The 60948-nt window shown below is 39.3% G+C and overlaps 3 protein-coding genes across 3 annotated transcripts; all 3 read right to left on the bottom strand.

Annotated features, from left to right (window-relative positions):
* Positions 1–378: 378 nt before the first annotated feature.
* arsh (arylsulfatase H) lies at positions 379–10975 on the bottom strand. The gene is made up of 11 exons (XM_040147632.1): positions 10870–10975; positions 8894–9049; positions 8489–8610; positions 8214–8336; positions 6885–7087; positions 5008–5228; positions 4186–4322; positions 3715–3852; positions 3378–3537; positions 2487–2608; positions 379–1614 (listed from the first exon to the last, which is right to left on the bottom strand). Exons 1-11 carry the CDS (start codon positions 10872–10874, stop codon positions 1205–1207), a joined length of 1797 nt encoding a protein of 598 aa, XP_040003566.1. The 5' UTR covers positions 10875–10975; the 3' UTR covers positions 379–1204.
* A 1747-nt stretch (positions 10976–12722) lies between these two features.
* si:ch211-39i22.1 (predicted GPI-anchored protein 58) lies at positions 12723–33568 on the bottom strand. The gene is made up of 11 exons (XM_040149504.1): positions 33295–33568; positions 26885–27000; positions 25869–26184; positions 25120–25226; positions 24802–24946; positions 23933–23965; positions 20233–20259; positions 19593–19613; positions 17377–17493; positions 16073–16132; positions 12723–15965 (listed from the first exon to the last, which is right to left on the bottom strand). Exons 1-11 carry the CDS (start codon positions 33356–33358, stop codon positions 15937–15939), a joined length of 1035 nt encoding a protein of 344 aa, XP_040005438.1. The 5' UTR covers positions 33359–33568; the 3' UTR covers positions 12723–15936.
* A 1545-nt stretch (positions 33569–35113) lies between these two features.
* snx4 (sorting nexin 4) lies at positions 35114–43783 on the bottom strand. Its single transcript, XM_040149216.1, has 14 exons — positions 43624–43783; positions 42653–42777; positions 41894–42035; positions 41492–41641; positions 40768–40815; positions 40441–40496; positions 40285–40357; positions 39957–40018; positions 39560–39625; positions 39256–39345; positions 38555–38654; positions 38069–38214; positions 37697–37811; positions 35114–37543 (listed from the first exon to the last, which is right to left on the bottom strand). Exons 1-14 carry the CDS (start codon positions 43714–43716, stop codon positions 37496–37498), a joined length of 1314 nt encoding a protein of 437 aa, XP_040005150.1. The 5' UTR covers positions 43717–43783; the 3' UTR covers positions 35114–37495.
* Positions 43784–60948: the final 17165 nt, after the last annotated feature.

Here is a 60948-nt window from a genome sequence, read left to right as displayed (position 1 = left end):
ATAATTTTGCCACCAAAATGATACAGTTGAATAGGAAGGGAAAGAAACAACAGGTAAAAATTTAAGAAGGTGACGGGAAAGAAGCAAGGCATGAAGAAAATGGAGCAGGATTGACGGAGAATACAGTGCAAAAGGAACAACTGCCAAAAGGATGGTTACTGTGTGGTATTTTTCTGACCACTGGAACTACAAACAAACCAGAAAGCACAAAGGAAGGGATTATACTATGTTACAGTAATACCAAATGTTATTTACATAGGTAGCTACATAAGCAGTAAGGCTACGTATCTTTTGCATTGAAAATATGCATGTTACTGATATTTATGCAAAATTAATACCACACAGAACCCCCCAAAAAAAAAAAAAAAAAACCCAACACAGTACAGCTATTCATCTTCCCAAACACAGTCTGACTCTGCCCCCTAATGGCTCACACTCTAACTCAACTTCCTGAGGAATTTTACCTCTGCTTTCAGTCTCACTTAACTGAAATTTGGACTGAATTAGCTACTTTAAGGAAAGAGAGGGCCATCACAAATATTACACTTACCTCACTATAAGTTTGAATGCAGGTACAGTAACCGAAACACAAGCAAAGTAACCTTTTTATTGTATCAAGCACTGCTGACATTTTTCTTCAGAGAGTCAGCTGAACAGATCCTTCATTTCACAAATGACACATGTAACCGACAGACTTACCCTTCAGGTGTGTTTCGGTTTTTTTCTGACTACACTGCACTCAGTATGTACACTGTAATATTGCACTGGCCACAGGCATAATGCAGTCAGTACATTGTTTAATCTTCATTTAATTTTTGATCGGTTCCAATAGTATTTTAATTAATTTGTCTGACTTAATTTATTGTGTTATTGTTTATATTGATTTCACTAAATGATATGGCTGTTGCTTCGATTTCAGTATTAGTTACAATACAATTAATTGCATTGTACAATCATTTTGAATTTTGGATTAAACAAAGCTTCTCAGTGCAGGATGTGTGCTATTGGAAATCCAGAAAAGCATGGCAGGACAGTTTTAACACCAAGTCTGTAAGCCAAACCTTTTCATGTCACATCTTTGAAATGCTCTGAACACCTGGAATGGTAAAAGCACCCGAATGCACCGTGAGCTTACTCAAGCCCAAGCTCCTTTTATTTTAAAAGTCTCTTTAACTTTTTTAAAGTGTCAGGGGGCATTTTTCTTCTAAATATGCGCAGTGTCCTCTGTGCAGCCACAGAATGGAAAGGTCCCGCAGCAGGGCTGAAGCCAGGGTCTCCAAATAATCTTGTCCCACGTCATCTGGCTTTGAACGCCGAGCACATCAGCGTTGGTGTGTGAATGAGTATCATCAGACGTCTGTTGGTCTGTGAGGGTACTGCGATGCCTCTCCACAGCTTTGGCAATCTGCTCGAGGATTTCGGCATATCGCGGCTCAGTATCAGGGGTCAGTGGGTGCGACTCAGAAGGGTCGTGGAAAATGTCATACAACAGCGGTGGATTGTGGTGCGTCACATGTTCTCCGTGACATTGACAGATCTTAGTGTCATAGCATCCACCAGCTCCCGGGGGAGAGAAGTTGGGAGTGAAAAAGTGCACTTTGAAGACAGAGTCATCTGGATGAAAACACACACCAGGGAACACATGTATTCAGTATATATTTAGAACTGTTAAAGCCCAATATAATAAATTTGAAAATATTTTGAATTTTTTTTATTCTAATTTCTCATTTTCCGTATGACTGGGCCAAGAGATGATTCTGATTTGTATGTGGTTCTAAATTTAAAAGTGCCATGAGAGGAAGGTCATCTAACATGACAAACCTTTACTGTACCAGAAGAAGGCAGTTGAAGTCATGGCGCTCTAAAATACTGTAAATAAATATTCAGCTTTTGCATGGCAACATTTAGAACAGAACACAGAACATTCACATTTATTTTATCTTTTAGCCAAAAAGAATTACGAAGTTCTTTGTCACTTACACATTCAATATATGTTATGCTTGCCTAAATCTTCTGAAAATAATGTTGGTTTTTTTTGTTTGTTTTTTGCTTTCACCATGTTTAGGTAGCTCCTCTTGTCAAATAAAATCCCAGAACCAGGATTCAATAAAAACTGATAAAAACTTGACTCGGAATCAGAACAACTAAAATCTACACAACCACCATCTTCAAAAACAGTTTTTTCATTCACAATTCTAGCAAGAACTTCAAAGGTTTTGTATTTTGTCTCGTTCCATTTATTTTAGTTTGAGAGATTTTGTTGCAGAGAGCATCAGATAATGCATTTTTTTATTAGTTATATCCTAAATTCTATTTGTGCTAGTTGAAAGCTACAGTACAGTTTATTTTCTATCTTAAAGCTAAAGTCACATCAACCCAGGTGGCCTTATTATGCAGAATAAACAATCAGACCTTATGACAGTCAGAAGTATTTGTCTGCCAGATAATTCAGAACATCTCTGTGTCAACAGTGTGTGTGAACTTACTGCCAGGTGGGTGCCAGCGAACTGCGTTGAGGTAGATGCCGCAGTAGTGGAACATGAATTCGTGCTCTGATCGCTCTACTTTCCCCTCTAACAGTGGCATGAGGTTATAGCCATCTAAATGTCTGAGAGAAAGGTGCAATCAAGGGAGATAGAGGGCAGAGAGCATAGTATGATGAGATACAGTGTGCTTTAAAGTCAAGGGAGAGAGCATAAACACAGCACGACATGTAGATGCTAGACTTTGACCTTTTGCTCTATAATGAAATAGTTCACATTGTAAATGTCAGCCTTTCTTCACCTTCACACAGAAGGTCAGATAGGATATGTGGCAGGAGCTATTTTTTTTAATTTTGAAATATAAAGCATTTCCATTCTGAGAAATTTGGAAAAAAGGAATGTTGAGATTACTAAAGTTCCATGTAAAGATATGTAATTATGTTAGAAACACGAGAAGAAAGCTTGTTATGTGAAGTTAATAATTTATGAAATAAGTAACAAGTACGTAAGTTTTTTTGTCTTAATGACAAAACAAAATTCAAATCATATTTACTGTATCATCTCTGACCTCAAATGCTGGCTAAATTAGTGCTCACACAGCAGCCTTCTCCAAAACAAAAGACATGGTTGTTTACAGAAAATGAGCTACTTTTGGATCAAAAACTGCAATCATCTGCCTTCAAAACACTTGAATTATTATGCTCAAGTTTAGAGTAATTGTATGGTCTTTTCTCCACTGTTTTTGTAACACTGTATTATGGTTTGGCGGCCCATTGTCAAATACTGAACAGAAGCTTTTCAACCTTTCCCACAGAAATCTGTAGAAACAAATAAGACTTAGTGAACGAGAATACACACAATACAATGAAAGTACACATATCAGCCAGTCTCTACCTGTCTGGTTGCGTGTCCTTTGCTAAATACTTCAGCGTAGGGTACAGGTCCATAAGACTAGTGGGTTCGTCTACTACTCTCCCAGCTGCCAATCTGCCAGGCCAGCGGAAAATACCAGGTACTCTTATCCCACCCTCCCAGCCCCCCATAGCCTTCCCTCCTAGAAGTGAGAAATTCAGAGAAATTACACAACACAAATATCTTTTCTGCAACAAATGCATCGACAAATACATACAGTTTTGATTTCAAATACCAGGGAATCACCTGAATGCTTGCTATAAAATACAGCAAAAATTGCTGTGCCTTTGGATAAAAAAAAGTTGAAGACATCATCTACCTTTATAGATGCTGTTCCAGCCTCCTTTCTGGCCGGTTATTGAGTCAGCATCTTCTAGGTGTCCACCATGGTCGGATGTAAAGTACATCAGAGTATTGTTGGCTAGTCCGAGGGAGTCCACCGTCTCTGTCAATTTACCTAGAAAACACATTAATGTAGCATTAGAGATACTTGGTAAGGTAATACAAGAGACAAAAATCAGACTGGGTGTAAACAAGCAAACAATTTCAGCAGATTATCTAACCGCTGTATGTGGAGGCACAACTGAAAGAAGATTGGAAGGTTTATCAGCATTTGAAAAAGAAACATAGGGGGCGCCACTGAAGATGCCATGTCAACACCTGAGTGCTTCTCCATAGTTGGCTGCCAACTGCAACAGTTAACTGCCCTCAAACCAACACTATCGGCCACTATATGATATTTAACAATGTATGCTAGTATTAACCCATTCCCTTTACAGTCCTGGCTCACCGATGATCCAGTCCACTTCTTCTAGGTTGTCACCGTAGCGACCATGGTTACTTTTGCCAGCAAAGGCAGGGGTTTTGAAGAGTGGCGTGTGGATATGGGCCAATGAGAAGAACAGGAGGAATGGACTATCAACATTCCTGTGGAGGAAGATGTAAAGGATAAGGCAATGCTGTATTTTTCTTATTGTCAGTCAGTCCTACAGACAGCGTGTCGTCAACGAGCCACATACTGACATGTTGCACATGGGCACTTAATGAACAGAGGCACTGTAGATTATTTTGAGTCAATCCCACATACACTGTCCTGGTAGTGTAAACACTCGCTAGCTGACCACACGTTTATACATCTGCAGCCAAAAATAGTACAATGCCCAGGTGTTTTAGGAAATGATTTAGAAATGAAACAATATAGCGTTTTATTTTTCAAGATTTATGTCTTCAGTTGAAACAAACAGGCCACAAGTGCCACAAGCAGGCTAAAGAAATCTGAAAATATTGAAAGATAGACTAACACAGTGTTAGTATTGGTCTTTTCATGGAATTTGGAAACAGTAAGAAAAGTATAGACTAACTCCAAACTTATTCTTCTTTTCTCACCATAGAAACTGAAAATCATGAATACTGTTGGGGATTAATGATTTCTCTGTCATCTGGGCAATACTAGTCAAACAGTAATCACCACAGATATGTGTGAAATATTAAACTACTCTGATCCGAGCGCAAACACAAGGCTGCACAGAGTAGTTTACAGTTGTGATGCCATTTTCTTTTCAGAATATTTGTTCAAAGAAACAAATGTGTTATTTTGCTTGTGCATTCCTACTTCTTTATGAAATTTTGGGCTTCTCCCAGCAACCTCTGGGGCAGCGTCTCCACTGTCATCGGCTGTTCGATCACTTCTTGGTTCCTCATGATGATGCAGTTCCAGGTTGGCAGGAGTTTAAAGGGCACATACCACACAGCGGTTGCCAGGATAGTGAGAAAGAAAAGTGCTACCAGGAGCCACAGGCTGACTTCAAGGAGGCCACACACACGGACACACGCCTGAAATTACATAACACATCCACACACAAAATGAAACTGCTGCCATAAAATACACAACCTCATATTTATATGTAACTGCCTGTGATGTGGGTCTGCTAGACAGTAATTGTACAGATTTTCACAAAATTTGAATTCTGTGAATTTACTACATTTAAAATGCCGAAAAGATAATAAAAAAATATATAGTTTGTATAACAGTTGTAACATACAAAAGGTAAGAAATAATACTACAAAAATCAATGGTGTTATATGGTAATGTGGGTTGCTTCTCAATATACAATCCCAATCTTTCATTGCTGATAGTGAAATATCCAGGAATGTCGCATGTTAATAGTGAAAATCTTTTGCTTTCAAAAAAAAAAAAAATTTCAAACATGGACAGGTAACTCCCTAAATAAGCTCAATTTTCTCATTGACAGGGTTTTGAATTTTAGTGTTTTTTCTTTTAATACCAAGGACATTTTTCATAGGAATACCAATGTGATTTTTGAGCACACAGCATATGTGTTGTTATACTGGACTTCATTATGTAGTTACCTACATAATATATTGAACAAGAGAAAATTTAAAAAAAAAAAACTTGTATAACAGTGAAAAAATACAAACACAAAATTTACACCAGACACAATTATTGGCAGCCTTCACTAATATTTGGTTGCAGAACCTTTGGCAACAATGACAGCCTCTAAACATTTCTTGTAGCCATCTAGAAGCTTCTTGCACCTGCCGGTAGTTTCTGCCACTCATCCATTGCTTTGTGTTCGAGCTCTTTTAAGTTTGCACACACACACACACACACACACACACACACACACACACACACACACACACACACACACACACACACACACACACACACACACACACACACACAAACAAACAAACACAAAAAAACACAAACAAACACACACACACAGCTGTTTCAATGTATTCCACCTGACGCGTAATGTAACATGACACTTCACATTACTTAACATTACTTGGAGGTGGATTCTGTTGCAGTTCCATGATTTTGCCTCTAGATGAACCATTACCAAAGTAGTTACTTATTTTCACCACGTGAAACAAGAAGCACACTGTGTCCTTTGTTCATACATACAGTGCAGTATCTAAATTTAGATATGAAAATAGCTTTATAGACTTCTGTCTCCCTGCAGGCCACACTAAATTATTGCCGTTCATTATTTTGTACTCATTTACTTTTCCTCTTTAGAACAAACGCTTGTTTCAAGCTTTGTTGCTTGCTCTACCTGTGGCACAGCTGGTTCCCATTTGTCCTACTTACTATCGCCAGGACCTCACCAAACTTCAGTTTCGACATAACTTTGCTTTCCCCTAAAACAGGTTTCTGGCTGACGCCACTGAGCTTCACAATTGAAGCTTCTGTTCCCAATCTTTTTTCCAACCCTGTGGCACATGGCTAAGTGATTACACATTAGTTATTTTGCTTTTCAGAACAGCAACTTTTTTTTCCCCTCATTGCCTGGCAACCCAGATGTATCTCTCGGTTTTGTTCGTTTTTTTGTTTTGAATTTTGTTTTCGAGATCAGTCATCTTTTCCCCATATTGTCTACGTGTCTTTTTCAGATGCCCCTTTATGTGATCATGTATAAGGAGAGGAAAATAAAAGCTGGAGTGACACACAATCACCCTTACCAGTGTGAAAAGTCCAACTCCAAGAATAATGATCATATTTCGGAGTGTGTGCTGGAGGCCTGCCAGGATATCACTCCCCTCTCCAGGCACACAGTCATTGAATAGGGTAAACGGCAGGCCGTAGAAGTAGCTGAAGCCATGCTGGTTCGGGTGATGACAGTGATCCCCTCTGTGTTCACAGTTCACACCCAAGTGCCACTTACCTGCAGAGACACGGAGAGAGAAAGATGGAGTGTTAGACTCAAAAACCCAGACAAGAGACATGAATAGGACAACAGGAACAGGAAAAGAGCAGACACAGCACGAGAAAATAAACAAACAAACAAAAAACAAAAAAACAAGGAAACAAGACAGATATACAAGCCACTGAAAAGTGATCTAACTGATAAAATATTAAGAGATGACCTGATGAGTATCCAAGTATCTGTAAAACAGCTACTCTGTCCCTAAAGAGGTATGGCTGCTTGTTCCATTTAAATATTCTTTAAGATTACCAGGAAATCTTCACTTGAATGACTTTACACCTAAAACTATTTAATTAATAATGTGAACGCTGCAATATGTTTCCCCACTGGTCTGTGGTGACAGAAACTACTAGGTCTCTTTCCCACTGTGATTCTATATTCATGCAAGAGTTGTGAAAGTTTGGAAAGGGTTACTTTGCAGTTTTTTCTAATCAGCACTGTCTTTACGGCTATGTGCAATGCCCTTTGCCATGTAAAACCTTTAACTGTACGTACTGAAAGAAGTTGGCATCATTTAAATTGTACTCCATTTTCAGTTCATTAAATTCAATAATATTGCCATCAGAAAGCAACACACACAATTAAGACATATTTTTCTGCTGCAAAAGCCTATTTAAAATCAGTTTCCCTCCAGCTACAAAAAGTTGGTTCTTTTAAATTGGACAAGAACGCAAGGATAAGCCAGAAATAGAAAGACGTCTATGAAATTCTTTAGCTTTGTCACATGAATGGAGAATGATATGGTTATAGCTCTTACATACACCCAAGCATCTTTCTCTTATTTACTTGCACAAAAAAAATGTTTGCCAAGTGCAAAACCATACATTTTCTGCCAACACTTGTAAAGTGTGAAAACGACGATGTACCCAACTGCATTTCAAATTGCCTCCTTACGTAAAATAATGTTTTTTCATCCTTTCAAAAATACACACAGGCAGAAGATCAAGAAAAGTCAAGCATGGGCAGACAAGCATAGCTGTGTGTAAATATGCAAGTGCCACTGCGGCAGCGCAATTGACCCATCTTCAATCTCTTCATGATGGAGAACATCTGACCTGCTGAAATGTCCATTATGTTATCTCACCCACTAGGCCGGTGGTGTATCCTCGCTGCTGCAGCCTCTTAGCGAACGTGTTCTCACTTGGTGGAAGCCCCCCCGAACCTCCGAGGAACAACAGCACCTGCACATGGCCTGTGCTACCCATTCCTACTCAACAGACACACACATATGCAGAAATAAAATGAATACACAAACACGGATCATACTGTCTTTGACACACACACAAAAAATATGTCGCTTTACAAACGTGACAGGACGTCCCCTAGTTGCACTGTGATAGAGTATCTGTTACCTGTTACCTGAGCGGAGCGCATAACGCCCTGTCATGAAAGCCACCCGGCTCGGGGTGCAGAGAGGAGCAGCTGCAATGTGTTGAGTCAGCTTCACCCCGTCAGAAGCCAGTCTGTCTATGTTAGGTGTCCTACAGGGACAGAGCCAGTGTAATATATATGTAGACAGAAAAGACATCTACATAAAGAAATAAAGGCACAAAAAATATCTGATCAACACATCAGAGTGGAATCCATCTGACACAATAAACAAAAAGGGATGATGAAGAACCTTTTAATAATGAAGAATTAAAGACTGACAATAAACAGAGTAGGAGCAGACAATATATGAGCAACAGAGGAAGAGATGCGCGTGCGCACACACACACACACACACACACACACACACACACACACACATTTGTTACGACTTACCTGATGGTATCATTACCATAGCACCCTACGTCACCGATACCCAGGTCGTCCACCATCATCAGGACAAAGTTGGGCCTCCTGTCCACCTCTTCCCCTGTGGCATTACTTCCTGCTGCCAGGAGCAGGGAGAGAAGAAGAGGTGCCACCAGGGGGGACCTTGAGGTAGAAGATTAAAAGTGATTTTAATTTAATTTGACTGAAGGGGAAAAATAAATAAACCCTCTCGTGCTAAAATAATTAGTAAATAGATCGAATAACAGAACATTTATTGCTTTATTTACCAAACAAAAATAACATTTTCGGATTCCAGCCTCTCAAATGCAACAATTTGCTCTCTACTTTTGTTACTGTGAACTGATTGGTCGAACAAGGCAGCACTTCTCACTTTGGACTGGGGGAAATTGTGATGGGCAGTTTTCTCTGTCTTCTGACATAAAGCGGACAGAAAAAGTAAGTGAACCCTTTGGAGTGATCTGCGTTTATGTATAATTTTGTCTTAAAATGGGGTCAGATATTGATCTACATCACAGTTATGAAAAAACACAATCTATTTTAACTAATAACGCACAAATCATTGTATTGTTCTTGTCCATATTGAAGACATCATTCACACATTCACAGTGTAGGTTGGGAAAAGTATGTGATCTCCTCGGCTAATGACATCATCAAAAGCTAACTGGAGTCAGGAGTCCAAGCAGTGAAACCAGGTTGGAGGTGACTTATAACAAGCACTCAAACATTTGAGTTTGCTATTCACAAGAAGCATCTGCTGATGTGAACCATGTCTCACAAAAAAAGAGGTCTCAGAGGACCTACTGACACAAATCTGTTGGTTTGCATAAAGCTGGAAAGGATAAGAAAGTCAACTCAAAGTTTAGATATTATTACGTTTAGGGGAAACCGAATTCCAAGGTTTATCATCGAATCTTACAGGATAATGTCAGCGGGGCTGCCTGACAGCTGAAGCTCAGTAGAATGTGGGTGATGCAGCAGGACAATGATCCTAAACATCAAAGTAAATCTACTACAGAACGACTTCAAACAAAGCTAAGCCCAGACCCTAACCCAACAGAGATGCTGTGGAATGAGCTCTGAGATCCGTTCACACCAGACATCCGAAGAAAACGGCTGGGCTGAAGCAGCTCTGTAAAGAAGAATGTTCTATTATTCCTCCTGAACTAAATCCAAAGCTTCACTCACTTTTTCCAGCAGCGCTGGGACTGTTTAATTGGTGTGTTCAATAAAGACACTAAAGATTATTATTTTTTGTGTGTTATCAGCTGAAGTACATCCTGTTTGTCTATACTTGTAACTTCATTAATTCATGCAGAAGACAAATTCCAAAGTGTTCACATACTTTTTCTTGCCACTGTATATACCAAACAATTCATCCAAAGAATAACTGATTATGGTCAAATAATCACTACTGCTGCTTTAAAACGCAACTTACTGCACTTGGGTTTTAAAATTTGTCTCAGTTCTTACTCAGGTTTTGCTCACATGCGACCTCTACAAAGTGCATCTTCATACAGTCCCATTAAAGCTGACCCTCAGCAACAATATTCACTTATTTTTTTTCCAAGTGCTCTCTCTCGGTTGACAGTTAATCGCGTGAAATCACACGCCAACGAGGAAACAGGTCGTCACTTGGCCCATTTGTTTACCACTGTGGCACGAGTCCGTGATCTGTGCCAGGGTGTCAGCAACAATGTGTCTAATCGGCACTAGAGCTAACGAGGGAGACCAATGCACCTAATGCTGACTGAGTATAGACTGACAACAAGTCGTCTGACATCGCAGCATGGACCTTACAAGAGGAATGCAACACCGTCGTTAACAGATCGACGCATCATGTAGTTTTAGGTCCTATTTTTTTTTTTTTTTTTAAGTTTATTCAGGACAATTTACTGCATTTGATGTAGAAGACGATGCATGTACCGTCTTAAAAAAAGCAAAGGCAAACCACGGGAACTCACCTCATGTCTGCACAGTGAACTGATTCACAAGACTGCAAGGATGTCACGTCGCACTTCCGCCCCTCTTGCGAAGCCACGGGGCCCGCCTCCCTGAATCTATAGCGCAGACGGCCGCATCGCCTTCCTGCGCGGAGTAAGTGCGCACAAAGAAAGGCTCAAAAAAGGCTTAGAAAAGGGACGGGGGGGTCAGGTTCTGTAAAATGCTCAAAGAAAAATCTTAGGAGTCACCAGATGACTAAAGGGATAAGAAAGAATATATATGTGTGTGTGTTTGATTATGATGATGATGCTTAGGATGCAAAGGTTTATTCTAAACGTGCGCTCTTCAGCTGTCCCGCTATCAAATCATGCCCCATCCATGCTGTGAAAATTGTGTGTTATGAAATGACTCAGTCCAAAGAATATTTTACATCAGTGGAAAGTAACAAGGTAGACAGACTCGTGTGCTCGTCCTAAGCACAGTTTGGATGAATTTGTACCTTACTCGGGATTTCTATTTTGTGCAGTTTTACCTCTTCTCCAACACGTTTTGAAGGGGAAAATGACTCCACTAGATCTCTCAGGCCAAGATTTGACAAAAAGTATATCATAAAAAGGTGATGAAAATTGCTCGTTGCTGGAGTTCAAACCACCGATTCCCATCCTTTTTATCTTGTGACCCAATACAGCCTTGTATTACACAATCACAACCCTTCGTGACAAGTTGTTAGCGAGTAGTTTGATCACAAAGTGATTCTTCCTTGTCATTTTGGGCAATTTTAATAGTTTTTAGCGCTCTGATGAGTTAAAACTCTTGAAGAAAAATGCGTGGAGCCAGCAAAAACTGAACAAAAGTTTCCACTGTCTTGTTAACCATCTCGTGACCCCTCAGATTTATCTTGTGACCCCGTGGGAGTTCCTGATTCCCAGGCTGGGGAACCACTGGTTAAAAAGACATTAAACCTTTGCTGTCATATTACAGTAAATCAATAACTTGTCACTTTCAAATATTTCTTTATAGCTATACAACCTTTACTTGTAACGGAGTATTTCTACACAGAGGTATATGTACTTTTACTTCAGGAAATTCCCTAAATGTGTCTTCCATCTCTGGTATTTTTATGAGTCAGTTTACCCCGCAGACACCAATGCAGCAGAGTTTTATTGTTTCAACCATGAAAGATAATTACGTCTAATTTATTTGGAATCAAATCAGCTCCATTATTGAGTCAATAAGAGGTCTCCATAGCTGCTCGTAGTGCTGGGTTTAATTAGATGCTTTAGTGTTGGTGTGGGTGTAATGCCTGACGGTTACGAAATAAATATGTGCACATCTACAGTTATTAAAAAAACTGATGTGGGTTCCATCATTTGAATTCTGAGAGCGGCAGGTGTATCTTTATGGACCTGTCGCCATAAATCATTCACAAAGCTCCAAATTGTGTGTATATCAGTTCCCTTCTAAACTTACCTCACATATCAAGCATTTCAGGTCATTTCTTATGATGCCCTATTGCTTTTTGTTCACCACTCAAGAAACTGGCACTAAAGAAAAGTCATAAACAGAGAGAGATAACAGCAGGCAGGCACACAAACTTTACATAAAGGTGTTTTTCTATCAATGAAAAACACTATTATTATTAACAATACTATATATGTATATGTATATATATATATATATATATATATATATATATATGTGTGTGTGTGTATATATATATATACAAATACACACACATATACATATATATACATTTACATATATACACACAAACACACACATACACACACACAGGGTACATATTAACTTTAAAAATACCAGTATTTAAATATCATTCTTTAATATCAGTGAAGCACAATGTATACCCGATTATCTACTGTGACAAAGCTGAATGAGTTAAATAAGGTAATTTCACATGTGATATTAATATAAAAAATAAAAAACAAAGGCACACACACACACACACACTCACACAAGATATTTGGCAGGGGAATAAAACACCAACTCCCACGAAAACGTTTAATTGACTCCTCAAACATTATTTACACAATTCCAGAAGAACAACACAAGTGCCAGATGACAAAATTGAAGACAGTTCCTACACAAAATAAAAACACAGAATATTTAAATAAAAAGGAAGAGTCTTACACTAGTCTAAATCAAAAATGAATTGTCTAAATATGTTTAATGAATCAAGATGTATACAGGATAGGAAAGTGCTTCTCCCATAGAGATTGTTATTAAAATCACCTGCAAAACGTCTTTGTTTGTCTCACCGTTTCTCTCTGATTATACATTGTTCTCTGTTTTTCTCTCTGGGATATTCAAGAGTGGGTGTAAGGCAGGACTGGTCAGCGCCATGATTGATGCCCTAGCATTATCTGGGAGGTGTATTTCAGGGCCCCAATAAGTTGACGATTCCCTTGGTTTACATTCTGGTTTGGATGCTATGCTCCAATAGTTTTTGTGTTTACAAGGAATCGGACTGCTCGAGTCTACTGTAAGTGTAGAGTGGAGCAACCTCAAAACGCAGGCAGTCCTTGTTCGCTTTTAAGAGATTTATTGTTGTTTCAGTCTCCTTGACATCAAATAAGTGGCAGTAAGGTTTTTGATTGCGCACTGAAGGGCAGCAGACTGCTTTTGCTGATTCCTACTGCACTCGTTGGAGCGCACAAAGGAGGCGAGAACTGCATTAAGAGGAGGATCTTCTCTTCTGAAGGCATCAGTGGCTATTTCTGAAAAGTTGTACTATTATTTAGTGGGTATTTTGTGCATTATCACCACACGCCAATGTGGCAGATGTAGTAAGAGATTTCAAACACACTATCCGCTTTATCAGTGTGTCAAGAGAAACTCAGTCTATCACAGATTACATTATAAGAAGGCAATTCAAACAGACCTTTGACCCGGCGTCTATTCCACAGTTCATACAGTAGAATTAATTGATATGTGATATCACAGACTATTAATATTTCTCAGGTTGAGGCTAGGCTGTTAGCAACAGTCTCTGTCCTGTATTGCAGCTATATGGTGCTTTACAAGTAACACACTTTACATGAACTGCGGCACTATGCAACCTCTATAACCCTATGTTTAAAGGGAGCAGAACAAGTACAAAACTGCAAGGCAACAAAAAGACATTCAGAAGTTAATATTTTTTGTGCTACAGTGGCAAAAAAAACAAGAACAAAAAAACAAAAAAACAAAAAACAAAAAACTGTTGGGCTTTTTTTTTTTTTTTTTTTTTTAAAAATGCAGTTGCGCTGCTTCGGCATTTCCCAATAGTAATCACAAAATACCACAGCAAGCAAGTGGACTACAGATTATTTGTGTCAGCTCTGAGGCACCACTGCTAAATGTTAAATTCATATAAAAATCACAGGTGAGTGGTGTTTGTAATGTGGGGATATGAATGATACAAAAACACCGTGACAGCAACTGGCTTGCTCAAATAAAGAGACACACAGTGAGGTGAGTTCTACCGCTGAAATTAACGGAGGCTGTTCAAACAGTGTGGGATGCAATATTAGTACTGGAGATAAAACAACAAACTGGCCCACTGAACAGATATGTAGCAGCTGTTACAATAATGTTTAATTATGCAACAGTTCCCCTTGCACGAGCAGTTCAAAGTAAAGGCTTTCAACCACCGTGATGATCATTTATGAATTAATAAAAATAATACATTCCTCAGTTTTCTTTCTAAGATATTTTTTGATAGATTCATCTGCTGTTTTGACTGTTTTCACTTTTAATATTCCAGCTCTCTTCTGTGTGTCTATAAACTGGTCAAGCCAGGCTGTGTCAGTGAAAGGCACTATAGAAGAAGAAATTACTGCATCACGAATAGACTGAAACATACTACATCAGAACAATGTCTAATACATTACTACATGACCTCTTTTGAATTTGTTCATGTCAGGTGAACATTCATCCATTGACACAAACAGGGTTTTACTTCACTTCACCCCTCCTCAGTACATTTGAAAATTACAACCTTTTGGGGAAAATATTGATAAATAAATGTATATGTTTTGAATCAATTTGTATGTAGATTTTATTTCTTTTGGACTTTTGAGTGTTTAATTGGAAATTTCACTCATCTCCATTTAATTTACTGAACTAACTGAGGAGAAGTGGTAGTGACCCTACATGATTTAAAACTAAGCCCCTTCACCAATCAAAAAGCACACACACAGACACACACACGCATACAGTGACATCAGTGGCCCTCTAAACAGAGATCGGACCATTTAAGAACATCCCCAGAATCCCAGGATTTTAATCGTGTACTATTAATCCTCGCCAGAATCCAGGAAAATGCAGTGGTAGTTAATGAAGCCCCCTGTTATCCGTCTATCCTGCATTTGTACTGCAGATGATTGTACTGAAAATGTAAAATATATGTTTTACTTAAGTGACTGGTTGCTAGTGGATTTTCTAAATCATACGGATGGCTCATACAATGACAGAATTAGGATAATAAAAATTCCACTCGTAAAATGTCAGTACAAAGTTAAATGTCTACAACATCAAAATTTGTCACTGGTTAATAATCACACTGAATTACTAGAACTAGATGGTGGCCATACAAATAACAATAAAAAAGCTAGTTCTATATGTTAGCCATCTCATGGTCATACTTAATTTGAGATTTCATCTCTTTAATGGCCCCTCTGAAAAGAAAAGAAAAGTTTTTTGGATTTGGTTTAAAGTAGAAAATTTGACCAATCATTTCAATAAATTCCTATGTTGTAACAATCATAAAACTCCTAAAGATCACATACAGGATATTTACTTGCTTTTTCTTATCTAACTCCTCTCCCCCCACATATATGCATACACAGAAGGATGAACACAAATATTATGCACACACACACACACACACACACACACACACACACACACACACACACACACACACACACACACACACACACACACACAAAATCAATCAGACAGAAACACACACAGCCCAACTCTGGGGCCTCACAGTAATTTAGCTCTACAGAGGATAGAGCCTAACAGTGAGATTGCCACTTTTCTTGTCTGTAGTTGGTCCAGACAGTCATGTGATCATTGCTGGTCTAGGAGGAGTTCAGCAGGGTGCTAAGGACTGCAAAAAGGAAAAAAAATTATACACTGCAAAGGTCAAAGCATTTAAAAGTAATCGTTGTAATGTATTTTATGTGTGTTTTATATATGTTTTTGTCTGAGTCATACCCTGGGGATCTGACTGAGCCTCTGCTGCATCAGCTTTGCGTGCAGCTTCTGGATCCGCTTCTAATCACAGAGAATGAAAGTCAGTTAATTGCAAAAACCCAGACAGACAAAATGAAGCAGACAAGGCATCACATGTCAATTTGAAATTCTCAAGCATTTAGCTTATTAACTCCTTTTCCTATTCATTAGCATTGATTACTTTATGGTGTCCCCTCTGGTATTTTGGACGAAGAGGGATTTATCCCTCTTCTATAATTGTGAAACTGTAGAGCTCCACCGACCACAAATCAAAAATGACAGTGAGAGCACCCAGGGGGAGTTTCTGTGGATGTTAATATTTCAAGGCTCTAATTGCTTATTATCACCGACATGAAAATTTGTTTCATTTTTCCCGGTGTAGACGTGCAAATCAATTCATATCTGTGCAGTCAGGACTTCCCATTTATTGTCAGTGGAGCAGCTCCGGGCTGTAGATGCTGATGACATTACCAATAACAATCCTCACTCTTCAGCTTTAATCTGAGGGAGTATAATGTATTTTCATTATACAGACTGAGCTCTACCAGAAAACCATGGAGGAATAAGATAAATGAAATTCTAAAAGTGATGTTTATTCAAATTTAGAACACTGATAAATACTAGCTATTAATATAAATACTCAAATTATAATCCTTGCGCTGAATCTGACATTTGCCCTGTATCACTGAAAAGCTGAATGCCATGTTGTTCATGTTGACTGTAAATGAAAACTATGCTGAAGTGGCAGTATTGCCATGCCGGGTGTGTGTGAGTTGACTGTAACTTACAACAGTTTCTAAGGGATAGAGCTGAGTCTGCTATGTCTCAAAGAAGGATTGCTGACCTCCAAAACGTGTGCTATTTAGACTTAAAGACACACACACACACACACACACACACACACACACCACCCATCTCACACTTGAGCCTGGCTAAAGGAATGTGTTAGAGTGGCTGGTACCTGAATTAAAGGCTACGATTCTTCTTTGATCCAAGTTAACCATATACAGCAATCTCCTGCACGACTGCCTCTTAAAGGATCTGAAGTTGTGATGTGGGTTGACGTAACTTGAGTAAATGACGCTAGGCTCAAGTTGTGGGCACCAAATGGCAATGAAACAACAAAATCTTGGCTTGTAGTTCGCTGTTTAAGAAACTAGGTTCTAAGTCAATTTCAGTGTAAGTTCTGCGTAGTCTAGTCAAATATTAAGCCCTGTGTACAGCAGTTTGGTATTGTGTTGGTTTGATTTTTCTTTGGTTCGTTAGGTACTTAGCAGGATAATTACCCTGTCTGTTTTTGAAGCAGAGTTTCTTCTTCTGATAGGTGAAGTATCCAGTGACTGCTCCCACAGCAGCCACAGCAACTGCACACAGGATGCCTGCTAAAGAGCCCGAGCTGGCCTCTGCAGGAAAGATAGAAACAAAAAAAAGATAATTGAAACCAGTGCATCCGAGCTGCAAATGCGTAGTCACCTTTGGCAATATCATAGGAGAATACCATGTTTTATGATACAGATGTGACTGCACTGTGCTGAGTCTTTTTCAGCGTACGGAGATTGCAATGTTCAGTGTCACCACGGGGTGACATTTTGCAGTTGAAATAATGTGTGTGTGTGTGTGTGTGTGTGTGTGTGTGTGTGTGTGTGTGTGTGTTTGTGTGTGTGTGAGAGTGAGACAGAGAGAGATGCATCATCTTGTTCCAACATTTTCTGATCCCTTTTCAGTGGTTTATCCTATAATTTAGACCACTAAAAGAAAGCATTCACAGTGACAGCGTAAATCTGTCTGCACCTGTAACCCAGTTACTATGGCAACAGGGTTCTGACTAGTTTCAGGCTGTGTCATAGCATACAGCAAATACCTTTCATAGTCTATTAAAGACACAAAAAACAAATGCAGGCAACCAACAATGCCCAGATGATCCTCACATTATTGATAAGATTATTTAAAAAGCATTACAAATACTCCATTGCAAGCAAAAGTACTAGAACAAATACCATAAAACTACTCTACATTACTCCTACAATATTCAAGGTGTGATGTAGGTACATTGCCAGGTAACCTCACCACCCAGCCAACCTTTTTATTTAATCGCTATATTATGGTGCTAGAGCCTTATGAATTTACTCTGAATGAGGGAGGTAGAATATAAGAGTACAGACTAGATTATGAAGAAGAACAAACACCGTTTTTGTGCAACTCTAAAAACACTCTCATATAATTGATTAGATACTCTAAACTTTTTTTCCTCATTGTTTTCCTGCAGTGGCTTCAGTCAACACAAGTAATAATAGCAGGATATGCCGAAGTGACAATAGAGAGGGAGGTGGAGAGGATAACGGATGTCCTGGAGTGTAATGGGTGAGTCAGCAGCTGAAGATGAAAGAATGAAAAGTAAATCCAGTGGTAAACAAAGTAAAGGTGAGAAAAACAAGGGAGTGGCATCAGTCAGAGAACTCGCGTGACTCAAGATGAATTTAAAGGAAATTATGAATCGGTGAAATTAAGTGGAATTAAACAGAAGAATGTGGTGAGTCAGTAAACGGAAGTAAAGATGGGTGCAGACACAGACACGTATGAACATGCATGTGCACAAATGTAGAACACACAACACTGAAACACCGGTTTGTGTGGTGTGAAGAGGCTGCATGAAGACATACGCGCATGCGCACACACACACACACACACACACACACACACACACACACACACAAAGTGTACATACATAGAGAGATAAACTGAAAGACAGGATGCACTATGGAAACAGATATCTATAGGAAACTATGGGAATGATGTGGTCAGTAGCCACAACCCCTATCAAATCACTGGATGCTATGTGGCTAAAGTCAGAGTTCAAAGAAACACTTGGTAGCTACAATAGATCTTGTCAATATATCAAGATTTATCAGTTATTTATGTCACTATAACTGTATCATGAGATATGATTACTCACAAAATACAATTTTTTTGCAATGGTTTTTGAAAAAGTTACACTTTCAATTTGATTTCCTGTTATCACACAATATGATGAACTATACAAACGGTTCCATTAATAATTAAACAGATGCAGTGATGACAGTTAACACTGGAAAGAGGTGCGCTGACTATCATAGAACTAAAAATTTTCATATATCCAAGCCCTACTAACCTTTCCTATAATACACAATTTTAGGTTTTAAAAAACAATAACCATCACAAATTTCAGCACTGGTGACTTAAAACTTTTACCCGCTTAATTAATTTCTGTCACTTAAAGGTACAAACATCACCATTTGCCTCCCTTGCCTGAACTTGTCATTCATGACATTATGCAAAGTTACTAACTGAAGTTGAAAGAAAAAAGTCTGAAAAAAGGTCATGCAGAAACAACACACCTGCCTAGGGCTCTTTGCATAACATAAGACAATAGGGGAATGCTTATACAGCAGGTTTGTTTGGGGTGCGTGGGTTGGTGAGTGGTTAGATGTGTTCAAAACAAAAAAGAAAAAGAATGATAACTCACCTTGGGCCTGAGGTTTTTCTGCTGTTTAGGACAGAGAGCAAACACATACAATTAGCAACATGAAATTGCACCGTTTACAAACTGCTTTAAGTCATCATTATGGTAAATGCTTAATTATCTTTGGAATGATCATGGTAAACACAAGTGATTCACATATGGAAAACAAAGGAGTTACACACTAAAGGTGGAACAGGGAACCGTTTATTTAAACAGACAAAAACATGCACCTGTCATTCTATTGTATCTTATTTGCAGTTTGACAATCAGGAACAGAAGTTACTTCCAGTGTGGAAGAGCTGCAGATGTAACACATCCAACAGATGTAGCGTGAGTACACTAGAGAATTAACTGTAAAAAACACTTAAAGAAGGCCAGTTTTGAACATTGTTTGAACTAAAACAATAGTGGAGAGGCATTTATTCCTGAGTCTTGTATCCTGTTTTTATTGTCAAAGGCATGCCAGCAATATCCTGTAGGTTTCACCAGTTTTCAGAGCTACATAAGCTCTACTATCAGTGCTGTGGCTGCAAAGCTACTTCTGTATCTGCTTCGGATTTGTGCGATTTGGAACGAAGATGGCGTGATGCAATTATTTTGTTGTACGCACTTTTTTTTACCATTTACACAAAAAAGGCCTTACCATCTCCTGTGTCGACAGCGACATGTGCTAAAGAGAGAAAGAAAGAGGGAGAAGTGGTTAAAAAATACAAATGTGTTTCTGTATATAAAGCACTGTGACAAAGATTGCAGAGAAGAAGAAGCAAGGAAAAAGATTATCTTTTTGTGGTAGTTTATACCTCAGAGGCATTAAGAGGTCTAGAGTTTCTGTCCTAACTGGTCTGGAAACAAACACACATAATTCTGCCTGAAGTGTCCCTTCTGTGCTCTCATACAGGTGCTTTTATAGCATCAGAGAGATAAAATATCTGATAGAGAGGAACACCCTCTGTGTGTCTGTCTCTGATCTTTGATTCGATCCATATGCAAACAACCCTGTTATCTTCTTCTGCCTGTCTGTATAGGCTTGTGACATCATGGCTGCCCTCTACCCGCTTCAACTTGTCAAAGTGGCTAATGACAGAGCACTTAAGAAGAGCGCCTTTCACTAGATTATAATGATTATACCAACATAGATGAATCAGCTTTCAGATGGGGAATCAAGTGTGAACGCTGACAGAAGCTGCTTCGGGAAAATCTCTTGTTCCTGCATTACTGTTAAACTGCCATGTGGCTAGTGATTAAACTTTCTTAACCCAGGAGGTACAAAGTAAATTCAGTCTCTTGTCATGGGAACAAAGCTCATTAAATTAGAATGGCATTCTCACAGTATAGAGATCTAACAGAAGAATGTTTCAAAACACAGTTTACAAGGCACAGTCTTTCAGTTGTCAAGTGCAATAAAATATCTGACCTGCCTCAGGATTTGATGCCATTGTTCATAATGCAGTGTTAATGTTCTAAGTAATAAGACCTGATGCCAGTTTCAACAGAAACGGCTATGAATACTGCAGGAGAAACTTATAAATACCTTCTTTGTATGAAGGTGGAAAATGCTGAATGAGGAGATAAGCCTGCCTTAGCCCTGTGCACAAATATCTACAGGTTGATTTAGCTGTGTTGCTCGAATGAGACGAGGAAATACAACTTGTCAAACGTTTGGTGGACTAACTAAGTCACATGTTGTAATTTAAATATTCGTAAAGTCACCAATTTCAGCATTTACAAAGAAATTGCATCATATCAAATATCGCCTCAACTTCCTGTTTATACGTGTACGTAACCAAGCATAACTGTTAGGATTTTGAATGTATTTGTAAAAAAACATCTGGTGAAAAGAAAATGCTAGTTTAGGCTAACAAGCACAAAGTAGAAAACCCTAGACACTCGCTATACACTGTGATAAACAAGGCTAATCTCACCATACCACATAGTTTCAAACAGCATACAGAGCGATAAAAAAGGCATCCATGAGATTGTGGTGACTAGGAAACAGTACACTTCCACCAAAACTGAACTATCCCTTTCACCACTGCCTGTTTGTATTGCTAACTGTGTACCCAAAGGTTCTTTTGGTTATCTCTATATACTTAAGACATTTTTAGTTACCGGGTACAATAATAAAATCAACAGTGATTGTTATTAGTGGTTACTAGCCGCCGGTTTCTAAACTGTGGCTGTTTCCTGAATGTGCTTGGCTGTCCACTGCAGGCTCCCCTGTCAGAGCGACTTCCAAGTTACAGCTCACATTAATCCTTATTAAGGAAATTATATTTTCACTGTCCCACCCAAGAGGAATATCTTCCAGATGTTCGCCAAAAAAATGACGTCTCTCTAACACACTATACTACACCTTTCCATGTTTAATTTAATGATAACATCAACCATCCTAGATGCATTCCCCAGTTCACCCCCTCATGGTCCCTAGTCAATGCCCTGCAGATGTGTCCTCGTTAAGCACTATGAAAGGGTGTGATGGGGATCCTGTGAACTAGTGTTGACTTAGATTAAAGGATATTATCTGTCAGGAACAATACCTTACGCTGGCTCTATATTAACTGGGGGGAAAACCCAAGTGACTTATACAACATGTGTGACTCAGTGTAAAAAGCAGCTTCAGGGTGGGCAGGGCGAGGTAGGATCAGTGAATTCATTTAAGGCAGATAGAGCCTCATAGGCATAATTATTCAGTGACCTATACTGACGGTAAATCGTAATAAGTATTGTGCTCACATTATAAAGTTTTTCACAGATGAGTGCGTGATGAGTAAGTCATGAAACAATATTTTGAGCCAAGTTATGCACCGATACTCAGATTCTCCTGTGTTCATTTCTATATACTGTCCAGCCTTTCTTCTTGTATTCATCCCTGGCCTTTCCCTTAACCTCCATTAACACTTTCGTCTCTTTACCATTTCCCTTTGCTTTTGCTCTTATCTCTCTGCTTACACCTCTGCTTAGCTTGTATTCCCCCCTCTGTGTCATCTTCTCCTCTGAGTGGCTTTTCTCCACACCTCCTTTCCTTATCCTCATCTCCATTTCTCAACTCTTTTCCTCTTGTCACCACCGTGAGAGAATGTTCCCCTGCCAGTTATCACATGAAAGAAACCCTCCATAGCAACCATTTCCTGAACACTCAACAGCACCCCACTTTCTTAGTTGTGAGCACTATTAAGTGAGAAGCTAACTGCCAGCCAAACATAAAGTTACTATTCTCGAGAAGACAAACAACAGCATTACTTGAGACAAGAAATGCTGAAATGCTATCAGCATAAGGTCAGAAAGGAAAGATCAAGAATTCAAGTTTGAGAGAAGGGAGAGAATGGAGAAGAGAATGAAATTACAGATGAGATTAAACGAATAGAGGGGGACATTTCAATTGTGATAAAATCACAATGAGTTTTCCTTACTCAAACCATACTAGACACAGTTTAGGGAGGTAAAATTGTATGGACCAAAATCCAACCCCATTATCTTCCTTAATGATTTGTATGTTCAGACAGAGAAGCACATCTGTTTGCCATTAATTTGTTCAGAAAATAGGGAGTTGCATGAAAATAGTACATGATAACTCATGGAAGCAGGACATGTACATTTTTTCTTTAAATGCATGATAACAAAAATTATGACAACGATAATTTGATGGATAGTCCTGGGGTCAAATCAAGACACAGTGGAGATCCAATATCTTTTGAAATCCCATAATAAGTGATACATTTCAGTTGGCCTTGTTCGGGAGGAGGAAAAAACACAAACATTGTAAAAGGACATTCTTCAAATCTTTTTACTTTCAGATAGTTGCTCGGGGACAGGTAGTGTTGCAACAGATTCAGAGTTTGAGGGGAATGCACAACAGAAGGCAGAGGTCAGTTTACTTCAAACACAGTCCATGCAGAGTGGAGCTTGAAAAGTTCCCTTTCCACACACTTCAAGTAATGCTGTTCAGTGAATTTCAAGCTATTTCCCACTCAGAGCCTATTCTGTTAGCATTTCTGCAGTGTTTTAAAATTCTGCTGTGTAGGAATTTACTTTTCTAAGAATGAATTCAGCGGTTCAGCTTCTTTGTGGATTCATTGTTACTGTGGTTACTGAAATAAACTGGTTTTAATTATGGTGTCCTAAAGTGCTTTTGTATGATGAAAAGAACTTCTGAGTCAAACTTATAAGCAATTATTTGTGGTGTGCCTTAGTAGTTTGTTTAGCTGAAGCAAGACTTGGCTCCAGAAAGGTGGAGGTTTATACAGGGCTTATACAGTATATTTTGCTTTAGGAATTTGGAAATTGTTCAAATAACAGAGGAGAGAAGAATTAAATTTAAAAAAAAGAGTAAAAAAAAAAGGTACCTGCATTCACTTCAGCTGCAGTGTCCCCTTTAACTGTTTACAAAGACAAAGAACAGAAACATGGTTGAATGCAAACATATAAAATCCACTTTGTAAAATGGAGAAGGCTGGAGACCCCATTATCAACAGTACTACGGCTGTGGAACACTAATCTGTCATTTTTCATCTTTAATACAATAACAAAAGCAGAAATGTAGTTTTCGAACAAGTCTGTACAGTTTCCCCAGGACACACATGCTAAAGAGATGAGCTCATCTTTCTCTACAACTCTTCTAAAGATTTGTGTGCTTATAACCCTGGACATACGCTCAGTTGCTAGAACTGTATTGTATTACACATAAAGGTGTTTATGTTATTTAGCCTACCCTCACTGACATAAATGGGGTGGACAAAATAATAGAAGCCCCTGTCAGTATAATTCAATGCAATTCAACAGCACCACAAACTACATCCTCCACAGTTGAATCAACACTTCTCTAAGACAAGTGAACATTATAGCCTTCATGAAGATAGGATTTTTTGCAAGACTGCTGTATTAGACTGCATTAGCTTTAGCTAAGTGTACCTGATAAGCAGGCACTGGTATACGCACCCACAAGTAATATACTCTGTCAAAAATGTCTTAGCATTCATCGATTCTTACACACAGTGTCAGGGCCCTGATCTGTTGCAGGTTAGTTAAGAAAAAACCCCAGAATAACAAAACAAAACACTGAAACAGGCATGCAAGTGTGTGCAGTCATCAATGGCAGCTGAATCACTGGCATTGGGAACAAAGCCACATGAGTGAAACCAGCATTTGTTGCCTGAATTCACGAGGGCATGTACGAGAGTTTGCATATTATGCACACACACATGTACATTCTTACCTGTAGGGTCGCGGGCCTCTGGTACTACATTTTCCACAACAACTGAATCTGTCTGTTTTGCATCAGCAGCTGGATCAGTTGGTTCTTCCTGATTATCTTCTACAGCTGGATCTGTCTCTGGTGTGGCCTCGTCATCAGGTCCACTCTATTAAATATGTAATATATACTATATGAACATGAAGTAATGTAGCATAGAAGCTCCTGTATAATATCTGTGTTCTACATTTCATGTCAGTTATTATATGTATTTCTATTTGGAGTGTAGATGTTTGTTAGACTTCTTTTTTTGTACAAGACTTTCTCAAAACTGCTACTGACCTCCCCCTGAGCGGGTGTTGTATCAATGCTTGCAGTAGGTTCCTCCTCTACATTAGCTGTTGGTAGCTCATCCTCTGGATCATTAACCTCTGGATCAACTGCTGGCTCTGGTGCAGGAGAAACAAAATAGAGAGTATTAGATGATTGATTTGTTTTTTTTATCATCCATTTACCAAGAGTGTGATAGCATGAGCTGTTATGCTTTGTTTTACTGCACCTGATTAACGCAAGAAAACCAGAGATGTTCAAAAAGTATTTTGCCACACCTTCCCACATTAATAAGGTGAATGGAAGGAGTAGGTAACTCCTAGAAAGGGGATTTCAACGAACAAATGCAGAACTTACAAGGAGGCCTTACTTATAAAACTTGTGTTTTAGGATGAGACCTCTAATTTAAGCTCATGCTGAATCAAAAGATTAGACAGACATGCATTTGTTCTTAACGCTATTATCACTGTTGCTTCTCAGTGTAAATAAAATTGTCCCTGCTAGTACTAGAGTGTATGATTAAAGTGGAGAAAAAGCAGTGGTTATCATGGCAGAAAGTAGAATCTGCAAACTGGCCTTTGCTCCCAAATGATTTTGTTATACGCTGAGGCTTCACTAAAAGAGAAGATGTGATTCATCACAACGTTGCAGAGCAACAGTGAATAAAGAATCATTTTGGGAGCAAAGAACTGTGTAGAGGTAATGTAAAACAGGAAAAAGTGATCATTTTCAATATGCATATTTAAACTCCTATTGATAACCTTGTGTTGTTGCAGCTGCCTCAACCTCTGCATCTCCTGCTGTAGGAGATACTGGTCCTGCATCCTCGGCTGCAACAGTTGCTGTTTCTGCGTCATCGTCTGCAGGAATCGCTGCCTCTGAATCATTGTCTGCAGGACTTGCTGGTTCTACGCCATCGTCTGCAGGAGTCACTGGTTCTGCGTCGCTGTCTGCAGGAGTCGCTGGTTCTAAGCCATCATCTGCAGGAAAGGCTGGTTCTGCATCTCCACCTGCAGGAGTCACTGGTTCTTGGGCTTCAGCTTCAGGCTCAGGTGCACTCAGTGTTGGTGGTATTTCCTGTATTTGGCACAAGATTTACATCTCTTGAAATAATGTTCTTATAGTAATATTGTCCAGGAAAACACATCTCCAAACTTCTACAGCTGAGTCGGCTTTCAGGTGCTTTAGGGTTTTAAGAAAAACTGGTCAGGAATGGACAGAGACACAGAGCTGCCATTACATTTCAAGCCAGTAAACTTATGCTACATAAAACCTTCTATATCCAACCAAGAACTAACATCAGGCACATATTTTTCAGCCAACTGATACTTCTCAGCTAATCAAATGGCTGCCTGAGGATTTAGAATTAGATTTTCACCAGACCTCAGTGAACTTGACTAGATGACAGTCTGGCTACGCTCAGAAGCACTCTTAGAGACACACTGAATTATTCAGGTGGCTCAAAGATGGGCTGGGGTTCTGGGAGCTGCCGGGGTTTATAGATATGTATTCACTCTGTAGAGCTGCTGTTAAGCTGTTTTCAGATGGTCCAAACCCTCTAGCAGCACTCCTGGCTAGACAAGAGTTTGAAGTGAGGACTAGGGCTAAAGACAACAGAGTTTACAATGTCACTGTATCCCAACCGTTGAAAATAACCTACTAACTATTTTCACCTCTACATTCCTCACCCTTACATTATCCTTTTTCTAGATAGGTTGTTAAATAATTTATTTTCACACAGTAAGCCCCAAACCACACAAATATTCCCTCTCCTCACCTCTGCTGTAAGGTCAGTTTCCTCCTCAGCATCAGGTTCTCCATTGACCTCTGGCACTGCTGCATCAGGGGCTATGGTCTCAGGAGCTGCTGCCTCCTCTGTTGGGGCTAGATCATCTACACAGAGATGTGTGAAGGAAGGAAGTAACAGAATAATGAAAAAAGAGCACAGATCTAGTGAAGCACTACTGGGACATATCAATTTCAAAAAGTTGGGAAAAAATAAAGGGCTGTCCTGAAACCCTGGTGCTTCAGGACACATTACACAACTGGCAGAAGCCCCTGCAACTATTGTTTTATTTTTGAAGAGAAGAAAGGAGGCAGCCATGGCAACCCAAAATCCATCTCAGTGTCTCAAAGGGAGTTCCTCCTGTGTTTGACGGCCCGCAACCTCACAACATCCCAATAATACCTAAAGACTGGTAGTGATTAGTGCAGGCATTGGTTATTAAAAACTGAATACCTTAATTTTCTGTTGTCGTTTAAAATCATTAAAATCATCTGTCTAAATGGTTGTCAAGATGCTGTGCATTCAACACATTCTCTAACATGACCGCGCACACACGCACACACGCACACACACACACACACACACACACACACACACAGCCAAACCTTGGGCAAATTGGTGCCTGTTAACGCTCCAGCCACAACTGGATGACAGACACATTGATCATGTCTGACCTGCCTCAACATCATATGAAGTCTCGACCTCAGCACTGGCATTGCAACTCTGTACTAATGAGAAAATGCAAAGAGCATGTCTTTGTCATTCTGTGTGTGAGATGGGCACGGTGTGTGTGTGTGTTTGAGCCAGTGCTGTGACATTCCCCCGTTGAATGTGAGAAGCTGAAACAGCAAACTGTGCTCTGACTTGATCGTCCTTTGCTCTGCTGATTTCAGCAGCAACCTGATGCTGGTTCACTGGGGCAGTGCCTTTTTTTCCAAATATTAGTACCAACCATTAACTAAGAGATATAGCCGTCTACAAATTATGGTATGAGTGAGGCTGTCCTTCAAGCTGGCAAAACTGTAATAAGATAGCTTGAAGAAGTGGGAGAGAAATGCACAGGGAGGCAGGACAGGTTCCAAAATAGCTGCTCACACTGGAAATGGAAATAAATAACATAGCAGAAAGTAATGAGAGTTATCAGGACTTTGGTGATCAGTACCATAACTGTCTTCTTTAGTATGCTCACATAAAATAATGCATCATCTTTTTTAGCAGTTTTTCATTGCCAAGCGTATTTCCAATGAAGGATCGCTACATTTGCCAAGTGAGATCCTATCAGTCAGTGAAGCCTTGAGGGATGTTGGCATGAACACATCTCATGTATTTCCACCACCCCATAAATACTCTATAGGTTAGCAGTACTGGTGACACCCTGGTTCTCCTCTTCACACACGCAGATGGACAGATGTATGGTGACCAACACAGCGACAAAAAGCAAGCGCTCTTTGTTTCTCTCGCTCCCTGTTTTTCCAGTGTATGTCACTGCACCATCTTAGCATCCAAGATAAACATTAATGAGTGCCCTAAGTGATTTATTTCAAATTCAGACAGCGTTCAGAGCTTAAGGAACACAACTGGATGTGACTACATGGATTCACTATCTACATGACCTACTTGGAAATCACTGTCTTCATCACAGATGAACTGTAGCAAACCATTCAAGGTAATGAGGTGGAAATTAGTTTGATGCCACTAGATTTGTCTCACCAGTGTGCTGAAAACATCTGATAAAACATAAAAATTAAACTACAAACTGTGCAAAAGTGACCATTAAGCTCCTGCTGACATCTTTTTGTTGATTTGTCAGACCAGGATTTCTGTTGTGTGTGATTTGTGTGTTTGAATTTATACTTATGTTTTCACTTCCAGTATATATGGAAGTAAGTGGGCACGTTTTTTCATGGCACTGTGCTTACATGCCAGTGTCTCTGTCTGTGTGTGTCTGTGTGCGTGTGTGTGTGTGTGTGTCACAATCATATGCGACACTGGGGACTAAAGACCAGTTAATTGGGGAGGGTTTGTCCAATTGGGGACAAAAGCCGTGTCCGCAAATTGGAAAAAGCAGATTTTTGGGTCGTTGGTTAAGGTTAGGGTTAGAGTTAGGCAAGTAGTGGTTATGATTGGGGTTAAAGTAAGTATCCAGGAAATGATTGCAAGTCTATGTAATATTCCCAAAAGTGACCAAGGTCAACATGTGAGTGTGTGTGTGTTTGTGTGTGTCTGTGTGTGTGTGTGTGAGAGAGAGAGAGAGACTGCCCCTCATATAACTCTATAGAACATTCTGTTCCCATCTGTCAATTTGCCACTTCCTACTCTAACAACCTCTGCTACAAACACACTCCTATACCCCCCTCCCCATAAACCAACACGCACACCTGCATGCACGTCCACATATGCATGCATACAAATGTATAAAATACCTTAACTTTCAGTCCAAACGCACAAAAAAACCACATGTTCTCACACATGTAAAGTTCATGAGCATGCAGAGGTTCACTTTGGCTCTCACATTCTAAGTAAGTGGTGTCCTGTTTTGTGTTAGTGCAGCACTGAAACAAATGGTTGTACATCCAAACCTCTCTCCCTCCTCCCCTTCCTTTCTTTTTGTCTTTAAGTTGCTCTCCCGTCTTCCCTCTCTCTTTCTATCTCTTAAACTCTTTACTCCCTCTGTTTCTCTGCCACTGCTCTCCCTTGAGGCTGATGAGTCATCTGTGTGTCTCTGACAGGGCTGCACGCAATTGTATGGGACTTTTCAGCATGTGCAGTGTTAAACTGGAAATAGGTCCCCAGAGGAAAACTCTTGGGTCAGACCAGTTTACACATGTGGGAAACCATAATTCTGTTAGTTACACTGTGTTCTTTTAAAAACTAGTCAAGTGATTTGATATATTGATAAACAGACGTCTTCCGGTCTTTAATATTTATTGAATCATCTGACAGAGAGAACAATTTGTGACTGGACCTAAAAGACAAGTAAAGAGCAAGTCCTGAGAAGTTACTATTCTATTAAAGGAATAGTTTGGCATTTTTGGAAATATGCTTATTTCGTCGAGAATTAGATGAGAAGACTGGTACCACTCTCATGTATGTACAGCAAACATGACGTAACAGTCGGCAGCCAGTTATCTTAGCCTAGCACAAAGATTGGAAGAACGGGGGTAAACAGTTAGCCTGGCTCTATTCAAAGGTAACAAAATCAATCTTCTAAACTAACTCTCAGCAAGAAATGGAAAAATTCAAAGTTTTACTTATTGAGCTTAATGGTCCTTTCTGAATTATCTGTACCTTGAAGTGAAGAGCGGTTGGCAACAAACAAGAAACATCTTTGTTGTGTAATGGGAACTATACCAAAACGCATGGTGCCAAAGTGACACTTCATTTAAAAGTTCTGCATGATGTTCTCCCCCAATTGAATGTAATGCAGATGACAAGAGTGTAGCTTTAATCACTTACAGGAAAATGTTTCTGTGATTGAAAACAATTTTCTGCTGAAACATTGAAAAAACCCCTTATAAGATACCATCATAATCATTTCCCTGTTCTTTATGTTCCAGCAAATGAGATTGTTTCATCGCTTGGAAAACTCAAGAAATATCTGCATCGGCTTTGCCAAAGTGGGTTCTCTGCATGCATCAGTATGCTTTGAAAAAAATGCCTTTTAAAAAACACAAAAATTGTTCTGGACAAAGATAAAATCAGGGTCCATGGGAGATGTGGGACCAATTGTGATTCAAAGGAAAGACCCATACATAGTAAATGATTTATATGGGACAGTACTGTAAAATAGAACGGAGAATTTGTGCTTCTTATTAACAATTTATATTTTGTGATAAATGAGCAACCACTCTCAGCAAGCTATATCATGTTGGTGAGCTACTATGACAAAAGCCAATACAGAACGAAGACTGCACTTAAAGTGTTATGTAAAGTATATCATCTTTCACACGCATCATGGAGGTTTTAGGGCTGGAATGGTGCTTGATGCTGGTGCTGCTGTTTTGATATCCAAAAGGTGACGTGATGGAACTATTTCCCTTGGCACCTGATATCACTTCTTGGTAAACATGATAATACAAAAGTGAAATTTTATACATTTCCGTCACATTCACCCTTCGTTTGGGAAATTTACAGAAGGGCAAATAGGTAACTTTGCTGCCCTTTTAGGTGTGTAATGCACAGTACAGCACAGTCCACGTTACATCAATCGGAGTCTGAGGAATGTTATCGTTGCCGAAGGGAGAGGAACTTTTTTTGGACATCTGATTCTTCTGGTTCCTGGCCGTGAGATTCTGTGAGATCACCTGTTGTGTGTGGTTGAATGAGTAATAATGCGTGTACATGCATGTGTGTATAAGCAATAGCCAAGCCTTGCCCAGTAATAGTACACCAGAAACTGTCTGTGCATGTGTGTCAGGTCTAAAACAACACCTCCCCAACACATTGTTCTGTCAGGCATGGTTCCATTGTGTGTTTGTGGGACAGAAAGTGCTGTGTTTAACCCAATCATGCACACCTTAAATCTACCCCCATAGGAGCAGAGAGACAATGCGTGGGAGAGAGTGTGTGTGTGTGTGTGTGTGTGTGTGTGTGTGTGTGTGTGTGTGTGTGTGTGTGTGTGTTGGTGTGTCTGTGTGTGTCAATTATCCACCAAAAGAGTGATTTGTGTGTTGGTAGTTGAAAGTGTAAACACAGACAAGTCTGCACACACATATTGTACACACACACCTGGCACACATCACACAGCTCTTTTTGCTTTTATCTTCCTATAAGACACACACATGTTCTATAACTTACGTACAAACTCACATTAATGAAGCACTCTCATACTCCCACATCTTCTGTGCATTAAAGTTATAACCCACACCCACCCACACACTCTCTCTCACTCACTCACTCACTCACACACAGATGCTGAGGGCCCTGCGGGAGAGGAAGGCGCTGAAACTAGTTGTGTTGTTGGGTGTTGTCTACAGCTGGAGCTGGATCTAGTTACTGGGACACTCCCTATGCTTTACTTCTGTAACTCACACACACACACCGTGCATGATGTGCACATATGCAGCTGACCTAGCACCCTTATCTTCTTTAGTATGAACTGCTTGAAAGAACTGGTGTACACACACGCGCGCGCGCGCAAACACACCCACTGAGATTTCCTGTACCTCAACCAACATCCAATGGGTTTACAGTAAGGTTACGGTTCAGCAATTCGAAAAAAAGTGTGTATGGGAAAGAGAGGGAAAAAGAAAAGGAACCTGTCTATGTGTGCGTGTGTGCGTGTGACGGGGTGTGTATGTGTGAGGGTGGTTCCAATAAAAAGTGAACCGGTAGAGTGAGATTATGGCAGATCCCTACCAAACGCACCAACGTTCAACTGAATCTCTGTTTGCATAATGATGAAGAGGCCTGCTGTTACTCTGGCTATCTCTATCACTTGTTTCTTCCTTGTATATCTCACTGTTCTCCCTCTCAAATGGCAACAGCATTTCTCTTTTATCTTCTTCCACCATCTCCCTCTCAAATGGCTACAGCATTTCTCTTTTATCTTCTTCCACCATCTCCCCTACTTTCCCCTAATTTGTCCAAGTGTCTGTGTGTGTCTCTTTGACTCAGTTTAATGGCACGTTTGAACAATTTGAGATCACTGAACGTGCCGCGGGGTAGGGCAGGGGCCCATGGGCCAGCTGAAGACGAAGGAAGAGGAAGAGGAGGGAGCAAAAAAATTAAGAATGACGGATATAGAGAGGCCAAATTAAGATGGAAGATTTCAAAAGTAACAGTCGATAAACTGAGGTGAAAATTGAGGAGAAAAGAGGGATGAAGAGAAAAAGAGAAAGAGAATTAATTATGTAAGGACAATGGGTCCACCCCACCCTGTGAGCCAAAACTCATGTCCAAAAAAGATATCTCCACATTACATGGCACACCTATTTCACTGATAATATCCGGGCTGTACAGCCATGAAATATCACAGTGAAGATGAACAATGTTTTCTCTTTTTTTTTTCAATTCAGACAGAACAGTTTAACACATACAGAATACAGCTAAAGGTGAATTGAACTGACGTGCCAACAGGGAGGCAGGCAGACTGGCAAAAGAGACTGGCAATTGCACGCACACGCGCACACAGACACACACACACACACACACACACACACAGATGGATGAGTAATGAGGAGGACCGGCAGAGGATGAAGAGAGAAACGACAGAATGAGAGATGAGAGAAAGATGGGCTAGGGGAGAGCCAGAGGAATATAAAACTGAAGAGAAAGGAGAAATGGAGACTGAGATGAAGATGACCAACACACAACACAGATAGATAGATGTGATGTGCATGCAAAGAACACAAAGAGTTATTTGCAGAGAAACCATTTTCTGATTCTGATTTTCTGATTACCTTCTGCCTTGGCGCTTGTAGCCAGCAGGCTTCCTAATAGCAGAATCCACAGGTATGACATCATGGGAACACGGTGTTCTGGCTGCAAATGAACCGGCGCTCAGTCTCCCTTTCCACGGCCTTCAAACAGGACAATTAACCGGCTTGGAGGCTTCAGGTGCGTTTGGAGGGCGTGTGTGTCGGTGTGCCGGTGCGTTCCTGCGCGTCGGATCAAACCCGTGGCGTCTCCAAGGTGCTTAGATGCTCGGCTCAGTTTGCGCCGCCGCGGATCTGTCCCCCTCTCCTTTTGTCTGAATTGGAAGAGAGAAGGTCCAGTCTTTATTAAGGTGGGCGGGTCTCTACTCCCAAATACAGGCAGGCAGGCAGGCAGGCAGGCAGGCAGCAGGGCTGGGTATGGTGTTGTGAAGCCAGTCATTTCCCCACTAATCAGTAGTGGTTTTGCCAATGCCCTGCCGACGTTATGGCTCTTACTAACAATCTGGATTAGTGCTCGTCTTTATCAGCCCTGCCTAGACCGAGGCAACACATTATTATCCAGAAACCTATCCTTTTCATTCAGGTCGTCGTCCTTTTGGTTACTGAGAACACTCTATATGGAGAGATCCCCGAGCGGATTTAATTGCATACCCATTACGCGTCTTCACGGAGTCTTCTTAACATGATCTCCCCCATCAGCATCCCCAGGTCTAGAAAACGTTTCCATATAAAGTTCCAAAAAAAAAATGGCCATGACGTAGGTAGTCTATACTACTTTCTTACAGTCTAGCCTATAATTTACTTTATTAAAACTGAAAAGCTGGATTGTGAGATTTGAGGTTTTGGCCTGTTTTTAATGTTACATTAATATTAGGTTTCTATGAGAAAACCCCAAATGACCTCATGCAAACCAAGCAGTAGGTGGATCCGAGGAGAGAGCCTTTTTCTCTCCTATCCACTGACTCCTCTTTTACTTAGGGTTTTTTTTTTTTTTTGTTTAAGCCGCTTCTATGCCAGATAGAAATGTTCTGTGCTGGTATGGATCGGCAGGTGGCACCATTCATTCCTAGTTTCATAATTTACGCCTCTAATCAATCGAAAGTACACGAGGCGTTGAAATTCCAATACTCACCAAAGGTTCGAGGCTTTGTCTAACCCCTCAGAGCTGCGGCCGTCATTGCATTCAAACCACCATTAGGCGGATTAGCTTTGCTTTTTTCCTGTATTTCTACAAGATTCTTATCTTTAGTCTGCATCTCATCCTTTTTGTACATTATAATGTATATTAGCTTACGACCTGAAAATGGATGGGGAAGGTCTTTTAAATCCTCTTACAGCAAACAGAGCTATAAATTACAAGGAATACTTTCATTAAGAGTTTTCATATTCTGTTATTTTTTCCCCATTGTGGCTGAATTTGTTTTTGTTTTTTTTACAAGCACTTTGAATTCATTTTTTTTTAGTAAAAGTACAATGTCATTTTACACTACTAACATTATTCATGTTTTATGCATGTAGTTTAAGAAAAATCATAGATTCAGGTCACTAATTAAAAAAAACAAACAAACAAAAAACAAACCCTGTATGAGTTGATAATCCATGCATGAAAGGACTAGAAAAGGGCATCAATACCAAATTTACCATGACATGAGTGTAAACACACAGCAACACCCATCTGATTTTCCTATCACCACTGGTGTCATGGAAAAAAAAGACAATCCTAACATGGGCTAAGGGCTATGGGATGTTTTCACAGGTATACTACTACATTTTGAACTTAAAATTTGGGCACAATTAAAGACAGTTTTCTTATCTTTAGCCCCAAAGACAAACAAAATTTCACATAGGCAGCAAAAACAAAGTTTTATATGAAAAACCATAAAGTATCTGAGCTCAGTCATCTGAAAATGTGGAACAAAACTAGCAGTGTCACATATCGCCCTAGTTTTCAGTATCATCTCTGACTCCTTTGTACATTGTTTGGCATACAAATGCAACAAAATAGTTAAAAAAAAAGACATGTTTATTAGTGTTTTAGCACAGTGATTACAGAAACATAAAAATAATCTCATTTAACATGTTTATTATAAAAACATACATAAAGCCTCAATTTGGGATTACCTCAGTAAATTGATTATGTTCATTCTGAAAAAAGTAGCATTTACTGACAGAAAATAATCTCAGCATAATTTTCAACCTCAGACGGATATCTTACAGGAAGCATTAACGTAGCATATGTATTGTAAATCTCTAAAATATGCATTAAACCAGACTGTGTGGAGCTAACATATCTGTACTTAAAAGTTTCCACATTTTGGTCAATACGTTTTATAAACACTGACCTGAGGCATGCTTGGAACTCAGGTCTATTATTTAGTGAAGTGACTTAATATCAGAAAGAGGGGTGAGGCAAAGAAAGTTGACAACTTGTTTTGTCCTTCCCCTGTTGTACAAAACCAAAGTTCGTATTAAGGCTATAAAGCTTGACAGCAAGGAAAAGGCTCAGCTATTGATCTGTATGTGTGCTGCTTCTAACAACATTTATAGTTGCACTTGGTAGAACAAGGTTTGTGGAGGTGCCATGTTTCAGTCTTTCAAAAAGTCTCCAAGAAAAAACAAACCCACTGTAACTAAAACAGTCCGAGGCCTTCCCGACTACACTTCCTCATGGCTCTTTGTTTTTGGCACAAAAAGAAAAAAAAAAAAAAAAAAGTAATTCTCCCCTGTCTCCTTCTGTGCTTCTCACCTGTGATCTGTACTAAATGGGTACTTGGTCATAAGCACTTTGGTCAGCAATCAGTCATTAAGACTGACTTCAGCATGAACGTGTATAAAACGTAATTCATGAAAAAGGAAATTAGGAAATGTGAATGTGTAGTGGCTACCTGAGGTGTGGTCTGTTTTTTTCCTTGCCTTACAGTTGGATTTATTACCCGGGCCAAGGAGGTTATGTTTTCACCCATGTCTGTTTGTTGGTTTGTTTGTTTGTCAGCCGGTTTACACAAGAATTACTGAACCGATTTGCACCAAACTTGGTGGAAGGCATGGTGTGTCGCCCAGGGAAAAACCCATTAAATTTAGGTGCCAATCTGGTTAAAGGGGCGGATTCAGGGATTTTTTTTTTAACATTTTCCTTAACATTGCGAAATAGACCATTTTTTGCCTTGGTGGAGATACGACCTCTACGGAGTGACACCCTAGTTTCATTTTGTTTCTGATTGATATACACCTGACATTTTTTTTCAAGTAGAATTTCAACTTTTAAATGTATTATTTGAGGCCAAGAAAAAGTCTGAGGCAAATCCCTGGCAACATTTTTCAGGACAGCCCCTTGAGACTGTCACTACAAAATGTCCCAGATTAAAGATGCTCTTGCAAATAGACAATACGAATTTCTGACCAATTATAAAAGTAAAAGATTTGGTGCAGTGACAATTAAGTGAGTTCAAAATTGCAGAATTAGCCCCAAAGTAAGCATGATGCTTCTCAATAGTGCTTTCTATAACAAAAAAGTTTTTTTTTCATTCTTCACTTTGTTGTCAATATTGTAAATTGACAACTAACTGCAGTTTAATTAGTGTGAAAACCCTAGCTGTAAGTAGAATTCCTAAAAGTAAAATATGAAAAAGCACACGGCACAGTTTGTTTCACTTTCTCTTAAGCAGGTAATTCTAAAATGACTAAATTGAACCACTGACTGAAATGTGCAGCTTTTCATTACTTAATATTAAGTACCACTCTGCTGTGCATTCCTTATATTCAGGGTGAGAAATAAGTCAAGAGAAGGGTTATAACTGAAATACAATGAACATCTATTCCAACCAGGCAATTATTATTATTATTATGCTTTATTAGTGCAGGGTGTTCCTCTTGGACATGCTGTCAGCTGTGCGACTAAGGATGAGTATGGAAGATTTGGATCATCTGCAACATGAAGGTAACATCAGCAGAATGTCAAGAGAGTGGTACTGTTAAGACACTTGGATTTAAAAGGCATGGACTCACTTAATGACTCTGACTTGGTACCTTTTTCTAAATAATTGTATGTGTGCATGTGTGTGAGAGAGGAAGAGAGAGAAAAGGAGACAAAATTACTCTCAGTAGCTTCAATTTAGCGCAACAAACAAAGAGAAAGCAGTATTTGTGCTCCCATGGTCCATTTCTGTAAGACTGCAGTATAATGACTACTGTTTTGTTGCGAAGTGTGATTGGCTGGGAAAGTGGCTCACATTTTGTTGAAACACTCCTTGGCGTTGGACCACACCTGGATTCCCTGAAGGAGTAACAGAACAGAGATTTTGAGACGAGGTTAAAATTTTCGAAAAACAGATGAGGAGTGGAACTGATGAATAATCAACACCAAATGCACGGCATACAAGGACAAACAAGAACTGTGGAGAGGAAAAAAATATACTGAACTTCATACCTTCTTACACATGCTGATCTGCATAATGGCATAGCTGATTAGTGCCTCGCGCAAATCTTTGTCCTTCTGCTCCTTAAAGCGTTCAATGTCTTCCCAAGCTGTTCGCACAAACTCTCTGAAGACACAATCAAACAAAGAAACATGCTATCATGATTCACTTTGTTTGAAGGAGGAGGATGCATGGAGGGAAGGCAATGGTTCAATTCATCACCTTTAATGCATACTAAAAATCAAGGGCAAACTGTCTCACCACAGATTATATATGTACATACATAAAACAGAAAGTTAGGAGGAACCGACAGCTGAGACAGACAGTGGGAGAAATTTAAAAACGAAAAAATCTGAGAATTGATTAATTGATTCTGAACTTACTGGCACTCTGTGTTCTTCTCCTTGACTGCCTCCTCTCCCTCCTGTATGCTCTGCTCCAGGGCTGCCAATCTGCTCTCCCTCTGTTCCTGGCTCTCCTGGCCAAATAGTTTACTGGTCATTCCTTTCAGAGAAAAGACTCGCACTGTCTATACACACACACAGACACAGACACAGACACAGACACACACACACACACACACACACACACACACACACAGACACACACACACAGACATTAAAATCCAGCACAGTATACATTTATGTGTATTTATGTGTGTCACTGATGTTTTAATCAAATTGGGTCACAAAAATGTTTTTAAACACACGCCTACTTCTGTTGATTAAAGTATGGTGCTTATGTTTAATCATGCCCAATTTTTACGCTTGCTTTGACACATAAATTGTGTGTCTATGCCACCTGTGTATTTGCCCAGGATGTGTAGTAGAAAGTGAGAGATAATAAGCAGATGTGTGTTGGTGTGTTACCCCAGTGGCCAGCTCTTCCTTCTGTTGTTTCTTATGGACAAGGTCCTGAGCTGCCATCTCCAGATCATACTGGATCAACTCATGCTTCTTACATACTGACCTTAATACAAACACAAAAATTGACAGTTTTAAAAAAAAAAGTCAAACAGAAAATATGCTTTCACTACCAATAATAATAATAATGTGACACATAGCTGATCCCAATCCAACTAGGTAAAAACAGATAGCTCTAAAATACACGGGGGGGGAAGCTTTTACCAAACATAAAGGCTTTACCTTTGCCACACATTAACACTGACCAGTGCCCCTTTAAACAGAACGGACTTTAACAGATATATCCTTTATTTTTCCAAATTATGCATACACTTCCTCCTGAGCCTGATGTAAATCGTGCCTGGCCTTAAAGGTCAGGCTCAGCTACATAAGAAACAATCAACGTCACTCCAACAGGATCTATTCTTACATACAATGCCTTAATGCTATTTCCACTTCAACACATATGGCAAAACTTCTTCAAGCCAAATGGCAACAAAGTGAGCTGACCTCAAAAGCCAATGTGACCATATAGAATCAAATAGCTTCTCATTCTGATTGTCTGTCAATCCCGATAATACCATTAGCTACATTCACTGACATTGCATGACAGTTACTTGTTCGGCCTGACATGGCTATGTGTCTCTCTCTTTTACACACTCACTTACCTGACAGCGTCAGTGTAGAAGAGGTATTCTTTCAGTTGGTCTGCGTAGTGTTCTTCTTCCTCCAGAATGTCATCTATTGATGCAGCATACCTTTGCACATACACACAAAGTCACATTCATAAGTGAACCAATGCCAAAAAAAAAAGCATTATGCGTCAGTGTATGTGAATGTGTCTAAATTAGGACTCATGTAGTTTAAAAGGCTGGTCTATTGCTAATTTAATAAACATATTTAAGTGTAAGTTTAAGTGTGAGTATGTGAGAGGGGACACTAGTTGGAGTGCATCTATAGTCTACTACTTACGTATCCATGTGGTGGCCGGCACTCTGTAGTCCGTCTCCCATCTCTTTTTCTATAGCACTCCACTCACTGGAGACACAAGAAATCAGGAGTACTTTACTTGAATTCTTGTTCGCTCTCTATTCAGTTTGTACAAACTAAAATGTTTTTTTCTTAGAAGTAATCAAAAAACAAAATGGTGCTTTGTGTTCTACTATTTGCTCATATACAGTATGTATATAGCAACTGAGTAGATCAAAGGAAGCTGGATACAGAATACGCACAAAATGTATTTTAATTATTTACGTGTGGTTTGTTAATGCTTTTTTTTTGTTTAAATGTAGTGCCCTATTTTAGGCCAAAAGCTATGATTTTATTAATGTAGAAGGAATGCAGTAACAACAGAACAGGTTTTTTTCACCTAAAGACTCTGCCGTAGTTACCATGGACCTTGTAGACTCCATACAGCCTGTCTGCTACTCTCTGGAATAAAGATGATCACATCAGTCACGATGAACACTGTTTTCTTCTTCAAATGATCCCCTATTTAAAACAGCTTATCCGATATTCGTTATTAATATTGACTCAAATGACTTTCGATTAATGTCAAAGGCTTGCAAGTACTTACATTCAAACAGCTCATTTCACATAAGACAATATGAAAAAAAATTTAAACCACTGGCCAAACCTAAGCAGGCACTTAAATATACTGTGGGTGTGCGTGTGTGTTTGCACATGCCAAAACTCACCGCCCGCACCCTGAGTAACTGAGAGATGACAGTGTTCAGTTCATCACTGTAGTGTTTAAGTGCTATGAATCGCCTGGAGAACACAACAAATGGATCATAACTCAAACAGTGTTTAAGTGAATCTAAGCATTTCACCTATGTCTGTTTTACACCTACTTGTCAGGGTTCTTGACTCTGAACATGGCACTCAGAGACTTTAGTCTGGAGTCAACCTGGTAGAACAGAAATTCACATTCAAGTTAAGTTGAGTGAAGTTATTTTGCAAACAGCTTACAGGAGAAACTCTGAAGGGGTGCTTTTGATACAATCCATGATAATATGAATTGCATATCATAAAATAGACATATAAGTGAAAGTGTTAGTTAAAAACAAAATTCTCAGTCAAGCAATTCAGCAAGGAGAACTTCATGGATATTTGTAAAACAATTAAGATACAATATCCATTAAAGAAATGACTGCGATAAAACACTACAACCTCCTTACCTTGTCTTGGAAACCTGTCTCCAATACCGCCTCCCTCCATCCCTTCTCCTGAGGACAGATGATTGATAGGTGATGGACATATGACAGGATTATCAGATATACTGTGTAAAAAGGGGGCTTACAAGCTGATAACTGCACAAAACGAAACAAGGGGCTGCACTCGTCCGAGCATGTCGCTACAGGCTACAGGGACAGGATGAGACACAAATCCAGGAGTTAAATCTGAAGGTGCGTCAAATGGCAAGACTCGGTATGAAAATTTTTTTCAATGTGAGAAAGTTACTCAATTTTCGGCTTCTGACAGGCAGATATATACTGCCAGATAAAAAGCAAATCATCATTATGTGGTAGTAGGTAACTTACCTGGTATGGGTGCATGCAATAGCTCTGTGGCAAAAATTACAGGCTTTCTCAGTCTTTTCAATTGGATCACTGTGTGGCTGGGGCAGAGGATTTCATTGCAATGTGCTTCAGAAAAAAAAAAAAAACATTCAGCCTCCATTTTCTCATGGCACTGTGATGTGCCTTCTAACTGTTACATATTTTTTTCTTCTTTGTTTGTATCCAGTTCCAACATCTTAAGACTAATGTAGCCTCTTGCATTGCTTTGCCATAGTGCTGTTATTAGTTGGAAATCCCCTTTAGAGTGTAAATGTGTAGGTTGTGCATATGTATGACAGCAGACTTCTATGAGACATTATGTGCCATATGTTTGGATGCTAACCTCTGTGAGAAAGCGGAAGAAGATTTCATCATTCGAAAGGACAGGATGTGATGCAACACGCAACAGGAAGTTTTCCAAGCCGACTCTCCGTCGCTCAACAAAGTCTGGGTCGAGGTTGTCTGCCGACAGCTTGTGCCACACAAACTCTGCCTACAAGAGACACAATTAAAGAAGAGAAAGAAAATAGAACATATCAATCTCAAAAATAAGGGCAAGTCACTTCTCCTACTTAAAAGAAACTGAGAGCAAACTAGGAAAGAAAGACTGAAAAATGTCACACCGATGAATTTGTTCTTTTACAAACTTGCAAGTCCTATAGTCAATCACAGGGAATACTTATGCCCAAATTAAATGCATTTTTTTTATTAATTACATTTCTCCATCCACACATGTGTCACTCACCCTTTTCTCTGGTAGTGGAGGGATGATGATGTAGGGGTAAGTGACCAGGAGGTAAGTTCTGAGCAACTCAAACTCACTGTAGCGTCTCCACAAAGTGTCAGGTGTGGCTGGCGTACCTCCCTCTGGGACAGTTTCGGCTGGCCTGCAGACAGAGAAATAAACAGTCTTTTTAGGTGTTGAAGACATTTGGGCTGATGTTCTTGTTAAAAGCAATTTGAGAAACAGAAAGCGCAACACATTACATCCAAGTTCGATTTCCGGTGGCATTTTCTGACTAGTGCTGGGACAAGACATTTTATAGGCATTGTACACGCTATTCTGCTCATTGACCTTGTTTTGTTGAATCACGTTTAACTGAATAAAGTGTGTAAGACATGTGGCAAGCAGTGTTCAACCAAAAAAATCTTTATTCTTCCCAGTGACAATAATTTTGCTCTATACAATATTAAGGAGCATAGATATGAAAGATGCACTTATTCATGCACTGCACTTACTATATTTGGTCATGGTTTCAAATTTGTCAAAACATAAGGCTCACCTCTTCAAGGAAGTATTTGACTTAATTACTCTTAAAATTGTGCAAGATAAAGCACATGTGTATTGTGTGTCTCTAGTATTGATGAAGTGTATGTGTAAGTGGTCTCACTCCACTCTTTTTGTTACACTGGTGTCTTTTTTGTACAGCCATATCAAGCTTTTTTGCATATGCTGTAACAGCTGTAATGTCAGAATCAGGGAATGCTCCAGTTTGAGACCTACCGTGTTTCTATGAGGTAGACAGTATAGGTTTCCTGCATGTTAACCGTGTTCTTCCCTGTTCTCTTCTCTGCCTCTGCCACATTTATCTCCATTTTTCTCAACAGAGCTGTCCCTCTTTCCACCATCTACACAGACAAGAAAAATAATGTGTAAGGAGGAGGAAAAAAAGACAACCAATTACAGGGAAGGTAGAACATAAATATGTGACAAGTATAAGAAGGAACATCAGGAGAAATAACATCAGGTGAACAGACAGCTCTGTGCAGGGTAAGAGTGTGGTTCTCAGGGACTAATAAATTAAATAAAAAAATTTCCACTCTGGACAATAAAGCTGTAGTCTGTTTAATTCTATGAAGACACGCATGAAAGCAGATGAACACAGAGGGACAAGCAGCTGTTTTGCTTTTGAAGATTATTTAACACTGTGCTTCCTTAGACGGGGTTGTGACAGTCGTGTGCAGGTCACGAGATTAGACAAGAAAATACTACCACCAACCAAGGAAAGGAAAAAAAATTGACGCTTTTCTACTTTGAAACCGTCTTCTCTCACTAGAAACCTCGGTTATTCGGACTATACTTAGAGGACTCATTCGGGAATGGGGCTAATTTAAGTAAACAAAACTTTAGCGTTCAAACTTGCTAGCTAGCAAGCTAACGTCAGGAACAAAGTTCACAAAGTAGCTTCGAACTAGCGTTAGCAAAAGCAACTTTAGCCCCACTTTTATCTTTAACGTTACCTTGCAGAGCTAGTCGCTGAATCTAGTTTTGAAGCTGTTTAACGGTACCGAAACCACTAAAGTGTGGTTTAGTGGCATCTTTTGAAAATGTGACTGAAAAAGTCTTCGTGGCTCCTTGTCACTAACTCCACCTAGCTAACATTACTTTAGGCCTGTTTGGAAAAGTTTTCACCAGTAAAAACAGGTTTTGTGGACTTCAAACATGTTTATAATGGAGAATAACAAAAGTACGACCGTGTTTATAATGTTGTTCTCTGATTCAGTTGAAGTGAGGTCGGTGTTACCGATCACAGCCGCTACTTCACTGCTCCCAGAGTCTGCCATCATCTTTGGGCTGCTGCTGAGGCGCTGCTGTTGTGTTGTCAGCTGAGCTGGCAGTGGACCGGTCCCCCTCTTTCTGCGCATGCGCGATTCAGGCTGAGGCCAAGGATAAGACCTCTTATTTCTTGATACAACTAAATGGATGGTGTAAAATAAGGAATGTTCATTAGATCCTAAATAACTAAACGAATAAAAAAAATGCAAAAACAAAAATGAAATAAAATAATAAACAACAGAAAAAAAAATCCACAACGTAAAAACAATATAATAGCAGAACTATCTCTGACAACAGTCTAATTATTTAAAACAAAATAAAATACTATGACATCTTGTTAAACGCAGCAACGCAGTTAGAGGTAACGTAAACTCAATTCAAGTAATGAGACCTTGAATTTGTATTGAAGTTGCAGTGAAGTAAAGTTTTAAATTAATCTCAATTAAGCACAACAAAATTGTAATTCCCTTGTTTTAATGTGCGTGTATTACTTTTCGTGCACATCTGGAGCGGTTAACGGAATGGTTTTTGAAAGATTCCATGCAGCTGTGCTCCTCATTGGGGAAACCATTGACCTCCTTTGGTATCGTTTGCAACACCTACCTGTGGCAAGGCTGACATCTGCTTCTGAGATTTTGGTTAGGGATTTGTTTACTTCCATTTTTATCCCCAGAGACCACCCAGAGGATACCCATGTTGCGGTTGTTTGATATCTTACTTTTGGAAATTTTGGAAAAAAATGTTGAACCTCAGATATTTGTGAAATGCCCATGGACATTTGCTCCCATCTGCAGAATTTTAAGTGTAAATGCTTTCCCCATAGAATGATTACCAAGATGGCAGTATGATGTGTGATACCCAGTTACCCAGCCTAAACAGTCATCCTAAATCGATGCCTAAACAAGCTGTGAGATATCCTTTAAGATGAAGATTATGAGGGCTTTTGGCATATTAAAAAAGTATTAGACATTACACTATAAATCTAAAGAATAAAAAGTTCAAATATATCTGACTTTTCATCATTGCTTTCATGGTGCTTGAAAACAAAAATCTGAAAAAGATGCTGTAACTGATGAATTTCCTCACTGTGGTTACATCATTTGGTCCCTCTCTCATTGGTTGTAGATGGTTGTGGGCCCAGATATGTGAATGAGAGGGATGCGGTATGCCTCAGGCTACTAAACAGCACAGAAACAAGGCCTTTTAGTTCCTGTGGTCAAACTTTTGTGCAACGTTTAATGTTTAAAGAGAAGGGTGGAGCAGCATTTAGTAAGGAAGCATTTTATATAGATGCCACTGGGCATGGGGTGGGGGTTTGGAGTGTTGTGGGATGAATGAAAAAGAGAAAAGAGGGTGAGAGACAAAGAAATGCATACAGAGGGAGAGAGGGTATGAAGGTGAGATGAATTAATATGATGAGTATTTGTAAAATGATTAATGACACAGATGCAGGAGGGATGGACCAGTGGATGGAGCGATGGTGAGATGTGGTTTCATGCTGCAGTGTGCCAGGAAACCCAAAGCCTGCACTGTGACCAGCCGTAGTCACAGCAACAGCATAGTTACCATTCTTTCCTACCACTGACCTCAAACCAGCCACCGCCACGTCCTGTCCGCACACACGGGCACGCAGACACACACAAATGCATACACACCCCCAGCAATACTTGAGTGACTATAATCGGCCATTTGACAACTTTTTAGAACCCTCTGACCAACGTTCTTGAACACAAAGTTACAATGAGCTTTGCACATCGTGTATGTGTGCGTGTGTTTCTTCCTGTCTTGTCTATATTCGGAATGTCTGACCTAAAGCTGGTGAGTGACTATAATTCAGACAGGAATGTGCGTATTATATACTGAGTCTTGCTATTCATGCCAAAATGCCTGGGGACAAAGAAACGACAAAAAATAATAACTGTTGTTAATAATACTCATCAACTGGATATTGTGCCTGCCAAAAGGCAATTTTAAAAATAGCAAAAGTGTTGGCGTTACAAAAAAATTTCAAATATAACACTGTTCTTTTGAATGTATGCATGTTTTTTCATTGTCTAGAAAAATCTTTCATTTCACAGGTTTATTTGAATGTTATGTGTTGTTCAAATTAATCACTTATTTCCTTTTTATGTCTATTGGTTAAAGAAAATGATTTATTTCTCTGTTGAAGTTTGACTGTTGAACAGCAGAGGGTAGCAAAAACCCAATAATGTTGATGTACAACAACCTGTGGTGCATCAGTATGAGAATCAGTATGCACAGCACTACCTGATGAGGTCAAGTATACTGCAATATGGGAAAGAGTAAGTGTAAAAGGCCCTTTTTACAGCCTTTTGACTTGTCATAATAGCATAGGCATTAAGAATGACATTAACGATGGCTCTTTGCTCTACTCAAATGTTCCAATAAGCTATGACAGTGTGACAGTGAGCCAGCATGCACAATATCCATAAACTGAAGCAGCTAAATGGAATTCAGCCATCGTTATTGTTATTAACATCCATCCTTTTGCCCCTGAAACATGGGAAAATGCCATCCATGAAAAAGGCCTGTAATTATTATTTGTTATAATATAAAATTATTCAACACAGTACAGCAATAAAAGTCATTGTAATCAGTTATATTTTGTTATACAATCATCTTTTTGTAAGGATGCAGTAACATGGGATCCAGGTCAAATATCTCTACAAGAACCTCAACACATCTTGTCTTGTCATCCTATGTTTAGCACTTGCACAGTGAATGGATAGGCTGCCAAACTATTGCACTATTAACATGAATGTTTAACAGAAACATGAATGTGTAAAATTATCATTAGCTTATATTAATGTGGATATAGTATCTGCACAGCTATGGCACACAGTCACCTCAAGGCCAGGTTCACTGACCATATCTACAACTGGGGATATATGCAAGTAAAAATTAGTATTATTGAGTATATTAAACATCATACAAGGGAGTATACTGCATGGTTTTTAACCTCAAGTATATTTTGAAATGTAATGCTTGGAATATAAAAAAATATGCATGAAAAATCTCTCTTTATTTTGTTGGGATTTGAGCCTCATCACTCTTATCGTCTGTATTTCTCAGGGGCCAATTTTCAGGGGCCAAAACTAGACAACTTTATTCACGCATTCTCCTTATGATCAATCATCCTGCCATGTAAAGTAATTTGCATTTGTTTATTTTCCATTTTTAGATGTGAATTTTAGGATATTTTTAAAAACAATTTCAGGATTGCTTTAGATACATTTGAATGTGTGAAATTTTTATGAGATATCTGGTTTGTAGGAAGTTTTAAGAAAAGTTGTACTGTGTGTGTGTGTGTGTGTGTGTGTGTGTGTGTGTGTGTGTGTGTTTGTGTGTGTCTGTGCTGTATAAGAGACTGGTCACGAAGGTCATAAAAAGGAAGTCCTTGCGGGCAGCAGAAAGGAACACATGTTTTGCTCCATGTCATAGTCTCCGTCCTTCATTTTCCTCTCCTTCATCCGTCTATTCTTGCAGTTGTCAGTGGTGGAAAACTCATGCAGTGTGTCCAGTGGGCCTGAATTTGTGTGGGTGAACCTATATATTTATATATATTTATGTGTATGAAATGCCATAATGAAGTGAAGTCTGGTTGATACTGTATCATGTTGTTTATTTTAACCTTGTTATAGAAACATCCCTCACCCATTTCCCCTTTGGTAAATACAGTGCTGTCAGTCTTGATGTAGGCCTTCTGCACTAATAACGTCTATTTTAACTGTTCATAATGTTTTTATAATGTAAGTGGCCTTATTAATTTAAAGAATTTTAGGTAAGCCTTAAATATACTTATTTCATTCTATTTCATTCATTTCTGATGAGAAAAGGACAGGTCATATAAGTTCAATTTCTACAAGTTTTTTTTTCTGTTTAAACAACATTTCTTTGAAAACAGTTATTTTCGTCACTAGTGTGTCTTCTTTCACATTTCTCCCATTTTTACATTTATCTCTGCTTTTCTCTCTCCCATCCCTCACAAGGGTGTTGACAAATAAATACGTGCAAGTCTCATTGAACACTTCCCTGCATGACTGACGCTGCTTTCCAACAACTTTCACATGCACACTTGCATGTGTACGCATTTGCTGTAAATGGGCACTCAGTCTCTCTCTCTCACACACACACACACACATGCAAACACACATGCAGAGTGTGAGCAATGCAGTATAATAAGCAGCGTGGCAGCGATGTGGTCAGCTTTGCCCCACGTGCAATCGTTGAGAAGCCACATGAAAGCTCCTGGGTATTAAAGGACAAGCCTTGGTTGGCTGGGAGGGAATCTGTCATGCAACAAGAAAACTGTGTTTTTCACCCTTCTTTCCCTCTTTCATTTCTCTCAACCCTTTTTTTCTTTACTCCTCTTCCCAAGTTATGTCTCTCACCAATGTCTCTCTCTCACTCTGCCCAATTTTTTTCTCCTTCATTTCTTTCATTCTGTGGCATATTAGACTCAGTTGTAATACTCTGCAGCTTAAAATGCTTAGACCACTGGAATGTTCCGTCAAAGAAGAGGGTGGACCTGGGGGGCGGGACAGACCAACATAACCAATTAAGGAGGAGATTGAGGTAAGACAGACAGCTTCTAAATGGTGTAATAACAACCTACTAAAATGTAATTACAATGCAATAGCAATAGACACTTCTAATGACAGGATGTATATGCCAATGTGATTTCCTAATTATGGCCTTGGCATAATGGGTTACTGTTAACATGGCGTGGAGATTATAGAGAGGTGTCTGAATGCAGAAATTCAACCACAGGGACTTGTAACAGCGTCGAAGGACAGCCACTCAGAAGTTCCGTCAGGTATTGGTCAGTGCTGGTAGGTTAGTGTGTTTGAGAGGGAGTATGCAAGGGAATGAGTTAGTATGACCTTGAGTGTGGTGTAATTAGGTACTTTGTTTATCCATTGTGCCATCTATCCATTTGCCCATTCATCTGTTCGTCCATTCAGTATTTTATTAGTCTAACAAGGATCTATCTGGCTGTTGATTCAGGTTTTTGCCTTTTGTTTGTATTATTATTCTCTTGGTCCAATTTCAGTCCTCACACGGTGCATATGTCCAGCCACTGTCCATCTGTCTTTCAGCCTGTCCATATGTGATGCTGCCATCCATCCATCTGTCCATCCATCCATCCATCCATCCATCTCTATCCCTCCATTCATCCTTCCATCTCTAACAAGAGGAGTGGATGGTGGCGTCCATTATTACAGAGCATCCCAGAATAGAGTCTCGTTTTATTACAAGTCCCTCTGGTCGCCGTGGCTACCCAAATTACAGGCCAGGCTTCTCACACATAAAAAAGGTTGCTCTGCCGAAAACCAGCCACCTCAATAAAGGATGGATTAGAAAATCCTTTGCTTTTTTCCCTTCCTTTCCTTTTTGAAAAGTTTTCTGTACATTTTTTTCCCTCTGGTGTTTTGTTTTATGTTGGGGTGCAGCGGTCCTCTTCAGTGGTTTTGCTCCCCGACCCTGCGGCGGGAAAATACGCTCACTTGTGGGTTTCTGGGAAGGCAGTGGTGGACGAAACATCTGCTGGGAGCAAGATGTCTGTAAGTGGGTGTGTGTGTGCATGTGCGTGTTTGTGTGTGTGTGTGTGTGTGTGTGTGTGTGTGTGTGTGTGTGTGTGTGTGTGTGTGTGTGTGTGTGTGTGTGTGTGTGTGTGTGTGTGTGTGTCTGTGTGCGAGAATGTGCATGTAGGGACACTGCCCTGGCATCCTGTTCGAGCTCCAGATTTGTTTTAGTGATAGCAAAATAGTAGGAGATAGTGAGAAAAATATTCGATATAAGCATTGTTTTGTAGATTTGGAAGACAATATAAAGGTGCATTGTAATGGCTCTTAAATAATATACGTTGAAAACTGTAGAAAAGTACAATAATTTAAAATATATAAAAAGTATTGTACTTTATATATAAATATCTTTTACGTGAATTTCACTGATACAGGACTTTAGGAAAATCCAAGAGTTTGGTGTATCTACCCAACATTACAAAATTGTGGCGCAAGTGCACACCTTCACAGAGTAGCCTTCAATTCAGGTGAGGTAGTTCAACTGTTTGATCTAGCGGTAAAAGCTAACATTAGCATGCCTCACATTCAAAGTTTTATCAGTCCTAGATACTAAGCTGGCAAACAGTGGAGAAGGAAATGTGCAATTATGAAGATGTTCAGATGTTTATGACATGGTAAAAAAAAAAAAAAAAAAAGGGCTACTGGGCAAGCTAACTTTTTTGCATCAACAAAATACAAGATAGCTGAACTATATAGCTAACATTAGCTTCATCACACATACCTGTCAAATAAATACTATGAATCCATACACGTCAAAGTTTTTCACAATGTGAATTTTTCTCCACCTCAAAAATGTATCCATCATGTTTTGAATTAGTTCAGAGCACATGGTGGGTAGTTCGGGCGGCCTAGGAATGTGGGGAATTACATATACACCGGGGTGGAGATATTATACATTAAAACAAAGAATGTGATTTCAACCGAATTCATCACAAGGGCACAATATGTGTTTATTTGCCCTTCAAGACACCTTCTATGTGTCTTGTCTAATCTATGACTTTATCAATATGAAATTGTGAAATTGCTCTGAAACAGGAGCAAAGATTCGAAGGTTGAAAGTGTAAGCAATTTCTGGCTGGAGCAATACCAATTCCTGTTAAGTAAATTTTGACATGGATAAAAACATTTCTTTGGAAATATATTTACAACATATCAGTTTTCAAGTCCTCATCTTACAGCAATGGTATTTGTCATGGAAGATTTTGTCAGGGCTATTTTATGTTTCCTTGCAACCTACTTTCCCTGTGGGCCATTTTAAGGTGATTTGTTTCCCACATTACTGTATATATGTACAAATGTGTACAATAAAAGCAGTCACATGTTTGTATATGTTGGGTTGTTCAGTTTAATTCTTGTTCTGTTTGACTGAAACTGACTGAAATATTATTCCTGTTGGTTCACCGGCAAGATGTTTAATGACCAACTAAACTCTGGCTGTCTATTTTAAACCTTGTGCCCAATCTGGACAATAACAAGTTAAAATACATTTTCAACAACTGGGAAATTGTGGAGTACCTTGTACAGTAATGGCATTGTGTAATGGTGTAATGAACAATGATGTAGTCATCTCCATGGTAACAGGTTGTGGTCATATCTCTGAAGACAAAGATTACAGAGGTTCAAAGGAAGAAATTACAGCTGGAGACTAGAAGCTTTTGATGGCTATAGGAAAGATGGGGGGTTGGATAGATCTATCACCAATAAAAGAGGATGTTTAAAACTGTTTCTTTCACATCCTCTGCCCTTAAAACCAAAAGGAGAAATATAGCCTCGGATGCAGGCTCATTAAACAATATGAGGACTCTTTATCATGTGGCAACCCACCGGAAGTAGGGCTGTGACCCATCATGGGTTCCGACCCATCGTTTAAGGAGCCAGGGTTTTATGGGAAGTGTGAATGTGGTGTGCAATGAAAGGATGGGATGAGGTGTGTGTGTGGATGTCTGTGTGTGTGTGTCTACAGTGCATGCTATTATTATGTTGCTGTGGTTGTAATGATGTAAGACACTCACAACGGAGTAAACAAGAGCAGAAAGCTATCTACAAACAACATATGAAAAAATCATGTTTCTGTGGATCTCACATGATTAAGAAATTTTAGAGCCCAAGATAAAAGGTGATACAACATATGGATATGAGACCCCTTTTGTTAAAGTACAGTTAAGGCCTAATCTAACTTATTTGTGGAATATTAGATATTTAGGGGTCTTTATTCTTGTATTAAAAAAAGTCCAATTACATATCTGTTTTTTTTGTCCGACACCTCTGAGAAACACATACAGTTAATACACTCTCACATGTCACTGACGACATCAACTACCCATTGTCCTGTTCAGGGTCAAGAGAGGCTGGAGCCTCCTGGAGAGGTAAGGTAACACCTGGAGGTCTATCACAGGCCCAGCACTTAGTACAAACATATCACACTCACATCTACAGGCAATTTTTAATTTCAGATTAAAGGTGCCCTATGAAGTTTTTATTGTAAACAAACATTTTTTGGTAATGCTTTATTTTTCCAGATACTTTCCTGGAAACTTTGCTCATAATTTCCTAACCGGTATTTAGCTGTGAATTACAAGGATATTTCCAGGAAAGGCCTTATAACTAGTACCAAATTGCATATATGTGATTTGGTACTAATTATATGGGAAATGGCGAAAGTGTTAGTTGCTACACTCATTACGTACTTGCTCATTATATTCAAGTTTTTGAAAAAAAAAAAACCCTTGGATATTATATAGTAGGTAAGTGAAAAATAGTTCATTCTTCATTTTACAGGTTCTATAAGAGGAATTAGGTAGAAATATTTTTTCAGGTGTAACTGCTGGGACTGAAATTTTATAGCTTGGAGTGTGTTTTATTTGTTGTTCATCATATCAGTCTGAAACACAAAACCATGGAAGTTTCAGTGCAGCCGAAAACTATACGTAAGCATGTAGTTCAACCAATATGCAGCATAGATGTCAGTTAAATTAATATTTACAGATTACCAAGCAGATCTTTAGTCTATCTATTGAACTCTAATGGATATTGACTTTTTTTTTTTTTTTAATATTTTTTACTTGCCTCCTACATAATTTCCTTACTGTAAACTATCACCTTCTCCATTTCCATTATAATTAGTACCAATTTTGTAGGTGTTTCTTTAATTGCTTTGTTGTCCACAAAAACGTCTGTTGTGGGTTTTTTTCGACAAACTTCCTATATTTCCACATACAGTCCAAAAAAGGGAGATTCAGCCTACTTTCATGAGTCCCACTTTTTTCCACTTACCACTTTTCTTCTTCACTTTGACTGGCAAATGCTTGTTTACGACACATTACAGCCACCAACAGGTGATATATGAAATTGCAGTGAACAGAGGGGAGCTATACAGCTGTTCTTGCTCAAAATTTGAACAAATTAGGTATTATCTCATCAAGTTCTGTCTCATATCGGGAGACTGTCCTGGATGCTTACCAATAAATAGTATAAGTAGGCACTGTGCGATGCTATCCGAGGTCGTGACCGACTTAAATTTGCCAACCAAACACTGAGTGCTCGTCTTTGAAGTCTTTTCTGTTATAAAACCAAAACATACTGTTTGAAAACAATTCCAATAAATCATAAATCTTATTTTTATTTGGCTAAGTCCGTTCTGCAGCTGAAATGGGCTCACTGTTGACCCTTGTGGCAGACAATGCTCTCTCCGATTGGTGGACTAAGAAGCTGAGGAAGATACCATACTCACAAATTTACTTGAACAAGCCACACAAAGGTGAAATTTATTATTTATTGGAAGTGTTTTAAAACACTTGGTTTCAGTTTACAATAGAGAAGGCTTCAAGGGTATAGTTGTTTTGGCAAATGTAAGTCTGGTTAAAGGTGCTAAAGTAAGATTTTGCTATTACTACATAGCCAACATTAGCCTTAACATCGCTTATTAACAGTATTAACAGAAGAAATGTTGCAAGTTCAGTATCAAGTTTCATTCCTTTAATTGCCACGAGCTGTCTCCAGCATTGGAAATGCCAATGTTAACTCTTGTTTTACCTCTATTTCTATTACATCTTTTCTTCTACTGAAGTTTCTTCTACTGCTAACCAGCTCTCGTAATACCAATTTGCAATAGTGAGGTTCTGTAGCGTCCCGTCCACCCTCAGTCCAACACGAGAGGATGAAGAAGTAGCGCTGCCCAGAGGGCATAGTCTAACGTCTTGTCTTGTAAATGCAATGATGTTTGAAAGTCTTGGCAAGTGATGATTATCACCCCCGCTCCCAGCAAGAAAAAGGGCTCGGCGTCAGAGAAAACTTACATATAGCACCTTTAACTGTCTCACATCCAAAATAGAGCGGCACATAGCAGGTTTCCTAATCTTTTCCTAACCAGAAGCATCCATACTGTCCCCTATGCATTGGATAAGACAGTCCCAAACAAAGATTGTTCAAACCTGACCTAACCTTACCACTGTGCCAAGTGCCATTTTTAACGCTTCAAATTAACAAAGAGTGATGCCAATTTAAATTAATGTTCCTGGGAATTTACCAGTGATCTTGACTCTTTTTAAATGTGGTTTTGTCATTTAATGTTACAAACTGTTTTCCACTGTCCAGTAGTCATATCATAAAAGTCACCCAACAGATTGCAATTTTAGCACTTAAACAAATATATACTCAAATAATATACTGTTCCATAACATACTCACGTAATATATTGTATTATTCCTGGCAATCCAACACACTTAGATTAGATTAGAGAGTGTAGGATTATGAGTCGGATACAAATAATACATATGTATTTGCACAGTGAAACATTTTCTGTTGTTTTGGCTCTGCTCCAGTTCATTTGATTTGAAATGAAACAATGGCTATGAGGTTGAAGTGCTGACTCGCAGTATTACACATATATTACGTATGCTTGGTGTACATTGGAGAAATCATAACCTAATTAAAGTAATACCTGCAGCAGGTAGACGGTTCTTGACCGGCAAAGTCAGTCACACAACCTCAGTCCATCTGAGCAATTTGCAAAGGCCGATGACTAGACTGAAGGTATAGAACCCCCAAAACAACCAAGACCTGAAGTCAAATGTTGTACAGACCTGACAGTGCATCACCAGGAAAGATAACTAAGTGTCTGCTGATGTCTGGGGCTTGTAGAAATTCATTGACTTCAAAGGATTAAACCCAAATAACAATTATGATGACTTAAACTTACTTAATGTTAACTTGTCCAGCTATCAAATCTTTAACGTGGTTCAGCTGATGTGGATGTAAACATGACATCCTCAAATCTGAAAGTCAGCTTGTGTGATAAAATAATGTCATCTAAAAGGTTGACTCACTGGCTTTTTTCAGAGTGTTGAACCACATCTAATGGACTTCATCAGTGAACGGCGCTGGCTATGGTATACTACTATCATCTTTGAATCAAGACAGGGCTTACTATCTATTGACTCATATATGACCACTATCCAATCACTGACATTCAGCATGTACAGTAGGTCACATGATGATGCTTGACCCAGCTCCATTCCCTCATGGAGCTGGCTCAGCGGATGAAGACTGAGAGATGTGGATACTAAAGCCATGAAAGTCAGCAGTCATTTCAAAACTAGTATGCTAGAATACAGAGACACAACAAAAACAACACAAAAATTTGTCAAGCTTCAAATACTTACACACCGCACTGTACATTTTCATCATAACAAAATCTTTTTAGTCCTCTCTGGCAGTCTGGTTGACCTCATATTACAGGAAATGCATTTATGTCCAAGTAATACACCCTATTTAACAAGAATCCAGAAATCTTCTTTTTCTGCTAAAATGAAATAGTGAGACTCATGTTCTTTCTCTCTTATTGCTTTGTCCAACCCCCCACCCCCTCAACCCCTCTGCCTTGTCAATCAGCAGAAGGAGGAAAAATTCATTAAATCTCTCTGTTGGCCATATATGTAATTACAGTCTGCCTGTATGTTGCTAAATACGCCCCGGCGCTAGTCTGGTCTCCCTGGTCATGTTTTTTCCTCCCACCAGTCGTGTTTGAAGGCTGTATAATTGCCAGAGGCAGCGTGTCAGGATTAGAGGCTGCTGGTTTGAAACCCCAACACCCCCTTTTTCCCCTCCCCCCCATGCAGACAACCACAACCTTAATCCCTAAACTCCCTCTCCCCTTTTCATTTTCCATGTATTACATGTGTTTGGACTAAAAAGAGAATATTATTAAAGTCTAATAAATATAGGGTTTAATTCTTAGGTACAGATAGTTCACTACTGAGTATGGGTGTTATTGAGAAGTCATTTTCCATTAATTGAGCTCTTTCTTATTCACATATTTTACTATTTCCCTTCAATTTCCCTCTATGCTACATGGACAATTTGATGTTTTTGTGGCTTGTAATCGCCAAATTCTCAGCATATCTCAATGAAAATTACCAGCCTGTTTTATCATAGAAATAATCCCCAATTTTTTCTGGTATTAACAAATTTAGCTCAATAATCATCCATATTTTTCCTACCAGCTGCTCTGATATACATGTACTATGTATTCATACATCCATAGATCGATCCATCCTTATTTCACCCTGTGTGGTGTTACATTATATTTGAAAACCTATGATGAATCACATTGTTAGCCCTGCTACGGGTTTTTACAAGTGTTAATTAAGACGGTGTATATTTGACTGGTGCCTGCAGGACACGTGTGGTCAGTTGTCTACCTCTCTCATTTCACACTACAGTCTTGTTATTCAGAACACCACTCTCCAAGTAGACAGTCACTGCAAAAAAAAAAAAAAAAAAAAAGACACATTTCGTAAATGTTTTTTTTATGTTTCAAAGATACCAAAATCATTATTAGCTGGACATATAGCACAGTGGAATCACACCTTTAATGTGTGTGGATGTAGCATAAACCTGCTGTGGCTTTTTTATTTGATTTGATTTGATTTATTTATTTTTATTTTTTTTGCAGTGCTACAGGGCTACCCCTGTCTCACTGGCAGTAGTAAAACCCTTGTGGGTTTAGACAAATGAAGGTTTTTTGGGCCATCAAAGCATTTAAAGTTGAAATGATGGAGCTGATGGTCAGTGATGTCAGCAAAGATGTTGACTTTGTCTGAGTCAGAGCAGTTTCTGGTCAGTAGAGCCCCTAATTTCTCGGTCTGTCCGTCGCTGTCTCCCGGTTTCTGTCTCTCTTTTAACCTCTCTTACTGTCACATCCTCTCACTCTGTCCTCTCTCACACATCTAAAAACTGCTGCCCTCTCATCCATGTCAGTGTTCTGACCTGAGCCAAAAGTGTATGCATTCACAAATCTAAGATGTGCATTATATGAAACTTTGCACTAAATTATATGCATTATATGTATATAATGATTTGTGCCCAGTTTAAAAGGGCATTATTCCTGTCCTCTTTTTATCATTTTCTTTCATATCGACTTTTTTTTGAAAAAAACATCTTATAAAGAATAAGAAAACTAAAATAACACAGCCACAAACAAAAAAAAACCCCAAAAAAGACCCTAATAGACATTAATTGTCAGTGCAGCAGGATATCACCCCATAGTTTCCTAGATTTATTATAGCGGATCCCCTTAATGAAAGGCTGTTTTTTTTTTTAATCTAAGAAAATAAAGGATGTCGCTTATTTAGTGGGTATGACAGCGCAAAACTGTTGATTTCTAGTTGGTCAATATTAGTCTTCTAGCTAGTAGGGTGACAAAAGCTGAGGCATTTGGTTCTACTTTTTGGATGTCCCTTTTTTAAATTGAAGCTGGGAAATGATAAAATTTCACTTCACTGACCATGAACTCGGAACCTTAATGGTTCACTGCAGCAGCTATGATAAGTCCTTTCTCCCTTTTGGGCTTCTGCCATGTTTGGCTGCGCACATTATAATGCTGTGACTGTAGTTTGTCTGATCAGACAAAAAGTGGACCAAAAGTAGGGTTCCCAATCTTTCTTAGAACTATGCTATATTTATGCCGCAATAACTCACTTCCAGGTGTCAGTATGATAAAAAAAAATCTAACACGAAACAAAATGGATGTGTATTAATTCCATGGTGGATATTATATTTTGATATTTTGTTCATTGACAATTTAATAATGCTGACATGCTTGATGAAAATGGAGTGCAGATGTTGTTGCTGGGGAATGGAGGCTGGTGGAAGTATAATTATGGTCAGGTAAAATGAGGCTGTTGATGGTGAATGAAGTCAAATGAAGACGTTGTTGACTGGGGTGTTATTTTCAGCGAGGCCTGTGTGCGCCTCAGACATGTTTTTGAACAGAAGCAGGGGGAGTGGTACACATATGAGCACTGCACCGACATGAACATGCACATTTCACACATTCATTCATGAAAACATGTCCACACTGAGACAGAGGATGATGAGTGTTCAGGGTAAAATATTTAATATTTAATATAATATTTTAATATTTAGGCCTGTGGTGAGTTTCAGAAAAAGACCATCGTCCAACGAACTACGATGGAAATCAGAGGATAACACTGCCTTTTGTATTCTACACATACACATGCATATACTGTATGAGGGATATGCACATTTTCAGCACCTTCTTACACACACACACACACACACACACACACACATACACACACAGGCACACGCACATACCGATTTGCAAATGCACACACAGGTCATGTATGTTCCACACCCTTACTGCTGGCTCACTGAGTAAACATGCAGCATGTGCGGAGTTACCAAGTCAACACATCCAGCAACAATCTCCCATCAGTAAATTCATTCATATGTCAGCTACTGCTTTCCCTGTAACACTGATGAGGAGTTTGGTTAAAGTGGCACCCTTGTCACAGACACCCTATAAAGAAAGTGCCCTTGCTTAATATAGCAACCAATGAAGTCATGATGAAAAATTGTAAGTTACAACTTCTATTTGTTAGATCTACATCAGTTTTGATTGGATTTGGCAAATTTCACACTTAAGTTGTAGAGTACAGGTTCAGTACAGTGCAAAACATTTATAATGGAGTTTCTCTTTAACAATGCACCTCACCAACATTAGCTCATTGTGTCTTTATTAACTTTTTTTCAGCTCCGTGTTAAGAGGCCTTGCTAATGTCTCTGTGTCCTTTTCACCCTCATTGCCATGTTCTAGACGGCACGTAGTCTCTCGCTGCTGACTTGAATGGACTTTATAAAAACCATTGTAACCATATGAACAATAGTGAAGTATCTAAAAGGGCCACTGAATGGAAATGTCTTCATTCAATAAACAGCTGAACAATTAGACACCATGTAATTTCCCTAGTTTCTGTTTTCCACAGAATAAATATTTCTGTCTTTGCACAAGTGAGTCAATGGGCGGGACTGGTGGTGCCAATAAAAGAATATTTAATTTTTTAGTTTATTTTCCCTTTTGTTTTTCTTCATTCTGAGCTTTTTTCCACTGTTTTGTTGTAGCAGCAGTATGGATTGTTATCAGCTATTTATAATTTTTTTGTTTAATTTTTCATTGAAATCTCTCACTAATTCTTACTTTCCCAGTTACTTACTGTGTGACGTCCCCTTTCTGGTCTTGACAACGTCTGTTTCCTCTGGATTTCCTCTTTCTTCATCTACTATACATCTCTGTTAAATCCTGTCCCTCAGTCTTTCCACTTGTTCTCTGTTACACTGTATACATCCCCCCACCAAAACCCTGCCCAAAAGCCCACGCCCCCCGCCCCCACCCCAGACAGCTGTCTCACCACAGCACGGAGCTACGATGTGACACCGAGCTATAAATATGAATACACATGACACATACAAACAGATACACACACACACACACTATAAATACCATCCCTGTGCAAAACACACTTCTGCAGTATAAATATTTAAGTATAAATGTGTAATGAATTTATTGATATGTTGCCCATGCCAGCAAGCACTGTTTTGAGCCGCAGAGTGGTGAACCAGTGTGGTGGGATTGAAGTGGTGCTGAGGGATTGTGGGAACGCATGTTCCGAGTTAGGCAGCTGACCAATCGGTGGGCTGGAAGCTGGAAGCCGCATCACAGAAAGAGCTACTGATCAGTACCAGTCTTCATAGCCATCCATCTCTCTCTTTTGCTCTTTCTCAGCCTCTTTCTTTCTTCACTTTCTTGCTTTCTTTATCTCTATTCTTCTTTCTTTTTTGCTCTTTTATATTGGTATCAACTGTGATTCTTTCCGTGTCTGTTTTCCTCCTTCTTTGTCTTACTTTTTTCTTTTCATTCCTTTCATTCTGCCACACACTCTTTTGTATTTCCATCTTTGTCTTTACCCCTTAATCAGTCTTTTTCCTTCAACTTTCTCATGATCAAATTTTTGTAACTGATAGTTGTACACTACTAGCTCTGCAAGCATGTATCTGATTTAAATGAGGATGTTTTTTGTGTGAAGATTTTTGCAAAATGAAAGAAAATTGTGTCTATTGCAGATTTTTTTCCCAACAGTTTCACCCAGATTTGTGTAAATAAACCGGTTCTATGCAAACAGCGCAACAGGTGAACCGAGATAGTCGATGTGGACTGTTTCCATAAGGGACAGTTTCTGACTTTGCATCATTGACACTGGTTATTGACTATGATGCTTAACAATTCATGTGAATTTCACCACTGGATGAACACAAAGGACAAAGAAACGGTCTTATGATTGAACAGCTGGTTTGAATCCCCAGACTGGGGATCAGTGCTGATGGAATGACAGGATTGGAAACTGAAAATCACTCTCTCAGTAAATAACACTGATGAGCATTTGAGCAAGATACTTGATTATATCTCTAGCAGATAAAGAATGGCACAACAGCAACATTTTAGTATCTTACAGATGTGGATATATTCCTTTAATTCGGTGACTAACTGGGAAATTTGAATTGGATATAGATTGGATGTAAGTAAACCACATGGTTCCTCTGATGATTATCATTGTGGGTCTTTGATGTAGATGGTTTTGGCATCAGCATCATCATTTGGAGGCTTTGTGCTAAAGGGGCAGTACTTGAACTGCTGCTTCCTTTCAGTGACAGAGGCACTGTGCATCACTAGAGCAAACTCAGTCTCTTCTTCCCTCATTTGGCATGCCACCAGATCATCCTCTACACCCTTGAAGGTTTGGGTGTCTCAGGCCCTGTGCTCTTTTTGCTTTCATCATACCTGATGGATCACTCCTATGAGGTGACAAGAAAACGATCAGTATCTGAACCACACTGCCTGGTAGGAGTTCTGTGTCCCCTCCTCCTCTCCATCTACACAAGAACGTTTTGTTCTTTCATACTTTGCCACAGCTTCTTCTACCACTGCAATGCTGATGACAACCAACTATTCTTATTCCCCCCGACTGACTGACTGATCAGGTGGAGACACGCATCATAGATCACCTGGCAGACACTTCAGAATGGATGTTGCGGCACTACCTCAAGCTCAGTCTGGACAAGACTGACGATGTGGTTCCTTCAACATTTACACCAATCTCGACGACCACATAGATTGTTCTTCCCCACCCTCAAATACGACCCATTGGAGCATACCAAGCGTACTTGACCTTCGTCATCATGGTAACAATAGTAAACACGAGGTTAAGGTTGAGGAACGGTCATATTGATAATTTCCAATAGGAAACAAACGACAGTCTCCTTTGTCAAGGTTCTGTGTTT

The sequence above is a fragment of the Xiphias gladius genome, chromosome 16 (assembly GCF_016859285.1).
Source record: "Xiphias gladius isolate SHS-SW01 ecotype Sanya breed wild chromosome 16, ASM1685928v1, whole genome shotgun sequence".
NCBI classification, from domain to species: domain Eukaryota; kingdom Metazoa; phylum Chordata; class Actinopteri; order Istiophoriformes; family Xiphiidae; genus Xiphias; species Xiphias gladius.
Note: the sequence above shows the minus strand (reverse complement) of the source record. Positions and strands in the feature narration are given on the sequence as shown.

Bases quoted from the DNA above. Each gene is read 5' to 3' on its own strand.
- arsh (XM_040147632.1), bottom strand. The intron at 3,853-4,185 runs GTGAGCCAGGAC...TGTGTTTTCTAG, and splicing joins AGAAGTGGACTGGATCATCG to GTAAATTGACAGAGACGGTG. The intron at 1,615-2,486 runs GTAAGTTCACAC...GTTTTCATCCAG, and splicing joins TCGCTGGCACCCACCTGGCA to ATGACTCTGTCTTCAAAGTG.
- si:ch211-39i22.1 (XM_040149504.1), bottom strand. From the start codon at position 33,358: ATGATGTCATACCTGTGGATTCTGCTATTAGGAAGCCTGCTGGCTACA. The intron at 25,227-25,868 runs GTTATCAATAGG...CTCCTGCACCAG, and splicing joins GGCAGCTGCAACAACACAAG to AGCCAGCAGTTGATCCAGAG. The intron at 16,133-17,376 runs GTAATTATCCTG...CTCTGTGATTAG, and splicing joins CTGCTTCAAAAACAGACAGG to AAGCGGATCCAGAAGCTGCA.
- snx4 (XM_040149216.1), bottom strand. From the start codon at position 43,716: ATGATGGCAGACTCTGGGAGCAGTGAAGTAGCGGCTGTGATCGGTAAC. The intron at 40,358-40,440 runs GTAGGTGTAAAA...TGTGTTCTCCAG, and splicing joins AGAGTCAAGAACCCTGACAA to GCGATTCATAGCACTTAAAC. The intron at 38,655-39,255 runs GTAAGTGAGTGT...GTTTGTATTAAG, and splicing joins TTCTACACTGACGCTGTCAG to GTCAGTATGTAAGAAGCATG.